Source organism: Saccostrea echinata, unplaced genomic scaffold (assembly GCF_033153115.1).
Source record: "Saccostrea echinata isolate AGI-Se365-2 ecotype Australia unplaced genomic scaffold, CSIRO_AGI_Sech_v1 ptg000002l, whole genome shotgun sequence".
Classification (NCBI taxonomy): domain Eukaryota; kingdom Metazoa; phylum Mollusca; class Bivalvia; order Ostreida; family Ostreidae; genus Saccostrea; species Saccostrea echinata.
The window spans coordinates 22,599,119-22,671,207 of record NW_026889751.1 but is presented as its reverse complement, the minus strand read 5'-3'; the positions used below and the strand labels follow the sequence as shown (position 1 = coordinate 22,671,207).

The window sequence follows — 72,089 nt, the reverse complement described above, 5'->3', positions numbered from 1 at the left end:
CTCAAGAGTTTTTGAAAAATTCTTTACGAAAGCTAGGAACTTTGCCAATGTCCTTAAATTATCCTTTTCGAAGTCCTCAGTCATTCTCTGTTGTAACCATGGAGGAAATAATACAATCGGTCTCATATAGTCATGACAGAATTTTTGAAGTTCGATTTTCATAAATGCTATACATTGCACATATGTTGTTTCGGATATTACCAAACAATTTTGAATAATGATTATACAGTCGCGAATCAAGAATTTTTTTCCGGGGGAGGGGGGGGGGGTCCATCCCAGTCAAAAAAAATTCTAACCCAAAAGTTTCTTGACAAGGAAGAAAAAAAACGTAAAATCCATTTCCCAAACGTGAAAAACACCTATTTCGTGGTGGTGATGGTGGGGTCCACGTTTTCTAAGGGGGTCCAAAGTCATTTTTTATTTACTTCAGTATATACTTTTAATAACTCTGCAAATTCCTAATGGGGGGTCCCCGACCCCCCCCCCCCCCCCCGATCCGCGCATGTTATATGAATAATTTCGGTATTGGCTGGAGAAATTTCCGGTAATACATTGCATCTCAGGTGAGGAAGAGGGGGAGGGGATGGCAATAACACCTTCTTTATATTTCCATCTGCTCCTTGCGTATCAAGTACGTAGAAAATAAACACCAACTTCAATTGATCTAATCTGGTGTATTACAGATTTCTTTTCACTTGTCACACAGGGCATTTACCACATACATTATGTACGTAGTGTTGATGACCCCCTTTCTTATTTTTAAGGTAATTATTTTCCTAATTCATTGTATGAATACAGAAACAAATACTCCCTCTTTTTCATAGTATATGAATCAAAGTCTATAGATACGGGTACAGTACAACTAATGATCATTCTAACATAACATTTTTGTGATATGCATGGATAATAAATCTGACCTCATATCTTTTGATTGTATGTGGCGAATATATTCTATATAAATATACATCATACTACCATTATACATTCAGATTCGTCACTGCCTTTTATAAAAGAATCGTCCTAAGATTTTCCAATACCTTGACATAAAATAAGAGGCCTATGGGCCACAACGCTCACCTGAGTCAATAAGACCCTGCTGTTTTTCATCAGCAAATTTATTCTAACATATCTTCTAATGTAAAACATTAATCCCTATTGTGACCCCACCCTACCCCAGGTGTCATGATTTTTATAGATATAGCGCTAGCCCCACCCTACCCCTCGGAGTCATGATTTAAACAAACTTGAATTTACACTACCTCAAGATACTTCTATATCAATGTGACTAAACATGGCTTTGTTGTTCCTGAAAAAAGGGTTTTAGAATTTTTTTCCTATACATTCACATGCTAAACCCTGATAGTGCATTGTGGCCCATCCTACCCCTAGGGGGTCATGGTTTGATTGATTGATTAGGATTTAACGCCGAGTCGGCTATATTTCAGCCATATTTCGGCGGAAAATTAATTTTATATGACCGGTTATCATGGTTTAAACGAATTTGAATCTACAATACCCGAGGGTGTTTCCATATCAATCTGACTAAAGATGGCTTTGCTGTTCTTGTGGAGAAGATTTTTCGATATATATCCTATGTAAAACTTTGATCCCCCATTGTGACCCCACCCTACCCCGAGGGTCATGATTTGAACAAACGTACATCTACACTAACTGATGATGCTTCCATATTAATATGACATTGCTGTTCTTAAGAAGATTTTTGAAGACTTTTTCCTAGATATTCCTATGTAAAACCTTAATCCCCCGTTTTAATCTATCTATTACAAAGAGAAAATTATAGACAGGGTTCTTTTCTGTAGCATGAAAAATAGAGAAAGGGACAGGGCGGACTTTAAAAAATAATATAATAAAAGGCCCGGCCTCTATATTTCAGATATCTTACTATTACAAGGCGAAAATTTTGAACAGGGTTTATTTTCGTAGCATAAAAACTAGAGAAAGAGGCAGAGCGGACCTTAAAACGCAGTATATTTAAAGGTCCGTCCTCTATTTTTCAGATATTTTACCATTAGAAACCAAACATTTTGGGCAGGGTTTATTTCCGTAACATAAAAACTAGTCAAAATGGCAGGGCGGACCTTAAACTGCAGTATAATAAAAGGTCCGCCCTCTGTTTTTCAGATATCGTACTATTACAAGGCGAAAATTTTGAACAGGGTTTATTTTCGTAGCGTACAAACTAGAGAAAGAGACAGGGCGGGCCTTAAAACGCATTATAATTAAAGGTCCGCCCTCTATATTTCAGATATCGTACTATTTCAAGGTGAAAATTTTGAACAGGGTTTATTTTCGTAGCATACAAACTAAAGAAAGAGACAGGGCGGACCTTAAAACGCAGTATAATAAAAGGTCCGCCCTCTATATTTCAGATATCTTACTATTACAAGGCGAAAATTTTGAACAGGGTTTATTTTCGTAGCGTACAAACTAGAGAAAGAGACAGGGAGGGCCTTAAAACGCATTATAATTAAAGGTCCGCCCTCTATATTTCAGATATCGTACTATTTCAAGGTGAAAATTTTGAACAGGGTTTATTTTCGTAGCATACAAACTAAAGAAAGAGACAGGGCGGACCTTAAAACGCAGTATAATAAAAGGTCCGCCATCTATATTTCAGATATCTTACAAGGCGAAAATTTTGAACAGGGTTTATTTTCGTAGCGTAAAAACTAGAGAAAGAGACAGGGCGGACCTTAAAATGCAGTATAATATGAGGTCCGTCCTCTGTTTTTCAGACATTTTACCATTCGAAAGCAAACATTTTGGACAGGGTTTATTTCCGTAACATAAAAACTAGTCAAAATGGTAGGACGGACCTTATAACTGCAGTATAATAAAGGTCCGCCCTCTATATTTCAGATATCCTACTGTTAGAAAACAAACATTTTGGACATGGTTTATTTTCGTAGCATAAAAATAAGAGAAAGAGGCAGGGCGGACCTTAAAACGCAGTATATTTAAAGGTCCCCCTCCCTAATTCAGATGTCTTACTGTTAGAAAGCAAATATTTTTGGACAGGATTTATTTCCGTAACATAAAAACTAGTCAAAATGGCAGGGCGGACCTTAAAACGCAGTATAATAAAAGGTCCGCCCTCTGTTTTTCAGATATCGTACTATTACAAGGCGTAAATTTTGAACAGGGTTTATTTTCGTAGGATACAAACTAGAGAAAGAGACAGGGCGGACCTTAAAAATATTTCAGATATCTTACTATTACAAGGCGAAAATTTTGAACAGGGTTCATTTTCGTAGCGTACAAACTAGAGAAAGAGTCAGGGCGGACCTTAAAACGCAGTATAATAAAAGGTCCGCCATCTATATTTCAGATATCTTACTATTACAAGGCGAAAATTTTGAACAGGGTTTATTTTCGTAGCGTACAAACTAGAGAAAGAGACAGGGCGGGCCTTAAAACGCATTATAATTAAAGGTCCGCCCTCTATATTTCAGATATCGTACTATTTCAAGGTGAAAATTTTGAACAGGGTTTATTTTCGTAGCATACAAACTAAAGAAAGAGACAGGGCGGACCTTAAAACGCAGTATAATAAAAGGTCCGCCCTCTATATTTCAGATATTTTACTACTACAAATGAATCAAATTCACATGACTTATAACATATTAGAAGACGGCCATTTTTCACCTTAAACATTTTTCAAGAGTTATCTGCCCTTGATGAAAAGAAGAATATTTTAATTTTGTCAAAATATCTGTGGTAGATAATCTATTTTATTTCATATTTTAAAAAAGAGAGAGATTATGCATATTTTTACCAAGAGATTTGTATGAAGCTCAGATTACTTTTTACAGTATCTAAATAAAACATGCGCTGCCCATAGACTTCAATGTAAAATTCAAGGTGCAATTAATTGGACAATAATCAAAATTCTGTAAATTCCTTTGGTGGAGTACTTTTATTTGATAACACCTTTAAAATGCTAACTTGACGAAAAATATCGGGCCATTCATTTATTAGGTACAAAATACGGTCGTTATACATTGAATACCTTAAAAAAAAACTCGTTAAAATGGCAGGGCGGACCTTAAAACGCAGTATAATAAAAGGTCCGCCCTATGTTTTTCTTTTTGCCCAGATACATGTATCTCATTTACAAAGCAAAAAATAATGGAAATGTTGTAAGTTCCTATTGTTTTTTTTTTCTTTGTTGGTTCGTGTGTTTTTCCAGGGTAAAAAGATAATTAGGTTTTTAATTTTAGGATGGACGCTAAATTAACTTAGAAAACTCTTGGAATGGCCTAATTGTGCATAAGAAATGCATATATACTACATGTAGTAGTGTACTTTTTTTCATTTATGCTGACAAAAAGACAAAACTTTCATGTCAATTAATTATCCACTCTATGTACATTTGCAGGAGATGTGTCTACTGTATTGTATATCTATGTGCAACCATAAACATTTGTCTTAAGGGACCACAGATATATATTATCATTTGATTAGTAATGTTGATGACGTGCAACAAGAGAACTATAACCCCACCCCCCATCACACACACATAAATAAAAAAGAAATAGCCGCTAAAAGTCGAAGAAAATCTAATTTAAACCAAAATCAAAATAAATATAAAAAATATTAACAAAAGAACACGACTTGGTGGTGTTTTATGAATTTTTATATCAGTACGATCTCAACAGACACTTTCCTTTTTATATTAGGGGGAAATACATGTCAAGTTGCTCTGTAAAACTCCTCTGTAAATAGTATGGGTGGATAAGATTTTCCCTAGTAAGAAGGTGGAAAAGGAGAAAATTCTGTACTGAAGCGTACTGAGAATTTCCTATGGTGGATAATAAAGCCGGGTTGTTTCCAAGCTCGCTGCATGTCATTTCCGAAATTTTGCATTGCATTTCCGACATTTTTTGTTTTCATTTTACAATACAATCAACACTTAGTCTAGTAAAAATACAAAGTCTAGTAATAAAATGAAATAATTTCAATAATAAAACATGCAATTTTTGATCACCAAATTTTAATGCCCACTGAATTATATTTGTTTGAAAGCACCGAAAAACAGAATCCTCTCAACTTTGATTACTTTATTCCCTCAAACATAGTTTCTGTATGTCATAAATTCTATCTTAACCTATCTGATCTCAAATTCAGTCTGATTATCTTGATTTGAAAAGATGAATAAAATTCACAACTTACACTTATATGTGTCCGAGGATAAAATCTTCATAAGATTCTTTTAAATATATGCAGAACTTATTACTTGGAAATCAATGAATTATTCTTGATTTATTCTTTAATTTTTCTATAAGGGAAATTTTAATTCTGTTTTCATTGCCGGAAAAGTACTTTATGATGATAAATGTCAGAGATGAAAATTTTAAAATGTCAGAGATGAAAACTACAAAATGTAGGGAATGAAATGAACAACATTTAAAAAAAATTCCGGAAATGAAATCCTATGCTAGGCTCATTTTCCAAAAGGGGGAGGGGTCTTTAAACCCAAACTCGTTTTTCCGGGAAAAAATATTAATGCGGGCGGGAGGAAAGTCTACAACATCAGTACTATTTAAACTATTTGACATGTTTCAGCATAATTTTGCTATACCCCACCCACCAAAAAAAAAAAAAAAACAAGACCATTTATAATCTTTTCCTTTTTTTTGGGGGGGGGGGGGTGAGGGGGGGTGTTTTATTGCTTAAAATGTTCAACTCGATTGACTTAGGTTTGATTTTGCCAATTAATGCACATCTTCCTTCACCAGTGTTAACCCCGGGGTAATATCGAGCAGGAATGATATAATCTTTAGTCTTTAACTGGATAAGAAACGATGGTTATAAAAACTCATGGGATATGCGACTTCAAGTTTCGTCAAGTGAGACAATAGGCCTACCCCCAATGCACAGACATGTTGTTTTAACAACAACGGGGTATAGGCTAGTACACCGTAACACAAGTCCCTGTTACAGTGACCCTCCAATTATTTCATAGTTAAGTTCAATATGAATCGTAAGAATTATGCATAATTATTATTAATAATATAATGAAATATCTTTCGAAAGATATGAAAAATCTTTTTGGGAAGTGTAAGTCGAAACTTCAAAGTTGTTAGGAAAGAGACTGTAATGAAATGATCATTGTTGGACTTACGAACACTATATACTGAACAATGTGCCAGTGAAGGTATGCGTATTATATATCTGTATTTTTTTTTATTTTGCAATGATAAATTTGATATCACTTAAACTATAAAAGACACATGTCGTACATGATTTTCCCATGAGGTAACTCGATCAACAGATCTTTGCATCTTTATATTTTTTGTTTTGTGCACTACCTGGGAGGTATGTACTACGATAAGGAGCAAACAGTCAATCAGTGCTAACATCAAATTTTGAATAATTTTTTGATAGATATTTTGAGGTTTTGTACTGAAATATATCAGAGTATTAGAAATATAATTAATTAAAATTGATTAACGAAATCCAGCAACTAGCGAGATATCGCGAGACTTGATCCTGTTAGTATACATGTATATACAATGTACATACATGTACGTCCCTGGAACTCCATTTTGCTGGGAGGAACTATACCTTAAATAATTTAAAAAGATTAATAAAGCTTATTAATTTCGAATCAATAAAGGAGAAAAATCTGCATATTAAACTGAAGGCGGACCTTTTATTATAGAGGCAAGCCGGACCTTATATGTTATCGTATTAGGTCCCCCCGGACCTTTAAACGAGGCGGACCAAATATTATGCGACACCGGACACAGCTACCGAAAGCCTTTATCTTGTGCAGATAAACGGAGAAATCAGAAGTCAATCATTATGAAAAACATCGTTTTACAATTTATATGAAAAAAGTGACGTAAAGGGAGCTACGAAAATTTATAAATCAAGGATTTTTGTGAACTTTCCTTCATTTACTCTAAAAAAGAGTAAGTACATTAGAGCTGGAGTTCTATCTAAAGCTAAGTGTATTTTTATTTTTTTTTTTACTCATATGTAATTATAAGAAGACTTCATTGTATACTAAATGTTTTGAGAGAGAATAAAATTGACAAGAGTTAACTCTCTTTTCCTTATGTTCAACAGAACACGAGCATATTTTTAAATCATAAAGTTCTGCAAAATTAAGTTTAGGTCGTTGTTCGCTTTGCTTCTCTTTATATTTTGCAAAATAAAAACACATGATCAAAACAATAAAAATCTTTTTTATTGTCGAGATATTTTACCTTGAACTATGCTTTCATTGTTTTGTACTAAAGCAAACTTTAATATATATATATATATATATATATATATATATATATATATATATATATATATATATATATATATATATATATATAATGCTTATAAACATAAGATTCAATGCCCTTAGATATTTAAATTTTTTCAATCTTTTAACATAAAAATAACAATGTAACATTTATATTTAAGGGGTACTTTGAATCTCTAACTTATCTTCCGCCGAAACAAGGCTGAAGAATTGCCGACTCGGCGTTAAACAACAAACATTTAATCAATCAATCAATTAAATGATCTTTCTGAAATATTTTACATTTTTTTATGATATTTATAAATTTCATTGATACAAAATTACTCTTGTACATCAATAATATTGATTTTTAAAAATGATATTGCTTTGTTCAAACATTTTTCCTTTTTCAAAAAATTCATACAAAAGAAACATGCAGTGTTGCAATGCAGTGGTATTTGTGAAAAGTATGTCCTCAATGTTTTTTTAAGACGAAGAAAAGAGGAAGTATTGCTGACAAACTGCATTCAGTTTGAAGAAATAATCTTCTCTTATAAAACCAAGGCAGGCTAGTGCAACTGTAGGCTAAATACATTATACCTATTCTGATTTATAAGGTGCCTCACCTTTCACGTTTAACGGACATCATGGTCAAAGCTTAGTAAAACAGTATAATGGATAGGGTTCCTGTGATTAAACATCGATGTTATTGGAGCAACGGCCTATGATGTCTCTATGTCGAGGTGTTTAACCTGGTAAAACATGTTTTATGGAGTTAAAATCTTATATTGACACATTGAAAAAGAAAGAGACAAAATACATTTTACTAAGTCACATATCGGTATTCTGATTGCACAGAACAATGACCTCTTCCTACTAAAAGGTTTAGACCCAATTTCTACCAAATGTATTTTAGCCTTCTAATATTGATATTTGTGGTTATTTCGACTTTTTGTGCATAATGAAATGCGTCGAGGTTATGATACTTTATATTTAGTCACATATTTGTAAATGACATCCCCTCTCAAATCTTTACAAAACAAAACTAAAGAAAACCAATTTTGCAAATATTCTTTCATATGATTTTTTTCCTGTAAAGAGTTTTTAATATTTATATTTTTATATTGTATTTATATACAACTTTCTAAAATACCAAACACAAAAAAATGTTTGTCATCAAAGGTGCTACAATTTAACATTACTTTCGTCATTGGTTATCAAGGGTTAAAAACATTATCATTCTATAACTAAGCCAGAAACTGGGCCTGCAAGAAAAAATGGACCTTATTAGAAACAAAATTTTTGTTAGCCATGTCTACTTGGTGACTTTTCTGTAGTCTGGCGAAAATTATATTTTTAAGATTTATTTATTTGATCTATTTGAATGTTTCCTATAGTTTACATAACTCATACGGTAAATACCTCAAAGTATCAAAAGCACCTCTCTAGAAGGCTATAGTACTAATAGTTCACGTGATAATGATTTTAATTCTATATAAAAACTTATCATATTTTTTTTATTTGAAATCACGTTTAGGTAAACTTGCACAAAGTTTTTTTTTACGGGACTATTGCTCTCGTAAAGAAACTGAATTGTCACCAAGAGTGCTGGGTTTATGTGCCATAAAATTGTCAGACATAGGTTAATGTCTTTACAAACAATTATCTTCATCATCTTCTAACACGCATTTATGCCTCTTTTATAGAAGTACAAATTTTATAATGTACACTTTATATCGTATATCTTACGGACAAGTATTTAGTGATGGTTAAAGAAAGTGAGAAATGATAGGATGATGATACAAAAAAGTATATACCGTAGTATAAATTATTTTGTAATCTGTAAAAGATGCCCATGGTTAAAGGCTAATAGATATAGCTTTCATCAATAGATTTAATTAGATTCTAAAACAGGTTAAGCGAACTTAGGATATTGCTTTTATGCCCTTTTTGAAACAAAGGTTTAAAAACAGAAAACTCAATTTCATTTCAGATACTGCTGGTAAAATGCATTTGTATAACAATAATTCAAATTTAAATTCACATGTGGCAATAAAACGTAAGGTCGTTGTCCTTTTTCAAATTTATTTTACAAAAACAAAAACATTGCAATATAAAAGAATACTGATAAAGATGAATTTTTCTCCTTGACCTTCATTTGTACTTTATTTGTGTGTTAACTCTAAGTATTCAATTAGCTGTTTTTTTTCTAGACGAACAAATCCTTGATATATACAATTATTATAATTAGCTTTATATTCTCCTTCATTTAAATGTATATGATAAATCTTACGAGTGCAAATATTCAAGTTGAAATAAATCTGTTGGTATTTTTTGTTGTTGTAAATTTAATCACTAACTAAGAGAAGAATAATGATAAATATGTTTGAATCCCGGATATAAAATCAACAAGTAACAAATGATTTTTTTCTGTTTAGTTGTAAAAGATATTTTAAACGGTCTTTAATCAAATTTTATTGATTTTTCTTACATATTGATGTCTCCTCCTCACCCCCCCCCCCCCCTCTTACAAAAAAGGGAGTGAAAATGTCGTTCTTAATAGACGTCTGAAATATGAAGATAACGAACGGTATTCAATCTCGAAAGTCCAATGAAACGATAAAAATTTGGAGCAGAGCAAACACGGGCCTCAAAATTTAGAGGTGGGATCAGGTGCCAAGGAGGAGTGAGCAATCCCCTTCCGACCGGTCACACTCACCGTGTGCTCCTTGTCATGATTGGGAAAAAACGGAAAAATCCGTAGACAGTTCAGTGTATAAATAATGGCCTAACAATTAGTATGAAAAACGTCAGTCAGCATTTGACTCAATGATAGGTTGTATGTGCTGACAAGGTCATTGTATCGACCATAAAACTTGCGAAATGATGACTTCAAACGAGACTTTTGATGTCCTTGTTTCATCAAATTGTTTGTCAAAAGCTCGCCTCGTTTTAGAAATTGTTCATATGTAGAGCATGCTCTTGCGTATCGAATCAACTGAGAGACATAAACCTCATATGCAGGTGATAAGGGTATATTGAATCAAGTTGAATCAACTGAATCAATTTTTTTTATGAATGTCTTATTTAAAGTTGAGTATTATATCGAGTTATATTATTTAAAGTTGAGTATTATATCGAGTTATATTATATCAAAATACAATAAAATCATTTTAGTCCATTTTAATTCAAATTTCAATTTATTTCAGAAAATTTGTATACATTTGTATAAATTATCCCTTCTAACAATGTTGGGAGAATATGATTTTTCACAAAGTCGGATTTAGTTTCTGCAACAATCTGAATAAATCACAAATGATACATGTATCTCAAAATAGTATATGTGTGCTTGAGCAAGTAATTTTCATTGACTGCATCAGTGTTTTTTTATATTGTATCGGGACTGGTAAGAAGAGTAAGGAATTTAATGTCATCTGAATTTTATCATAATTATACATATAGGATATTCAATGTTTTGTAGATGAATATGGAATTTATTTCACGAGTGGGACAGGATTTTTTGATATTTTCACGAGTGCGAAGCACGAGTGAAAATATCAAAAAATCCTGTCTCACGAGTGAAATAAATTCCATATTCATCTACAAAACATTGAATTTTCTGTTTATTACATTTTCTATGATTTTCCCTTTGCCTCTGTCTTTTCTTAACACAGTGTCATAAGCTTGACGTCATAGTTGAGCGGTTGAGACGTCATAGCTTAGAAGTTGTGTGTCAAATTGAAAACATTACATAGCATGGATTTTAGCAACATATTTAGGAAGAAATTTGCAGTTTTAGCTCTATCATGATGCTTAGTTACTATCTCTATCTTATGACAGGCCAGAAATTATTTTTTACTTACTTTGATATCCTTTCACACTGTGAGAGAATATCATTTTTGGTATTCTTTCACACTGTGAGAGAATATCATTTTTATTCAATAAATAAATCACAGTATTTCACTATTGAAAATGTAATAATGTCACTTATCCACATATAACATTTTCTTATCCCTCTGATAAACTGGTTTTAAAACAGTTCACCTTCCTTATATTTAAACAGATAAAAATGGAGCTGTTTTTTTTTCTTCTAGATTTTAAACCTTTTTTACAGCGTTTGAAAAGAACATAGCTTCCAAATTTAAGGTTTATATTAAAATCTAGGTGCCAAACTGATTAATAAGTTTGAACACTATTTCAGATCGAAATATATTACATTCATTAATATAAGATTGTAAGATTATTTCCTTTGAAGAAAACATCCATGACTGTTTATATTTATTAGTTCCAACATATTTTTTTCAAAATCAAAAAACCTGATTTATTATATTTCCTTTGTTAAACAGAGAAGAAGAGAATTTGTAAATAAAAATTTCAAAAAAATGAGAAAAAGAATCGATAAATCTAAGGTCAGTGATCGTCTAACCCCTCTGTTTACACTCTGTCAGAAGAAACAAGTTCAAAACAATGTTCATTAGGATCCATTATGCGAAGAATTTGCACTGACTCGTGCTTTCAATGTTCTGTTCTTAAAAAAATCCATGTTTTGGCTATCTGAAAATGTTTCTTTGCTTTTAAATTCAGTGGGACAAATTGACGGATTAGCAGAGGATTTACCCTTGGTTTTCTAACTCCATTTAGATTTCTTTATGTTGGAAAGCCTAATGTAGCTTTACGTATCTTCGAGGTACTAGTATGTCATTTAGCATTACTTCCGTTAAAACTTAATGACATGTTAATTCTTTTCTCCCAAATATCTTTTTAACCCACGACCGTGCCTTCGTGTCGTATACTGTTTTGGTCTAAATCATATGTGATAGCAAGAAACCTCTGAAATGAGATCTTTTAAGAGGAAATTCGATCCAAAACATTTTCTGTCGTATTAACACAGTATTATTTTATCTTTACACGGGTATCAGTGATAATGGGGTTACATCCTGCCTCGTACCACTCTAACATTCTGAAATTTTTATATCTAAAGTCGATTCTTCTTCATCATATTATTGCTAAGGGAGTGCTGAATCATTATCAGTTCCAGAAAGTATCTCTGTTGTGTCCAGGACGATAACTAATCTTCGAGCACCCGAGTTGTTTATACTACAGATGCTGATTATTTTAAAAAAAACAATTTCTAGTGATTAACTGAAAAACTAATAGCGTGTTTTATTTCATGGACAACTCTTTGTACTTTTTTTCAAAACCATGATACTAATATTAACCTTAATAAGAAACAAGAATATATAGGAGATAGAATTATTTATTTTCCTCTATAAGTAAGATATTTCTTATTATTTAATGACAATCCTTTTTATTCAATTCTTTAATATAAAATTGACAATCGTGTAAAATCTTATTTAAATAGATTTTAAAAATTACTGTTTTGATATTTCATGTAAAAATTTCATTAAAATTTGCAATAACATCATTTTTCAAGTATGTCAATAAAACAAAAATAGATTTTAAATGGCTGCATATTAAGGCATTAAATATTTTGACGGAATCATAGTTTCTATAGTGTTTTGAGCAGGAGAATATTTGTAAATAATGCCATAAAATTGTGGAGTAAAAAATGATAAATTAACCGTTCGTTTACCCTTTTGTTTATTCGGCGAGAAAGAAACAAGATCAAAACAAAGTTTACTATGGTTCATTATTTAACTAGATTGCCTTGACTTCTTCTCTGTTTTTCTTTGGAATTGGTCTTATCAGTCCATGTCCTTGAGTTCGTAGATTTCATATATCCTTATACATGTTTTAGATTAACCTTGTTGTCTGTTCTCAAATAACAAAATTCCATTTTTTACAACATTTACAAATGCACATTAGTAATTGATTCATTTGTTCAGTATACTTTTAGGCCTATCAGTTAAATTTTTCTCCTTTGATTTAAAAAAAAAGAATAAACATTCAATTTAGACAGGGTTTTCGAGGATTGTAAACTTTTCAAGGAATTGAATGTTAAAAGCACCAAAATTTTGGAAACATTCTCTCTCTCTCTCTCTCTTTGCTGTACATCAGAACGATTAAAATAAAATATGAAATAAAGCAACAATAAATCTTTAAAAAAAAGGTCGTTGTTCATGTATCTCTGTTTTTACATTTCAAAATATAAACACAGCAATTAAAACAGAATGTTTTAGCACCATTGGCCTTGACATAAGAATACATTGTTTTATACCGAGTGAACTGTGCTGTTATGAAATGTGAAAGATTATTTATCCGGAATCATCATTTAACTAACAATTATCATATAAACTAACTTCAAATAAAAGGACAAACAGTAAAAAAAATCCTTCTATTGTCAAACCTTTAAATCCATGGTGGACTTTAACATTAAAATTGCATAAAAGCTCGACATCAGGCTCCGGGGCCATAAAGCTTAGACGAGCTCACTTTTGATCTCAGTCTCATTTTCTACTATTAATTCCTTTGGTAAAAGTGAGACTGAGATCAAAAGTGAGCTCATCTAAGTTTTATGGCCCCGGAGCCTGGTGAGAAAATCAGGTGTATTTTCTCATGCAATAAAGAGGCGGACAATAATGGATTCGATTAGGAAGTTTTCTTTTCATCTATTACTTTAATGTATAATATGTCTTCATACAGTTAATTTTTTCTAACAAAAAAAGAAAACAAAACCTTTTATTATTTTTTTTTTAGGAAAAAAAGCTTTTCCGTTCGATAGGCAACCCCCCCCCCCCACCTTTTTCTGATGTTTTAAACCCTTTTGAGATATAGACAATCATATAGAAATGACAACTTTGTTCAAGATGGGTTTATTGTCTGTAGAAAGATTTTCTAAGCCCATTCTCTTTTGTATCTTTGTAGGTTTTAGTTTACTTTATTGTTTATAGCAGCCTTCAAAAAAAGTCACCTGTATAACTATTTCAGAATTAACAATTGGATATCACATTCATCTAGAAGTAGCATTAATGGTAAAATTTCAAATGAAATTTGCGTCTTACACATATCAACCAGTGACCTAATGTATTTGGTTTTTATGATATTAACATGTGTATCTTTCAGAATTCTGTGAAATATGAGGTGTCAAATGGAAATTTGATCCTCAGTGTTTGCCTGAGCATTAGCACAATTTTGCTATACCAAAATTTGGGTATCAGTTCTAATGGGGCAACGTCCTAGCTTTACTATTTTATCAAAGGTGGTTTATTTCTAACTTTATTGTGGGTATTGGTTATCAGGTGATATAATATATTAATTAATTCTTTAAAAAAAAAAAAGAACAGTGACGAAGGCGTGCAGACAGATTAACCTAAAAAGATGTCCAATTTCTTCAAAATACACCTATTTCAGTTAAAAATTTCGAAGACCTATCGTTTTGCGAGTGTTTCTAAAATGAGTTTTACGTTTTATGTGTATTGCTTACACTTGAAATTATTTTACATATCTATTTGTACAAACTTTAACTATATTAAACATATCAATTTATTTTAAGAAATTGTTTGAAAGTCTTTGGACGTCTGTAAATCAAATCTACTAGTACTTTCACGCCACAAACTTTTAAAACTGCATTTAAATGAAGTTGTGCAATGTCCCATATGGGACCATTACCCCTGTAAAAGAAACTTATGTCACCTAGGGTGCTGAGTTTATGTAGTTTAATGTGAATGTCTCAGTGTAGTATGAATTTCATCATCTGCTTGAACACTTTTTGCACAACTTGCATCTAAATTTATCATATAATCACAAATTATATTGGATAGGTAGGATTTTGAGCACAATTAAATTAATAGTGTGTTGTTATTTTTTTTTTTTATCAAATGAAGTGATGGATTTCAAAGACAGAAGTTTTTAACTTTTTGAAAATATATAGAGGATATTCAATGTTTTGTAGATGAATATGGAATTTATTTCACGAGTGGGACAGGATTTTTTGATATTTTCAAGAGTTCGAAGCACGAGTGAAAATATCAAAAAATCTTGTCTCACGAGTGAAATAAATTCCATATTCATCTACAATACATTTAATTTTCTGTTTATTACATTTTCTTTGATTTTCCCTTTGCCTCAGTCTTTTCGTAAAACAGTGACATAGGCTGTGACGTCATAGTTAAGCGGTTGAGACTTCATAGCTAAGCAATTGAGAGATTGAAAAACGTTGTAAATATGGATTTTTATCAACATATTTGGAGAAACCTTGGCAGTTTTAGTCTCTGTCGGGATGGTTCATTTACTTTCTCTATCTTATGGCAGGCAAGGGAGATTTAAAAAAAAACACTCTTCGTGAAGGGAAGGAAAATCGAGAGTTTTGCCGCACACTGTGAGAATACCATTTTGTTACCCTTTCACACTGTGTCAGAATATCACTTTTATTCAGTGAATAAATTACAGTATTTCACTGTTGAAAATGTAATAAATCATTATATCGTACTTTAACAGCGAGATTTTAGTAAAATATTTTTCATCAAATATTTATTTCATCATTTTTTGTATATATAAAAAAGTGAATCAAACAAAAAACAAAAACAAACCAAGGGAAATGATGCTTATGCTCATATTGATAAGAACAGATCCTTTAAATGACCACAGTATATTGAATCTTATATTTCGTTTCTTGTCCAGAATAGCTATGAAAAATATTTCTGTATTTTAGATATTTTTAAATATTATATGGAAAATATATTTACTTCAACTAAATTCAACCTTTAAAGCTTTCCGTACTGAACACATGTACAATATGAACACTAAAATTTTGTGAAATGAAATATGGAGATAACGAACAGTAATCAAGCTCAAAAGTCCATTGAAATGATACAAATTGGGAGCAGAGCAAACACGGACTTCTAAAAACATCAGAGGTGGGATCAGGTGCCAGGGAGGAGTAAGCATCCGCTGTCGACCGGACACACCCGCCGTGTGCTCGTTGTAAATAATATATGCACAAAACATTCTTTTCACAGTGAAATACTAGTAAGTATTAAGTTTTTGCCTTAAACCTTGCTGAAAACCTTTTAAACTCTGTGACTGAATATGTAGATAAGATGTTGATCATTAAATAAACTTTCTCTTCGACAAAATTGTATCTAAAAAATATTTCTTAATTGCATCAGTCAATAATGCCAATATATCACTATATTATAAAATATCAATTTCCTTAATTATGAGGTGTCTCTCCTAGCACTTAATAAATCACATTTCCATACGTGTTCCTTAATTTTGTCAACGACTATTACAATGTCATCTAAAAGAGGAAAAAATAGTTTTCGCTTTGGTATACATGTAGCTTTGAAGTTTCTTTGGACATGATCTTAAATTAAAAAAAAAAGCTGTACCTATTCAATGACACCTATGGAGGTGACATGAAATACTAACTACATGTTACGATAAGATTTTTTTTCAATTCAAATTAAAAATTAACGTGGCTTACTTTCTATCTCCAGGCATGATGCAAACCGGACATTCATGACGTGTCACCCAATGAAACGTTACATCTATTAACTGTATGCTATATTTAGCTAAATGAATGAATCATAAAAATATATATCAAACATATAGCAAAATAAATGTAATTTTTGTAATGTTGCATTTGAAAAATATGACCTTATTGTCTTAAAAAACATCCAGTGATATATTATTACTATATTATTACTATAACATATATCATAAATATATTTGCAATTTTTACATCAATAACTAATAGATGAATTATTTTATGGTACATGTGTTTTTGTCTTTGAAATTCAAGCCTACTACTTGCCTTCCTGCACTTAGCTTTTATGATCGGCGGTAAAATATATTTTGCAGAAGGGGACATTTTGGGCTGAAACAGGGTGTAACAACCTCCAAATGGTGTAAACTTGATTTAGAAGATTGTCCACCTTTAAGTTAAATGGGTTAAGAGAACACGAAGGTGGCACATATTTACCACATTCTGTGTTTTAATTGGAAATCTTCTCGATGTCAGTGGAGCAATACCCGCTGAATTCTCACTGTGAGCTCGATCATTAACTTTATACCATGTTTGGCAGGTGTCATCATTCCCATCTGCTGAGAGCGACGCCGTCAATTGAAAAACAAATTTGTACATTTCATTGCTAAAGATGTAAAATTCAATCTCTAAAATAGGACCTTATAAAGCGTACAGTGACTTAAAATAAAAAAAAAAGCCTTAAAAAAAGTTTCACTTTTACTCTGCATTCATGACTCCTGAAACTTTATATGAAAACTGCATTCTTATTATCAAACTTCATGGTTTTTTTTTAAACTTTCGATTTTACAATATATAGTCAGGAACTGGTAAAACCATGTATGTCAGATATTATGAATTGAAATGCGATACATGCACATGTAATATTCTCAATCTACAGGATCATTTAACAATATATAACATACTTGTATTTTTAACATATTGTGTCAAATTTGTCAAAGTTTATCTTAAACACTTGCACAACCAAATACAAAACACTCATGTTGACATACCTAATAGAAAAAAAATTATAAAAAGCGTTAATTTCATGTTAAGTTGATATCTGAACTAAAGTTAATACATTGAAAATGAGCACAGATTCGCTATATACGAATCACCGGTATCATTACTGATGGAGTCAAGTCCTACCTGGAACCATTGTAGTTGCAATAGAACAATTTTATGAAGTATTTAGATTTTAATGCTGAAACCAGTAATTAAATGTTAAACCAGTGATCATATTTTAAAGCTGCGTATTAGAGAGGAACCAGATTATGTGTTACACGAATTTCAGCAGTCTCGTTTAAAGCAAGTATTTCGAAAATAAATTACTTTCTTTGCAATTCCAACTTATAATTGAAAGCAATATGAGCTGCAACTTTGATGTCAGAAATTTTTGTTGCAAAATTGTAATTAACTATTTCAATGACAGAAAAAAGAACGTTTATAAACTTCTGTTGTTCATATTTGGGATGGAAGAACTATTTATAAGCTCTGATTGAAGCAAAATTACATTATTGTCGTCCTGTACAATATTGATTTCTCTTATAATGCTATATATTTGATTGTACAGAATCCTTTATTCTGAAACAATTTGAAACTTTATTTCTGTCTAATTGATCAAAAAGGTTTAAATTACATAAAAATTTATCATAATAACACATTTTAACAGCAAAATCAAATTCTCAAAAATGCAGCTCATATTGCTGACATATTTCATACTAATTGTTAAACTACATTTCATGACGGATTCATCCCTTCCCTTTTATTGAAACAGAGGGCTCACGTCGGGTGTGATCGGTTGACAGGACGGGGCTTACTCCTAAGTACCTGATCCCACCTCTGGTGTTTTTAGGGGGTCCATGTTTTGTCCTGTTCCCATTTTAATTCTTAGAACGGTGTATGAAATGAATCACTATTCGTTACCTTTAACTCTTTTCATAGTTTTGAAACTTTTGAAATATAAATATGTAAAACGATCTAACAAATATATTTTTAAAAAAATTGAGACAAAAACAATTAAATAAATAAAAAATGAAATAAAATTAAAAAAACAGGTAAAAATTATTGATGTATTCATTTGAATATATTATATATGACAATCATTTTGAAATGCAGATACGATTAGTGTATTACAAAACATGATATTTGACATAAAAAAAAAAAAACAGAATAAAAAGTTATAAACCACGTTTAAATTTCATTGAACTGATCTAATAAAAATACTTTGGGTATTAGCACGGATTCGCTATACACAAAATTCTAGTTTCATTGCTGATGGAGTAAAGTCCTACTTGGAACCATTGTAGTTGCATAAAAACAGTTTTATCACCAGAGGTGTAACAATGAAAAATGTTAAAATGTTACTGGTGAAATAGTAATCAAGTGTTAAAACATTTTTCGTATTTTCAAAGATACGTGTCAGGCAGAAACAAGCTGTATGGCGTTGAAACTTTTGACTTGAAATAAATAAAAACTTGCAAATTTGAGAAAAACTATGTAAAAAATAATTATAACTTAAGAAAATATTCCAGTTCATGTATCAACTGGAATATATATATCCTAGATTTTTTTAGATACACGTGTGATTTGTTTATTACATTCCAAATTGAATTATTATACAAGAACATGAAATTTGACATACCAAACAGAAAACATAATACTTGTCAATATTATGTTAAGCGGAAAACTGCAGCAGGCTTGCTATCGAAGCCATCTTAGGACTAAGACATATCTTAAGAGATATCTTAGTCCTAAGTGAGGCCATTGAATCTGTCCTAACTTAAGACATATCTTAGGATTTCTCCTAAAGTTAAGACATTGCAAGACCCGTCCTAACATGAACTTAGGAAACTCCAAACTTTGTGCAATCGTTCATTTCTTATCAGACATGTAGTATGGGGGGGGGGGCAAGTGGGTCCTCCTATTACTTTTTCCCCCAAAACCTTTCACAAAAAAGTTTCTTCTACCCCTCCCCCCCCCCCCAATAAATAAATCGAGTTTAGAGGTTTTCCTTTTTTGTGTCTCTCAGAGTTAATCAGGAACTTTTTTTTGTTTGTACGTTTATTAAACGGTTGTACATTTTAGTTACAATCTGTTGCTCTGCCCACCCCCTTCCCTCCAAATTTGAAAAACACTGAGTGCTTCGTTCCTACCTATGTATAAATAATTGTCCAGTTGTGATTTGCCGTACTATTATGATATTTCTTCTTAGCAGTTAAGAAATTAAATTGACTTGATTTAAATTGGAGTTAGTGGTCACAATTCCAAAAGTATTTAAGTTACACTTCGAAAAAGTTAGGATTGCTTTGATGGTTCTTTATATGCGTTAAAACCTAAAGCTATACTAGTTATTATTCAGTCGAAGATCACGAATGAATGAGAATAGCACTAACCAGCACGGGATTTAGCGGGACACAGTAACTGGAAGAGGTCACCTCCAAGGACTATTCATGCTCGCTGTAGCTTATATGAAATGGAGGAGGTTCTCTACCGCGTCAAAAGCTATCTTACTATAATCGAGGCAGTATTTCCCTGCCTAGACTCTGTCCGCTACATTGCTCGCCCAAGCTAAGTTAATACCCGACGGGTTTATTTCTTAGTTTGTTAATTATATAAAATTTATCTATCTAATTTGCTGTGCAAGTATTAATATTGAAATGTGAATTTGTACAGACTTAACTTTTAAACTTTTTCAAAATGTATGTTTTCATATTTTCTTCATTATTTATTTATTTATTTATTTATTGAGAGAGGGGGGGGGGAGGGAGAGAGTTGTCCCTTTAATTAATTTATTAATTAAAATAAGAAAGCTTTTTTAGAAGTAGACAATTGTTCTATGACTACTTCTCTCTAATTTAATTTTTACAAGTTATTAAAAAAATTGTAAGTCCCCATAATTATTTTTTTATTTTATTATATAATTATAATTATTATAAACATAGTCTGTGATGCTTGAATATTTAAGATTTGTCTAAAGAATCTCGTAAGTCTATCCTAGTTAGGAAATTCCTAAGAGTGCTTCTATGTCGGTCTTCAGAACTCTCTTAGGACCATCCCAAGTTTTGTCCTAAGATATCTCTTAAGTCATATCTTAGGACTATTCTTATGACACTTTCGATAGCATACCCGCTGATCTAAAGCTTAATACTTTGGACACGGGTACGCTATTAACAAACAACAGTGGTATTGCTGATGGAGTAAAGTCCTACCTGAAACAAAAACAGTTTTATTAACAGAGTGTTACAATCAATGCAAAATGTTGAAATGATACTGTTGAAACTGGTAATCAAAAGTTTACTGTTTAAACACTTCATATTTTTAAACCTACGTTTCAGAAAAAAAAAGCTGTATTGCTTTGAATCTTTTGACTTCAAATATTGAAAACTCAGACACTTATAAAACTATCGATCAAATTTATTACAAAATCGTGAAACAATTTGTTTTATTGAAAAAAAAAATCTAATGAGAAAACATTTCAGTTTATTATTCATTTAAACATAACATAAATGATATTAATACATGTACACTAGTGATAATTTGATTATACAACCAAATCGAGTTGACATATAAAAACATGAAATTTGACCTGTCATGCAGGAAAAAAGTTCTTTAACAAGAGTGAATTTCATATGAAGTGGGAAACAGATCTATGCTATTACTATGGGTATTAAACTATTAGTATGAGCAATGGTTCTCTTCGCATAAAATACTGGTATCTGGGCTAACGGAGAAAATCCTGTCTGGACACGTTATACTAGTACTGTACAATTTCATCATCAAATATATTGCAATATAAAGTGTTATCATCTTACATTTGAAACTAGTTATCAAATTATATAAAGCTTTTCACATATGAAAATATAGCGACTAATAATTAAAAATTACTTAAAAATCAAATGAAACAATATTTCAAGTAAAAACTTAAAGATAAATTGTATACTACATGTATAAATATAATAATCGTGAAATTTATCTATTGGGCGAGTTGTACTAGTTTTATTAATTTAAAATAAACAACTAAATCGTAAACACAGGTTTGCTTTTCCCAAAATAAGAGCATTAATCTTCTACTTGAAACAGTTGCACAAAAATACAAATTTTTTCACCAGTGGTTTTACAATGTAAAGATTTGGCCTGTTACTGTTGATACCGTTTTCAAGTGTTCAAACAAATCAGTTTAATTAGATTACAAACTAGAAGGAGACACAACTACGAAAACATTAATTCTCTTACGAAAGTGAATATATTTATTTTAAATTGATTTAAAATACTTTTCAATATGAACATTTTTGCAGATATCCTAATCGCGATTTCTATTTTGATCTAAAATTTTTTGGTATTTTCTTTACAAAACACGACTTAAAATCTAATATCTAAAAATAAATCTTCAAAGTTAAATTTAACCTACACAATACTACCTGGTTATATACTAAGAAAAGATTCAGTTGTCAACACTGATGAATTCATTGCCCTTACCCCCAGTGGAGCCTAGGTCAATGCACAATGGACTGACAAGTATTAATGTACTGAATATCATCATCTGCGTCGATGCACTTACATAAATAACATCAGATATTAAACTTTTCTCTTTAAATAAATCATATTTGGCTTCACTTGATTTTAAGTTGGTTTTTTTTTTTTCAATACATTTTTACGACAGAGTAGATTTATTAATCGGTCATCGTACAATTTTTTTTTCATCATGTCACTGAAGCTTTTTTTTTTATAACACAGAGAGGCTAAATTTACAACTAGATAAAGATCATTGCACTTCAATAATGATATAAAAATTTCAAGAATATTACTTTGTTTGAATTCAGGAGAAAAAAGTAAAATATAAAAATTTGCTCATTGAAAATCAATAACCAATCAAATTCAAATTTTAACTTAAAAGAATTATTTTTCAAAGCTCTATTTGTTTTTCCTATAAACCTTTTTCCAAAGAAAATTTTTATACGTTAAACATACTATGTTTGTTCCTATGGAACGAAATGAAATATATGCCTTTTGTGTATTTTTTAATTTTATTTTTTCTATTAAAATTTTAAATCCATAATTTTTTACTACAAAGTTATTTTGATATCAAACATAAGAAAGCATACGCTTATTTTTACGCAAAGAAAAGACACACAGCATTGAATCTTCCACTATAAAAAAAAAACTGAAGTCTTCAAATAGCAAATTATACATTTTCAAAATATTTTAAAATTCATTTTCAAAAATTCAGAAAAATATAGTTGAAATGCATGTATATTGAGAATGATTTTTATTGCAAACTTATTGCAAACTTTCCCATTAACTCCGACGGCAATCATTATGTACGTTACATGTACATCTAACAGGAAATGTCCGCGTCTTTTGTTTAAATTTCATTCTGAGGATCTCCTAATTAATAACTAAGAAATTACCTGACAGTACATAGGCGCCATATCTAAAAATCATTTATTTAAAAGTCAAATAAATGTCTACAAACATGCTAGTTAGGTTTTTAAGGCTAATGGTGACAAGATTCACGAGCTGGCGGAGAGAACACGGCGCGGGGGTGGGTCTTGCAATTGACAACAAAGTAATGTATGTAATCTTGTTAAGAACATGAAGCGAATCTAAAAAACCCATTTACGATTTTTGATCACTTGTAATTGACCAGGAAATATTACAATATGCACTTTTCATTGCGAAATGTTATCTTGTTTTACAGTTACCTTGTAATTGCCAATTTTTTCATTAAAATGTATGCAGTTTGTACCGGTTTTTAATTCATTATTATTTTTTTTTTACTGTTTAAAATTATTTTTCTCTCCCCCCCCCTTTTTTTGCATCTAAAAGAGACTGGTTACTTAACAAAAGAGAATGAGAAAAAAAATAAACCAGAGGATATTCCTAAATTCCTTTTTATTGATTTTAAGAAAAATTCTAAATTATTGGGAGAAAAGTTTGTACCGTAGATGAATTGGACATTTTATATCGCTCCTCTATTTAAGTGTCTTTAACATTCCAAAAATTGAAGCATTTAGGAGTCATACTATACATGTACTTATCATAACAGAAATGTTGCAATAGATATAGACCCTGTATATGAACATACCAACAGACTTTAACAAATCAAGTATTTGTCAATTCTTGCAAAATACGACGTAAGAACACTCGACATATAGCGGTGAAAAATGAATCTGAAAACGCGTATCACCTGTCTGGAGAACTAAACTGACCACTTGAGGTGATAATGTTAGGGTCTTTAGGTACATGGCTCTAAATCCTTAGTCTAAATATACTTAAGCTACTTAACAGGTGCGCTATTGCTTTCCTTTTCAACACTTGTGTGAGTTTAAACAGGATTGCACCAAAGATCACGACTAACATCGCAAGGTTCTGCTAATTGAAATATTGCAGAAGTTCCTTCCATGATTTGGCACATCCTCGTAACATTTCTGCAATACTTAACATTCCTGTCCATGTATTACTATTTATTTTGAACTAGAATTTTAAATTTTTACTTTATCACTGTATAAATAGTATAGGTAAACGCGAGACACACGTCTGGATGAGTTTGGGTCATCGTTGCGGTTAGAAAGAATGTGTCCGTATTATGGATTGTGGTCATACAATAACAATTCGGGTGCTATCTGTATAATTCTTGAGGACACTTTTTCTGTCGAGGCTGATCTGTTTGTTTTGGTTAGATATAAAATTTGAGGTATCTCCGGAATATCCATAAGGAGGAGCAGAATGTATTAATCGGGAAATACCCCAGATCAGCAAAGAAGCACCCCTTATCAGGCGTTTTCTATAACTTCCTGTACAACTCCAAAATCTCTCAAGAGGATGCCAAACACACGCATTTACGGGGATAGTTCCTGCAAACTCTCCATTCTCCTTGTAATATGTATCAATCCAAACAAGAGGTCATTGCCGGGCAATTTTTTATATTGTCCAATTGAGTAATGACCAAAAATCATAAGGCTAAAAAATAATTCATTTTCGTCAATATTTACCACAGAATTAATTCATCAGGATAATGGAAACCTTTTGCTTAGAATATTTTCAAACATCTAAGGATTGAATTAGTGTTACATAATGTACATGTATGAAAGATGAGAACAATTCATATATACAGCTGTAGTGTGTAACAGAATATAAAGCATCGAAATATCTGTTAACAAATATAGGTGAAGTAGATAAAGATTTTTGTACAGGGTACAGAAAATATAGCTCAACAATTCTTTGAAATTAGAATATCCTCGTCTTTATCTAACATTACCTATTTCTAAATGAGTTTGTTTGGCAGGTTTCACTGAATTTCTTGGTGTCAAAAAGGTGCGGCGAAACATGCACCAAGAAATAAGGTGATTTTAATGAGCAGCATGGGACCAACAAAGATAAAATGAATAGAAAATTTACATAACATTCAAAGTTTCAAGTGTCCAGTTTGGCAGATTTTGAGGGCAAAATCATCAAATATCATTCCGAACTTTGGTTTCAATAGCGAGTATATCGCTTTACAAATAACAGTTGTTTTGCTAGTTTACCTATATCTAGTACAGTTCAAGATGGTGCTTCTTACAAGAATTGTATCTGAAAGGGGAGTCGTACTAACAATTAACAAAATGATCAAATGCTTTACCCCGTACTACAACTTATCGGCGCACTTTATGAAAAGCTTATAACGACATAAATCTTTTTAAAAAGAGTGGGATGTATACGGCTGATAGGCTGACGAACTACTTTTACAAAAATAAAAGATTTTCATTTCTCCAACAGACTGAAGATAATCTTAAATACACCTCCTGGTTTTTTTTCTATTATTTAGTTATCATTTGCGGCACTGAATACACTTTTAAACATCCTAAAGATAAACTCTGCATTGTCATTTTAATGCCTTACGTACACTCGACGGAGTAAACAACCTACCCCGAACAAGGTCACGGGTGTCTAATCACTGAACCCGACATACGCTACCTACGTCTTTTGTAAACACCTTTCCCATTGGACAAAAAATTCGTGCCTCTTACTATATAAATTACTTATGTGAAAGTTACGAAATTATACCGTTTTCTTTAAGACTTGTGTTGGTAGCTCTCTTCTCTTGAAATGAAAACCATGGTGAACACTGGTAAGGGATCTTTACTCCGCTGTGTTATGCTTGGTGACGGGATGGTGGGAAAAACATCTGTTGTTCACTCGTTTCTGGGATATACACTGTCACCTAGTTATACAGCCACAGTATTCATGGATAACTACTGTACTCATCTCAGTTTGGCTGGAGTCAAGCATCAGCTACAGATCACAGATCTCTCCATTGAGGTAAGAGCACTCTCTTTTATTTCAAGATTTTCTACAAAATGAAAAAAAAAAAACATTACATGATTGGAATATTTCTAAAAGAATAAAGTTGATGCAGAATTCTTACGGTGTGTATTTTTTTTTTACAGGAAGACCTTCACGTGAGACCCAACTGTCAGTCAAGTAACCTAGTAACAATCGTCTGCTACAGTGTGGTGGATAAGGATTCTTACTATAACATCAAGTCCTTCTGGCTACCCCTGGTTCGAAACATCAACCCCAAAATTCCCATTGTGCTCGTGGCCACACATACAGACTTAAGATGTGAGAATAACCCAAATCACGTCACAGAAGAAGAAGGAAGAAATCTGTGTAATGAGCTCAATATGTCCGCTTTCGTTGAATGCTCTGCTGTTCAAAAGACTGGTATTACTAAAGTCTTCGAAATGGTAGCTGATCTTTCACTTCAACTGACTCTGAAAAACAAGAAAGCAAAAGTCAATCAAAGAAAACATGACCGGTGAAGCATGGAAACATATGCACTGTTTCTTTATCCATCCAAAGCTTTCGAGGCTTTCTTGAGAGGACCACTGTCTCCTTACAGAACCGGCTATTCTGATATGTGCCACATGATGTGTAATGTGAGCATTTCTATCACAAAGAGACACGTTGGCATAGCTGTGCAAGTAATACACAATTAAGAAATTCAGAGCTTTTACAAACTCCAGCATGCCACATCATCATAGTAAAACAATAATCCTGGTGAATACTCTTAGATCTGACTCAATAGATCATTTGTTTAATTTGTATTTTTATGTGCAATATTATTATCATTCATGAATGTTTCGTTTGTTTCATTCGTTTGTAAGATTTGCTCTAACGTATTGTTGTATAATTGGTGCATTTATCATATTAATTTATAAACGTTATAAATAAAGGTATTAAATAATATCTATTTAAATCTCGAGGATCTTATCTTTTCAACAAAACAGGCTCATTAAGTATATTAAGAAGTGTGAAGATCCGGGCTTATAAGCGACTGCTGAAGTTCGTCGACTCCTGAAGGAACAGGTCCATTTGATAATAAGCCAAAGCAGGCCTGGGCTATTTATTGTGTGTATATTACAGATGACATCGCTCAAATACAATTTAAACAAGTATTTAGGTCATAAATTTGTTCTGTTTTGATCCCTGTGAATGTGTCTTCTTCTCACAGCAAGACTGTGTAGTCATTGCAGGTAACAGGGTACAGCGGATTAAGTCTAAGCTCATATTTGTCTACGGAATGAATAATATGCAATGAAAATTATTTTCTTTTACCTTTTAAGTATCATTATTTCTTAGTCTACAGTCGGTTGTCTGAGGAAGACGAAATTGATAAATGCAGATACCAAGAAAAGAGTGGGGGTCATACTGCGTAGTTATGGGTTTCAAAGAACAATGAAAAGTATTTTAAATATTGGAATCAAGAAAACACGATGTTTCTAAGTTAGAATACCGATCAACCTTAACGTGTAGTTGGCTTTTTTGTGTCCCCCATAGGTCATCAAAGCAAAATCGTGTTTGCTTATTGCATTTATCAGTTTTCAAAATTCCCTCGTCTCTGTAGTTAGAAACAAATAACAAGGTTACCAAAATCGAGAATTTTAGCAAGTTCTTATAACCTCTGACCACTGTCCGATTCTAACATTTGATATATGACTAAGTCCACGTTTACATATCACGTGAATTGTCTTGGGTACTTTTAGTAAGGGAGGGTAAAGTACAAGGCCCGTGGAAGAACCGCTCTCGCTCTGAGTTAGTTTAGGATTTCCTCCCAAGGTCATGAGCATTAAAGGATACTTGGTCCGTCACCTTTCTGGTGGACAAAACAGGAGAAAACACAGCAGGTGTCGGAACGCTAATGGTTTGGTAGATTGGATAAAGATTCCAGTTTGGTACCCTGTTGCAGTGCTAGTTGTTTACTGGAATAATAATGTGTTTGACTTTTATCACGTAACAACTCAATGCTGATTGAAGAAGGAGCTTTAACTGGCATCAATTCTATCACAAACTGTAGCCAAGATTACACACTGCGCAAAATACCTGGTCTCATCAACAACAAAGTTCCATATTGTGCATCTGTTGTATCAGTAAACATAAGTGGAAAGCTTCGATATCCTTGAATTGATTGAATTCGGTGCTCTTCATTATAATTCTTAATCAAACAAGTATATTCAAATTTAAGTATACATAGCACGCCACTTACTACAAATATTTTATTTTATTTCAACTTCATTCTACATTTGGCAAGTACATCAGAAATACTATTAAAATAGATCGATTATACATGTATGAAAAGCAGTACATCCAATCAAAGTACACTTTTTTTCAAAACGAAAAGACATCCTAAAGTACTTTTAATTCATTGATTATCATTTTATCAATTACCAGTATGTCAGTGTGTCAAATCGTCCATTAATTAAATTATAAAACAAAGGTGACATCCAGAACAGGTGACATCCAAAAGCAAGTCAAAGACGTGTTCAACTCTGTCTGAACCCAAATATATGAGTAGGCGTGTTCTTCAAAATGATCGCTTAAAAGTTCTAATCACGACAATTTATGTATAATTAGGAGAATTTGAAAACTTTGTAATATACACATGAAAATTACATGATTATAATAAATAATACAGGGATAAGATTTTTACCGAGAAAATGACTTCTCGGATGATGGAATATTTTGTACATGTACTTTGAAAATTTACCTTTTCATTCCAAGATACTGAAATTGCAGCACCTGAACTGTAAGAAAAATCTCTACTTTTAATTTTTCTGGGTTTTTTCACATTAATTTGTAACAAACAAACCTAATTGTTCTACGAAGTTCTGAAATTTGTTTAGAGAAATCCGGCTGGATTGGGATTAATCAAGATGTAGAGAGTAGTTTTTATTGGATATTACGACACAATCAAGAGATTTAGATGTTTATTTTTCTCCTGTATCGTACATACTTTGTAACTTTGTATATTTTATTGCAAGATTTCAACCTGCTAGTCGGGGTTTGTGCCAGAAATGTTCCCTATTTATATTTCACCCTCCAACTGATTTAATCCAGTTTTAAGCAGAATAGATGTTTTTGGTATTTCTGGCTATTTTCTTGAATTAGAGTGCCATATTGCATGTCAGAAACTGTGACTGTGTTGTTCCAAAACAATTTAATAGCGTTAGTAAGATTAGAACCTACCCTAACAAAAAATTTACTATAGTTAACTATAGTGAAAACTTTGATACTTTGATTTACTATGAAACTTTACTTTGAAACTTTTTTTTGAGATTTCGAAGCTTAAAATCTCTAAAATTCGATAACAGTAATGTAGAATTTGGAAATAATGTGTGAATATACAAATAATATTTCAATTTAGTATAAAAATGTGCAGGTATGAATTGAAGAACAAAAAATATAACGCTCTGAAATCCATAGTAAAAATACTTTGATTTACTATAGTGAAAAAACTTTGATACGATATTAAACTATAGTTAACTATTATAGTAAACTATATAGTTAACTATATTACTTTTTTGTTCGGACATCTTTCGCTACGCATTGCAACTTATTTGATCTTTCATTTTTATAAATGACTATATGAATGAAGGATTGGAAAAAGCATGAATGAAATTTCTGTAAGTAGTACTAGTAAATGTTTGATTATAACTTGATTTCTCAATAGTAGCACGGTTCTCCAAACCAAACGACAACAAATTGTTTAATATATTGACAAAGTATTTATCGTGTATTTCCAATTGCTTCTTACGGCGCCCCGCATTGTGGACTTATCTTGGTCTACAATGGTGCCGTCTTTTTTAGGCTGTGTGTCTTACTGATTTACGGTCTGCCACAAGATGTACATAAAACCCCTCCATTGTATGAGTTAACTATTCCGGTGATCCGGTGAATGGTGCTCCGTGTTTGGTTTGTATTTTGTCCGTCTCTACCGTATTTGCTCAGGATTTGTACATGTCACTTTATGTAGTATAGATGGAAGAGGGTTTGGAATCATTTATTTTACAAAAAAAAGGTGCGGTCCCCTTAAAAGCCTGTTCTACTTTTTTTGTGGAGTTCAAAGATATATTTTATGTTTTATTCAATTGAATTGATATTCATCACACTGATAAGGTTCTGGGTTTCCGGAATCGTCTTAGTCATCGGGTAGACGATCTAGATCACTTAGTTACCTCTTGCTAGCATCGTTTACGTTGGTGGTCCAAAAACTAAAAATAAATTTCATATCCCGCCTTTTCCATGCAATGTATTTGTCTAAATCTATTTCTCTGCAAAGTTCTAATAGTACATTTAAAAAATTATGTAAAAAAAAATGCACTTTATATGGTTTGTGCTATCTTAGTGATCTCTTTAGATAAAATATTTTTTTTTCATGTAAAAATCATAAATGAAATGAGCAACTGCAAATTTTGCAATACAAAAATGTCGAGTTTAAATTCATTTATCATAAGTTTTTGTAAAAATCATAGTAACGTGGAAATATTTCCCTCTTTTTTGTGTTTTTTGATTGTTATAGATATATGTGGTTGTCGCGCCTGCCCGGAGTGTGTCTTTTTTTCCTCTTTGATTCCAACAGACACCCATGATAAAATCACCTCCTCTACATTTTGTCTGACTTTTACATAAAGCGCAGTTCTTATACAATACCACACTTTGATGCATTCAAAATTGGGTATTTAACTGACACTTGAGCTGCCTATGTTGAATACACATTTAACCCTGAATAAACAGGGTTATGGAAAGAGGGAAGATAGTAGTCATTCCCTACAACAAATGCTAATGAAGAGGTTAGCCACTTAAGATAATAACTGAAGCTTTAAAACCGCAATCTTTCTTACTAGTTGAAGACAGACGATGTTAGAACGCAGTGATCCTAGTTCTGGACTTAAAGACTCGTATTTTGAGTATAATATTGAAGAAGTATGGCTGTTGAAATAAAAGTTTGCGGTGTATTTTATCTGTTGCTTTGTATTGACTGTCTTTCGGTTGATCTTAAATCGGTACTTCACGAACCCATGATGAAGCAATTTACAAAATTCAGAAGTCATCGCATTATACAGAGAAATTTTTTGTGTTTATATTTTTTCAAAAGTGTATTTGTTTTTTGTTATTTTCTTTGTTAACTCTCTAAGCATAAATCTGGTGCATTGAGTACGGTTTGCCTCGTTAATTTGTAAGGTCGGTGTGGAAAAGTATATAACATAAAACAAATGTTACATCATTTGTAAATCAGAAAGTTTTAGAATAAAATTAATGAGCATCAGGTTTTATATCCATTAATTTTCATAAAAGTGGAAATATATTAAAAGAATATCAAAATAAAAAGAAACATATTACTTGCGATTTTTCTTTACCAGTTCAAAAACAAAGGAGGCAATCAAACCATTGTCACATTTGCTAAATGTATTTATAATTGATAGCCATTGCAGATTAAATGAAAATATAATAGATATCAAAATTTACTCTCTTTATAGCTCTATCTTCAGATTTTTGTACTAGGTTCATACACTTATATTCACCTAAAATTAGACCGCATATTCATAGCAATTTTGTTTTTCAAAAAAGGACTAAGAGTCGCGAAGTAAGGAGTTGATCCTTTCGTCGCGGGTTCGAATCCCACTGTGGGACGTGGAGACCGGTCCTTCGGATGAGACCGTATAAACCGAGGTCCCGTGTCGCAGTAGGTGCTGGCACGAAAAAGACCCCTCACTGCTCAATGGCCGTAAGTGCCTAGCATAGGACAAAATTTGCAGCTCTCCACCGGCAAGTAGTGGCGTCTCCATATGAGTAGAAAAAAAAAATTCTCGAGAGGGACGTTAAACAACATACAATCAATCAATCAAACAAAAAAGGACTAAAAGTTCAGAAGTATTGATGAATTGAAATATTAAAAGGCATACTTTCTAAATCACTACCGTGAAAAAGGATAATGATCGTAGATTGTACATCCTTATTGGTCGAATGGCATTATTATTGGAATTAGGTTTCAGGGAGGTTTTCCATGTGAAGTCAAGTTTGAAATAAGAAACATCGAAAACCATGTACATGCAGTGCACCTCGTCGCGAAGACTCTGGCAACACTGTCTATAAGGAACTGACGAAAAAGGTCAACGCTATCGATATGTCCTTGTTGTGGGCTCTGGCTAACCATTGTTTCCTTATTCAGATTAAAACAAAAAACACCGAACCATAGAAAGTCCCTCAAATTTAAACATTTCATAAATCATCAACTGCAGCCCTGCACTCAGTTTTTGACAGTCATCAAGTTTCTTCCGCGTCTTAGAAAATTCAACGTTAAAATTTCCCGGGAAAGTTTATGTAATTTATAAATACTAAGTGATTTATTATGTTTAGTTTTATCAAATTACTGAGAAGAAAGGTGACAGATTTACTCCTGGTACAATCAGTAGTACATACCAGCATTTAATGCCTTTTAACGCGCCAAACAGGAAGACATTCCGCGGCTGTCGCTCAATACGGACTGTTGGAATTCATTTGACCATTTAATTATAATCATGCTGAAGCGCCTGTATACAAAATTGATAAGCACATTCCTATGTATTCTCAGGGCCAGGTTATGTAGTACGAAATATTTGTGCTTCTAAAAGCAACATCAAGATTTTGTATAAAAGTTATGCATTTGCATTAAAGTTCTATTGAATAACTGCGCATTAATTATGACCTACTTTTTCAAAGGAATAAGTCTACGTGCTCTTGCAGAGTATATACAATTTACACAAGGGGGTATAAATTTCAACACGGGAGAGAGGAAATTTGATACACCCCAAGAGAACTTAAAACAATGGAGAGAACTACGACATTGCTCCCCAGGAGATATTGAATACCTATATAATACATGCTTTCATTTCAATTGAAATCATTGCAACAAACTTTGTTCTAGCTGCAAACAAGCCTGAAACAACATGGTTGTGTCTAAGATGTCTGTCGGCTGTTCTGTAGTTGGGGATGGGATGGTAGGAAAATCGAGTCTCATCCAGACCTTTGTGAACAAAGTACCTTCTGAAGGATATTTGGCGACAGTGGTGGAGAATTTCGTTGCTTCCGTCTCAGCTTATGGAGACCATTATTTGGTCAACATTACAGATTTTGGTGGAGAGGTAAATATTTTTATTTTTGGAAAACAATTTATGCTTTGAATTGGATATTACCGTTGAAATCTGATTAAAAAAAATTGAAAGAAAATGTACTTAATTTTGTTTTTTGTTTTGCTATATTGCAGCACCAAATGGACTTTTTAAGGACAACAAATAAAAACCGAGATGTCTTTGTCGTCTGCTACAGTGTTGTGGATCGGGAATCTTTCAGGAATGCAAAAGGTTTCTGGATACCATCCATCAAAAACCTGAATAAGAGACAAAACATCATCCTTGTGGCCACACACGTGGATCTTAGAGAAGGTGATGACCCTGATCACGTGACATTTGATGAAGGCTTTGAACTGTGCAAATTGATTGGTGGAAAGTGTTTTACTGAGTGTTCCTCAAAAGACAAAGTTCGAATCCACCAGGTATTTGAGAGTGTCGTATCTACTGCTCTGGCACAAAAGAAAGGGCTTTTCAATGTCATTAAAAGGATTACTGGACGCTGAAAAAAATAACAATTCAAGTTTCACCCGAGAAACTGGAAGAAACTACAGTTACTGCAGCCTGCACCACCTGAATGGAATATCATGATGCTAGGTTAATACACTTTGATGTATGGGGCGCATGCACGTGATGCGTGGGATAAGGCACGAGATTGATGGACTTAAAAATGAACTCTCATACTAAAGATATCAATATATATACATATTTGCATTATGTTTCAAATTCAGCAAATAAAACATTGATTGATATTACTGTTGCTTTTTGATGTATTATAGCGTTACTCAATACACATCTTTTCATCAAAAGAGTGCAAGATTTTATCAGAAAATTAAGTGAAATGAGTGGGATATATGTGTATGCTAATTCCAGTCTTATTTCTATGGTCACGGGAAATTAAGCAAAATTTATGTGAAATTTGAATTACAAAATATGCTTTTCCTTCAAATGTTAAATGGTCTAACAAGTAACAAGCATTTGAAAACACGGTTGATCATGAAGTGTGAAACTTGTTTTGTCGTTTCCAGAAGAGAAAGTTCGTGTTGTGTTATAGATTTTCCAGTAACTTTTTCCATTTTGGTGTGGATTTGAGGAACGCGTTTCTTTTTCAATTCGGACTTCAGATTTTTATAACATGTAGATTTTCTTTTCAAAGTTTATGCAATGATATTATACAATTTAAATATGATTTTTTAAAAAAAAAAATTTAAAAAAAAACTTATCACAAATTAGAAATTTTAAAATAATATGTAAAACATCCATACACTTATTTTCCCCCCTGTAGCAACAACAAAATATGCAAATTTATAATCAAACTTAAATGATTCCATCTGTTAATGTCGTTAAAAAGAGAACCCTCTTCATTCGCCTTCATATATTATATGAAGGAAATTCAAAGGTGGATTTAAAATGATTGCATGTCTCGGGAAAAAATATATTTCATATTTTTGTAACCTTATTTTGTTTTATACAAAGTATTACGGGAAAACAGATGATGGTTTACTTCAACATAATTAACGTGAGATACTGCCATTTAAAAGCATGCCTATTGTTTGTTTCTTTTTAGTGTTTTCTTAATAAGAACCGATATCAGATCATTCAAAGTATCATATGATTTATCGAAAACATCTGAAAAGACAGTGAAGATAACCCCAGATATGAAGCCTGTATATTAAGTTATAATTTTGATAAAGTTTAACCTTACGTAGTTTCTAGAATATTTCCCCTTTGTACAGAGGAATGGAAAGTTTGCCAATCAGTGGAGGGGGTCATCTTAAATTACAATCAAAACACAATTCACGTCACGGAACGGTCGACCTTGGTCCTAAACAAAGCCCCCCACAGAGAGCCTTTTTTTGTTAATTAGTAAGACCAACACTTTAAAAGTTCCATAGTTCAATGATATTAAATTCCATTATCAAGGAAGCCTCTTAATACCTCACTGACTCTGTAAATGATTATATAACCAATTTTTGTATGGGAATTTTCCCGATTGTAGCTCTTCCATTATAGAATATATATCCCTATACATGTATACATTTATCGTATATTTCTGGGAGAAATCGATTTATATTGTTGTGAGCTTACACTCTGGAATTTTCAGAGAAATTTGTTCCGTGGGGAATCTTGCTAAAGGATGCTCTAATATGAGCAACACCCACTGTCTCGGTGGGCGCCTTAGAGGGCATCTCTTTCGAATCGATTTTTTAATTGTTCTTCTGATGTACATGAACTGCGATTTCCTTTGTTTTGTATTTACAAAAAGCTAACAATGACCATTTACTAAATAATTACAATTTTTTAACAAATTTAAGAAAAATCCCCTATAAATTTAACTGAGCGATTTAATATACATTCTGCCAGTCATTATGAATGCGGTGTAAATCTATTTATAGAAGTACATGTATATAATTAAATGTATATTTTAGAAGAAAAAAAAGTTTTCCTGCTTACGATGTATTCGTAATCTCTTTTTAAATTGCACCTTTCCATCAAAGTCTGTTTTAAAAAACTAAATTAAAGTTCATCTAGGAAATGATCCGCCGAAACAATGTCAAACTATGATACTTGTAATATTAAGAAGCATTTAGAAAGATATCACTCTTAATTGACCAAGACAAAAAGAACAATTTATCATTTTAAAAATTAAGAGTCGCGTCCTGAACTAAAATTATGTTGAAACACTTTTGACTGATCATTTTAACCCTTAAAATGGGGCGTTTTTATAAAACATCGCTCAATGAATATATATATATATATAAAGCACTAAAAATGACCAACGACACGAACAATTATTATTATTCGTGTCGTTGGTCATTTTTAGTGCTTTATATAAATTTCCATCCGTGACCTTGTATCTACTTAGTAGATCCGACACTTAGGATATACAGTGTTGTTGGTTTTTAGTGCTTTATATATATATATATATATATATATATATATATATATATATATATATATATATATATATATATGTATATATATATATGTATATATATATATGTATATATATATATATATATATATATATATATATATATATATATATATATATATATATATATATATATATATATAACTGTTTATATTTTCAATCAGGGCTATAGTAAAAATAAACTGTTTTATTTCAAGGCTGGCAAAAAGAACGGTTGAACTAAATGATACTTGAAATATCCCTCAATAACAAAAAGAACTTCAGCCTACGATACCCATTTTCTGAATGTGATTCCATTCCCACATCTTATGTCTTTCTGTTTCATTTCTCTTTGCACTTGAAAAGAAACATTAAAAGTACAGTTTAAAACGAGATATTTGTTAATTGCATTATTTATCACTCTCTTAAGATGTATTGCAAGATTGTTTGAACTCGATAGAAAATGTGTAAAAAGGTGCAGAGAAAAGATGAAATGTGTCTGCGAGATCTCGTCTGGGATTCTGCACCAAACGACAGCAGGAACTCAGATAAACGATAGCTATAATACAAAGTGCAGCAATTTTCATTCATAGATTCGTCGGACAATTTCGGAAATTCTCTTGCTGATAACGAAGAAATGCGGTATCATTGGGTTATCTGATTCGATATTACAAATGTTCTATGCAACATTAGGAAGTGAGAAAATGTCTATATTTATTTTAGATGTACCTGTAGAGATAAAATATTGAGAGCTGTGTGACTTTTTCACAGTAAAGGGGTGGCCTGTTTTCTTGTTATAGATAAAACGTTTTTGTAAAGTAGGCATTTTCTCTTTTAACAAACTAAAAGTGCTTTAATTCTTTTAAACAGTTTCATTTTAACAAGATTTGATTTCTAGAAATAGAATATTTCATTTCACGTTTGAAAAGCTTTCTAAAAGATAATTTATCGCCATATTTTTACTTCCTTAAGAAATATATCGAGTATCTTTTTTAGGACGCCCCTATAATGATATTGACTCTGTGTGTGTAATTGTGTATAATTCAGGCCCTCAGTGTTGCATTTTATTGCCCTGACACATAAAAATTGAATTTTTATTGTCTATTTTGGAAACGAAGTGCTTAAAACTAGGCTGGATCCAGCCCTATAGAAAAACATCCGTCTTCACGATATAATTATGTATTTAGTCATACGCGTAAACTTAGACATTAAACAAATTAATTAGATGTTCATGGTGTACTTTTACATATGTTTTACTTTTCAGATGTGTGTGAGCTGATTTTAATTATATTCAAATTGTGTTTTTTTTTAAATGAATACGTTATTTAAATAGAGAAAAAAATGTACAAATAGCTTTTACTTTCATTAAGTTTACTTTAAGTTTAACTTACTTTAACTTACTTTAATTTTTTTTATTTTTTATTTTTTTTTTATAAAGTTATTTTATAAATTAGATTTTTTTTTTTACCTGTATTTCTAGTAATTATGAATATCGATTCATCAAGTTGCGTTTTCTATGATGTTTTGAGAATAAAAACTTCAAGGTTGAACTCCCGATGAAAACTGGGACGTAAATAAACGATAAAAACCTCTAAACTATCAATTGACTGCACTTAATGCATACAACTTATTCAAATAAATACATCTGCATAGCTCGATCGCAATCTGTGTTTACCTGGTCGACAAACATGCACAGTGATTTCTGCGAAAAACAACTTAACCCGATTTCTTAATTTCCCGGGATTCGGGCAATTTTAAGAAGACACAGGTAAGTACCTGACTAGAAAAATGACCAAATCTGCACGTATAGGTCATTACCACTGCGTAAAAAGACTGAAGGCACCACATCAAAGGTCTTGATCTTTAGGTAACTGACCGCAGGTTGGAGCCAATTAGTTTTAAATTTGGACGAGAGTACATATTTATAAAATAATAATTAAATCATTCAATATGTCGATTTCTCAATAAAAAATGTAATACAACACCCAATACATCTAATTAACGTCAACATCATAGAAGAAAAAAAATCTCTACAGAATAACAGCAGTGATTTTGACCGCAGAAGAGTTTACTTTGACACAAATTCAAGAATTCTGTTATTATCAATTTTCAGAACAAGTCAAATCGTTAAAGAAATTTGTACATGTACTTGTCAAATTTTTAAGGAAAACGTGATAACGATTATATTTCTCTATTAAAGATGCACATTCTTATGTGAAGGCGATAAACAGAAAATTGTAGAATTATGAACAAAATTTCTATTTCAATTTTAATAAAGTTTGCAAAGATTAATTATGTAAAAAAAACTAAGATAATAGTATGACATCGTTGATTTTAAAAAAAAGTTATTTGAAAAATATCAGAAATCATTTTTGTCGATTACTCAGAGTCCTAAATGACAACCTTTGCCGAAGAACGTTCAACATTTAGTTAATTGTTCTTGCATCATTAGTCGGGACGTAAACGGAAGTTCCAGAAATGAGGACTATCAGAAAAATTGATAGTAAATACAAACAAAAGACACACCTCGTTACAAAGGTAAAATCTTTATACAGGTAATCAGAATTAGATCCTCGTGAGCTCGCACATGATTGGCTGCCCGCGAATCCCATGACTTGGCGTACGTTTAAAAACTGTGCGATATCGTCTATTTATATCATTACTTAATTGAATCAGAAGCAGGCGCTGTGTCTTTGCTATTGTCTGTGTGAGGAAATAAAATGGTTCATCTAAGCGATATGAAGAAACCTATCAATTGTACAGTGATCGGGGACGGTATGGTAGGGAAAACATGCCTTTCGGAGGTTTTCTCTGGACTAAGCATGCCCCAGGAGTATGTGTCCACCGTGTTTAATAACTATGCCGGTAACTCCACGGTGGGAGGAGACAAATATGTGGTCAGCGTCTTTGATTCTGCAGGAGAGGTAAGCATCAATTCATTGTTACCTTTAAGGTGATGTATATTACCTTTCAGGTTTAGATTTAACTGTAATTTATAGCATAGATTTTAAATTTTGACAGTAATGGTAAATCTAAGTATTGGAATATTGTAATTTGTATCTCTGACATTTCTCTTATTTCTTGTTTCAGCACGAATACACGGAGCTAAGATCCTTCAGTTATAAAGACAGCGAGGTTCTTCTCCTCTGCTTCTCGGTCTCGGACAGGGATTCGTTTGAGAGCATTAGGGAATTTTGGGCACCTGAAGTCAAAGACTTTCTGGGAAAACGTGTTCCTATTATCGTAGTGGCTACCCAGACAGACACCCGCTCGACCCTGGGAGGGGTCAGTGTCACTATCGACGAGGGACATAAAATGGCCAAGGAAATTGGCGCCGATCGTTATGTCGAGTGTTCGTCTTCAGACATGGAAAGTGTGCAGAGGGTGTTTGAGAACGTTGTACTCACAGCTTTGAAACAGAGAAAGAAGATGGGGAATATTTTCCGCCGAGTGCTGGGACGCTGAACTTTATAGAAATATGACTTAGGTTTTATTTCGAGGACGTATACCCCATACGTCTGTTTCACAAGACCCTCGCTGTACCGAGAAAGTGCTGGTCAAGGACTCGCGGGTGTGTGTTACTCAAGTTGGGAAAACGCTGATAAGACTGTCATTCAAAGGACAATGCAGCAACCTTTGGACTAGTTTGGAACTGACCCAAGCATGTGTCCTGATCTGACCAAATGCGGTAGAACACTTGCACTTATTTTAAGGTGTGCACTTGGTTTTTCCGTTGCTGTATACTAGTTCCTGGTAATAAAAAAAGAGAGAAGCTTAGCATCGACTTGTTAGTTAATGTCATGAAGACCTTTAAATCAATATTCATCGTAAACTTCAGTTGATTCATATTGTACTTTTGTATGATTTGAATAAATAATACATTTGACAGAATCTGATATGTTTTCTTTTATTTGTGTACTTTAAATGTATGTTAGAATATCGCGGGTGGGGAAGGTAATAAAAAGTTAATTTAATAAAAGGATTTATCACGCTACGCTTCAGAGAGTAGTACAAAAACCGTGGGCCTTATCCACAGAAATTTTTGAAGGTATCCTTTGATGCCGGTTAATACAGTATAATTAGTTTTATTTTTCATCTTAGCTATATATACTCTGACCTATACAAGCAATAAAGAGCTGACAACCGAGTTAGGGAAATACCTTGTAGTACTATGGTATTTTCGCTAATCCGAAGAATGCTAGATACTTCCTGAAATCTTGAAGAATTGGAATTACTTTAATATTAAGTTGTTAAAAATAGATCTAAGACTTTTTTTAAAATGAAAATGTTTTGAACCTCTCTGCGCGAAGGCATAAGATACAATACCTCCTGGAATCTTATTAAGGGGACAGAATACCTTCATACGTTGCTCCGTTGTCAGACATGTATAAAACATTATATATAGCTCAGGCACTTAATGAAAAGTAATTTGTATCGATTTTAAAATTTTATGGCTGAGAATAATTGGGCTATCATTCAAGGAACTTGTCAATAAAATATAAATAATGTTGCAGTTTTAATTTCTGCTTATTTTCCCTTTAAATTTAGTCCACCTCATTAACCTTACGCAATAAGGTTGTACAATGTAGTTATTTTTTCACGTAGAAAAAAAATCGATATATCAGTTTTCACACGTGCTACACGGCATGCAATATTTTGAAAGCACATGGATTAAAAATTGTCTATTGGGATTAGGATTCTAAAACAACTTGCCTATATGTTTACTTTGCAGTTACAATCCTTTGAAATAGGCTAGTAATAAAACGATTACAGGTTATTACTGGCTATTTTATTTCTGTTTTATCTAATAATCTAATCGTAAGCTATTTCTAGGCTGGTTATGAATTATATAGAACCCATACTGTGTTTCGTCCATATATTTATTATGATATAGAAATGCCGCATACTTTATGCTTAATAGATCAAAGTCTTGAAACCGATGGAGATTTCATATTGGTCTTGTTTTAACAACTTTAAACATAACCCGGGTCAAAAATAGCTATTTGATCACACTATGTTTTTTTTTATCAAATTAATTATGCTAAAACTTGCATCTTGTTACATCTCTCCCTTGGGAGAAATACAATTTTGGTTTACACTTCGTTGTCGGTTATATCTCAAAGTTCAAGGCTACTGGGTTGGGGTTGTAGAGAGTTCTGTTTTTGTCAAAGCACATTGTACGCTGAATTTATTAATTTTCAATCTGTAGGTGAAAAAATTACATCACATATTAATGTCATGTAATTATTTTCAACTTTAGATTGAAATTCACTACAAGATGTAGTATGATATTGATGTTTCAAGTTTGGAAATCTGATATTTTTTTTTTAAACTTTCTTAAGTGACGGTTATGTTGGTACATGTATAATTTTAAAGGTTCCTTGATTATCCTGTACAATATATTCATATATCTATTAAACCTATCAAATTAATTAATTAATCTCTTCTGGAAAGGAACATCATATATTGTATAATTTTGTCACTTTTATTTCTGTAGGAGTATTACTAATTGAAACATGGAATCTCTTCACACGAGAAATATTTTTTTAGAACTAATGTTAATACAGCAGACACGAAGTTCAAAACAAAAATTTCAGGATTTTTTTTCAGGGGTAAGGAAAGGGCAGAATTCTAAAGGGAAGGTATACAGATGGCAAAGAACACAAAACAATTAGCCTTCTGTTGTAGGCGGGTGTAGAAAGACGAGGAACTTATTTCCGGGAATCATTGAACAGTGTTGTCTTTCATCCCCTGCCAAGAATTTTTCTATTTATCCAGTTTACTTTTAGATTCGTAATAACACGTCTTCCTGCAAAACCAGAAAAAGAAACTCGGGAGTAACAAAACACATTTCTAACGAAGCAGTCAGGAAGGCCGTGATATTTTCTTAACACTATCATTTAAATTCTTTATGCTCTATTTTTGGCTCCCCCATTCATGCAAGATGTTATTTTTGCAGTTGGCGTAATCGAAAAGCTAAAGTACAAATTATCTAGTTATTTTCATTGCCAATTGAACTTGCTTCCTTGTGTTGGTAGCCAATTAGATGGAGAGGAAAACGATTATAAAAATGATTAAGTAAAATGCAGTGTGTAATCTTTTTATTGCGGGCGTTTCACGGTTGTCAGCTTTAGATTTTTTTTGAGGCATTTTGTCGATGTTTTGTGTGTCTGTGCTCCCATGAGCTCGAGGAGGAGAACACCAAACCTCTGTGAAGCTAAGACTGATGTAGGCGGCCATGATTGATGATCTATGTCGGGGCGACATGAAATGATGGAAAACAAATATATAGGATTTACAACAAAGATAATTCATTAATCTCTGTTTTTTTTTCTCATTGTTTTGCTCTGTTTTGTAAATAACAAAAATAATTGACATTGACAAGAATTCAGTATGAAATTATTAAATGAATTAGAACGTTTGATGAATTATCGACAGCGACGTTGTCTCAAATTGTGGGGGAGGTTTTTGTGTACAAAGCTTATTTGCTTTATTTTTAACCTTTTTATCGAAATTTGATGAAATAATGTACTTGAGTAAAATCAAAAATCGATAACTACTGTGAATTCATTGAATTAAGTAATATGCACAAGGACACAGAGAAGCAAAAGTGATAAGAATTACCGTTAATTTACAGTTTATAATACTGATTTTTTTTTCAATTTTGAACTTGGATCATTCAAGATTGCTAACAATTTTTGACAACTGCACAGTTTAAAAAGAAACTCGTATTAAAATGGGCATGTTAGCAAACCCATTTTTTTTAACTCGTGTGTGGCACCAAAAGTCGCTTTGTCTTTGTTTTATAAATCACATTCGTATTGAAGAAAAAGAATAGAGAGCGATATCTCCAGCTGACCTAAGTTTGTTTTTTTTCTTGTTTCTTTGACCAGATCATTGAACCTCTGCTCCGATGACAAGGTCGTGAAGTCTCTCATGTTTTGAGTAATTTACATAATGATTTGATAAATTATGTTTTTTACACCTTGCTGAGTTTATGTATATAATCCACCTTCTTCTTGACTTCTCTATGACTTCTACTAGGGAGATATATTATAAATGTTTAAAATTTTATTTTTAGCATATGTTTACAAAATTAACCTTAATATCATCCATCATCAGATTCGTGTGTGTGTTTTTGTCGTTGAAAACAATCTGGGTGGCTTTAGATAACTTATAGATAGTAGAACTAAATAAAAATCACACAAGACTGTCAAAAAGAATCACTTTATTTGATCAATGAACACAGATTCATCTATTTCGGGTGACTACAAGTGAAAGTACATGTACAACTCAAAACCTTTTTTTTAACTTAAGAAGTTTTTCGAAGGATTAAATACAAGAATTTGAACAATGAGATGAAAATCATCAAAAACCTCCGAATTCTGAACATTGGTTCAAGGTTATAGGCAATAAACACACGAAATGTGATAAACAGCTCCGACATCAATTTGTTCAGTTATGTGAAAAATGATTTAACTTCTGTCGAGACCTTGAAAGTAATAAATAAAAGTGTTAGGCAAATACTGGTATCTCCCAAGGACATAAGACTGACCACTACAATGTCCACTGCGTGGAGACGTGGCCACTACTGAATCCACTAATAATCAATATTAAGGAAATAAACAACGGTCTTGACCAGTTCCTGATTAAACCAATCATTTGAAGATTATCATTACGAGTTATCATGATAATACTTTTGGTCCGCTTCAATTTTCTGCCTAAAATGTTTAATAAGATTTTTTTTTACTAAGATGACAAATTAAATTAAACTTGGTTGCTAATACAACAGCATACAAACTGTCGTAACAGGAAAAGCCAAAGACAGAGTATATTGAAACGGACCAATAAGAATTTGATCTGATAATTTAACTGAACAAAGTCACCAGTGAGGACAGTACTTATATATATACTTACATGCATATATTATGAAAGTAGTTATGTAGTTATTTTTGATTTTACCAACGCCAAGCTTACTGTGATTTCAAGGTCATTCACAATGTAGATATAAACCAAGAACAAACATTTTAGGAATCTACAAAAAAATACGTTAAAGTGCTCCAAGAAAGATATTTACCGACAATCAACAAAGTGTGTGAAGAAATAATGATCGCAGATAAAAGAAATTAATTAAAAAAATATCATGAAAGCCAAATGATAGGAATCAAATGTGATAAGTTCACAGAAATTAACTGGAGTTCGATCTAAACAGTCAGGAAAATGTTTTTTTGATGATAAACTTTTCGGGGTGATTGCAAGTTTAAACACACGTTAAAAGCACAGACCCTCACACCGTATACCTTAATGAGTCCCTCATGAGGAATGGTACAAGTATCTATAAATACCGATCATTTCAGACCCCTCAAGTGGAAAACTGTAGCAGTGGTCTAAGGTTCTATAGGTCAATAAACAGGAGTACCTCTCAAAAGCGTTGACAAGACTTAGAGTCCGTCACAGGGAAGAACAATTAGATTCTTTGAAGCAAAGGATCACTTCAATGAAGACCTTGAAAGTAACGATTGAAAGTGTTCTACAAATACCGAAAACATGTAAGGGCACTTTGCTTGACCGGTAGGGTGACCACTGGGGAGGAACGTGGCCATTGCCGGGTCTGTTGTTTCACAAAGTTAACGTTTACAAAATGCATAAATCCAAAAGACAATGCACTGGATTTTTTTTTATTGTATTCATGTGATCGCAATATAGCACGATGTAATTCTGAAAATCAATTTTGTTACTTTTGTACTCCGAAAATATATACTTGGCATGCGCTTTTTCATACGGAAATCTTTGCATATCTACGAAATAACAGAGTAGCAATTTGAATTCAAAAACGTAGATAATGACTATTTAGCACAAACTTCTTGAAGATCAATATATTGTCATTTAAATGGAAAAAAAATACGCCGAAATTTAAAAATGAAAGTTAATTGCTACAGTAACTGCTCCTAAGGAATATTCAAGAAATGATCAAACTGAATGATTGAACTGCAATATTTTTTTTAAACTGCTCCTATGCCTACTAAATATCCAAGTCGTAGAACTGAAAATTGAAACAATACGGTCAATTCAAAATTACCCCCAGTGAGCAGTTGCTGGCATTGTAATGCATAAAAAAATATCTATAACAAGTTAGTATAAAAATATTGATATGGATAAAATTAGGGGAATTCCTCCCTGAGCAGTTTTTCCTCACCGTGCTGAGAAAATCACAGATTTTCAAGTTTTCAAAAGGCATATACTAGTATTGGGTAATACATACCGGTATATGTTTCTTTTTTTTTTAAGGCAAAATTTCCAACAATCTGAATTTCATTACATATTTAAATCATTTTAATAACAATATTATCCACTCTAAAATTTTAATTAAATGGCGTGTACTTGAACTTCCTCTGGGTGTGTAACGTTAAACCTTTTATGTTATTTGCCAAAATATCAATTCGTACATAAGCAGACAAAAAACGGAGACAAACTTATGTACTGTCGCTGTGAAAAATCATATCTTAAAGAAAAAAAATCACTTAGAAAATCTGCCTTTTATACACCAAGAGAACATAAAAAAATCAATGGTAGCACAAAAACTACGTTTTTTTAAAAAAAAAAATACTAATTCTTAAACCTCAAAGAAAAACACCTATAAGTACTGGTAGCTACTTGGTTAATGACCTGACCATCTCATTCGTCTTGATCACCTGGAAGCATCGTGTCAAAGTGTTCTCTCATAGAATAATGTGTTCAAGGCTGAAAAACACCCTATCACCAAGAGCTTAATGAGATTTCAAAAACAAATAGTTATGAACTCTTCTACCAATAGTCCTTTCTGGAATCTAGAGAAAACGTGCAAAAGCGCACAGAATCCAGTCAGAGATTGTAATGTCGGGACTAATGAAATGGTCAAAAAATAATAAAACATAGATAAAAGAAAAATATTGATCCTTAAAAGGAATCACTAATGATATCCCTCTACGTATTTGAGATGCAATTAGGGAAGTGATGGATATGACAGTGCACTTTTTCCCTCATTAAAAGGTTCAAACCATCGCAGATGAAGACTAATGAAATAAAAAAAAACCCGACCTTGTTACATGTATGTCTGAAAATGACAAAATGGTAATAAGACTTTGGTTACAAGGACTCAGGCAAAACGCATCAAGACTTGGAAAAAACATTGATAACAGTGCAAGAAAGAGACACGTTTGGCATAAATATATCCCCATTTAATTAAAGAACTTGAAAATTAACAACTGAAAATCTTATACAGAAAACCTTTAATGACCACTCTGTACATCCTAATTAAGTCCACAATGATGCAATGACAGGAGATTTTGAAAGACTGCTTAAAAGACGTAAAATACAAAACTATCTAACACTTACGATCAAGTTAAAGCGTAAAATGATGATCGTGATTGTCTTCTAAGTGCACTTTTATATGCAGATGATTCCGCGAACTGAGAAACACTAGGATTAATTACCTAGGACGCTATGATATACAGTAAAATAGTATGATCTGGGGTTAAAGAACTTGAAGCAATGAAATAATCTGAAAGTTTTTGACATATAATGTATTTTGGTCATCATGACACACTCTGTCTCAGCGTTTTCTCACAGCCTAGGTTTCAAAGTTGAACGGGTTTTTTTTTTTTTTTTTAAAAATACAATCATACACAAACCCATTTGCCCGGTATCTAAAACTTCGGGGGGGGGGGGGAAACCAAAACGCGTGCAACAGAACGAGGCACGAAAATTAACAGCAGCCGTTGTAATTGTTTCATCTAAACAAACATAAGTAGATAAAGAATACAGGACAGAGAGTTTATATTGGTACAATCATAAAAGATATCAAATGGAATCACTGATTGTTATAAAAAGTTATTTCTTTGGATTTGATACACTCTTTGGAAAGTGGCTCTTTTGAAGCTGTACTTCTTTCCGGGGTGAATATAATAGTAAACATATGGTAAAAGTACACATATTCACACAATCATAGAGTTATGGGCTCCTTTGAAGAGTAAAATATAAAACTGCAAATCTGATCATTTCAAACCTCTTAAGTGCAAATATAACCTAGGTCCAACGTCCTAGATATTGATAACAGTTTGTTCCATAGCGTGAACAAGGCGATTTCTTTGCAAAATATTTTGACTTTATTGAGACCTTGAGAGAAACAAGCGAAAATGCTGTATAAACACTGATATCTTGCAAGGACACACGACTGACCACGACAATGGTCACTATCAGGGGTGGTGGCTCTTATATTATCACTGTTTTGAAAAACATTAGGTCCTTGATGGTTAACCAAACAGCAAGAAAGACACAACACTGTTAAGAAAAACTACCAGACCACTTCTGTAATGTTGTGAGTCGTGGTAATTATTGATAAGGATGTTATTACGTCTAGTATCAAAATCTGAAGGTCAAAAATTCTAAGAGCTGGCCGCTAATTTAGCTTATTTGCCAAAAAATGGGAACCTTCAAGGTCAGGGCTCTTGAGAGACACTAGGGGCATTCCTCAAAATTTATGAAAATATATGGACTTGACTACTACATTCGGTTTGGTTACCAGGAAGCATCAATCGGGTTTCTTTGATATTTGTTCTCTCAAGGTTAAAAAGCCTTTGAACACAAAAACTCGAGGGATTGTAAAGACAAATAGATATATACCATGCTACAAAAACATCACTCAGGAATCGAAAGAACAGAGAAAACACGTTCTAGAACATGTAATAGGATATAATCCATAAAGGTCATATACTGTGTTTCAATGATTTTTCAAATAAAAGAGAGTACACGTAACATAGATTTAAGTATCACCAAGAGACAAACCAGATTGAGAGAAAATATGGTTTTGCTTTTATCTTAATTACATGATCCAAATTTTCATATACTAGTAAATTGTATTTTTTGCTTTAATAGTATTTTTATTGCTTTTAAGAAATAAATGTCTAACATTCTTTTCATTTTGCAATAACAAGTTATGCAAAGTCATGGTCGTTATTCACTGAAAGTGAAATATTTTGACATAAATGATCTGGGATTCCAAGACCTTCCTGACACAGAGAGAGGCCATGATGAAGAACACCCTGTCCTCTTGGTACCTACAGCAGTTATAGAAACAATGGTGTTCTTATGAAACGATGGTAAGGTGATATTTTGACGACCCGGCCCTTAATGATGGCGGGATTAAGGTTTTGTCAAGATGTGAGACAGTCACCTTAACAGAATCGATCGCTTTGTTCCTTATGTTTGTTTATGGAGAGTCAACTACCTTTGGTCGCATTACGATCACCACAGGTGCTAAAACACATACTGCAGTGTTCAAAGCTGGTCGTAAATTAAAATCTTAAAGGTGTCAAACTGTTTACACTTCCTTCATCTTTACCTATTGATAGTAGAGCACTTGATAAATGAAGTCGATTGAACCGTACTTTTCTTACAACCACCTTGCTTAGTTTGTGTGTTCAACTCCCAGGGCAGTCCGGATAGGATTTCATCTCATGATCTGTGTTGTCAAACACAGAAAATATTACGATAATTAATAGGTTGATCTTGCACAACAATCTTTATTTATCTTTATTTAATTGGCGTATAGTGTGATAAATACAAGTTTAGGGCATTAGCCATTCCATCATTATATTACAGGAGCTGTTATTATATGATATAAATGTTAACAACAATGTACATGACAAAATTCATCGTCGCTGTTCAATTTTGAAATGTTTATTAATTACAAATAGATTTTTAGCGTGGTTACTTACAAGTTTTTATATCACGTCTGATGTTTGGATTTTTTGCCAACTGCAGGGTTGTTGACCACAATGACTAGGGATTTTTGAGATGTTTTTGAGGTTTTAAGTCAAGGATTACAAAAAAGTGCTGTATCTCAATAACTTAAAATAAAACTTTAAGAAAAACTAACTAAAATGTTGCACTAGCGTATTGACAACACATGCTTGTTTGGGAAAACGTGATTTCCAGACACGTGAGGAAATAATATCAAGGAAAGGAAACTGTGAGTGATAGAAATCAATGATACTTCAGCGTCATGGTGTATTTTACAATACCAAACAGTTTATGAATGGAATTATGATATTTGATCAAGTTGATGAGCATTTTTTCGTATCAATTAGGCATTGATAGCTTGTTTCCAGTACATCAATCCACGCAATGTTGACACAGATATTCTTATAGGGAAAAAATCAGGAATTATTTCTAAACAATTGTTGTCAATGGTAATAATCATGGTATTTCAACCTAGGGAACAATTTTTTTTAAAAAATCTTGTGATTAAAAATAAGTCTTGTTATTCTGTTTGCTATGGAAAAAGGATGAAGCAAAATACGCACTGTACTTTTTATTGATATAGAATCCATGTATGTTGCCAGGAGCAAATTAAGAAAGTATGTTAATAGGAGAGAGAGAGAGAGAGAGAGAGAGAGAGAGAGATTATTCTTATAGTACATGAAAAATGTCATTCTTAAATGAACTCCAAAGGACACCTGTTGCATTAGAGGATCCTGGTGCTGATTATAATCTAAAACTTACAATTGACTGAATTGGTTCTGATAATTAGGGTCTTCGTGTGGTCTGACTGTTGCAAAGTTAACTCGGCACAATCATATCCCCCTTTTTCAGATGATCACAAGATTTCTTCATGGACCTCTCTCAAACCATTATTTCTTAACCATGGGTATCATTTTTATCAAAATGGTTAGTTAATTAAATACCATTTAAAAGTAGACAAAAGGAAACACTTCAGACCTAAACATAATAATGCAATTAAAAGAGAGATTTTTATGGCAAAAAAATTATTTTTATAGAGACACAAAAATACCAAGTACAATAGCTTTTTAATATCTATCACAGAAAGTTTCATCTCAATGTTGCCAGTAGAAGATATTTAAGATTTTTACTTTTTAAAAAATAAATTATAGCAAATCATAAAATTATAAGGTTTATTATTAATAGGAGCTCAGTTGCCAGAGAAGTCGAAGAAAGGACCGGTAAATCAATGTGATAAAACAGAGAAGCAGCAATGGTGCTTAGATGTACGTGTATTTATTCTTTTCATAGTTTTTCAAATGGTCAAACACATTATAATTTCTAAAATTAATTTTGATTGGTTATGTAGAACATTTATATTTTCGTCGGCAAGAAGTATTGATGCAGCATCAAAGATATAAATACTCTGTTCAAAGATATCTATAGATTCTGCCAAATGAGTTTAACTATAATATCAGCATAGATATTTTAATTAAAAATAGAAGAAAAAAAAATAGAATTTATTTTTTTTTTATAGAGGACAATTTTTCTTTCAATAATTATGATAATAACCAAAAATACCACAGGAGTGAAACTGCCCTTTGAAAAAATAAACGAAATCATCATGACATTAAATATTTACATTTTTGCTGCACTTTTAAATACATATTTTAAATGTTAATATGATGAACACCTTATGTGTCCAATTTCACTTGTCATCATGAAAATAGCACGAGGACATGTATTTTAGTATTTGTTGCTATTTGTTGTTATTTCTTTAAACATTGAGGTGGCTCGGTTTTGTTATCGTTTACGTGAAAATTTCACATTTCAGAAAAAGAGGAAGAGTCCACGTTCCCTTTGGGGAAATATGTGATGAGTGACTGCTAGAAATTCAATCTACTGTTTGGACATATTTGGTCAAAATTTGTAAATTTTATAGGAGTGTGTAGACTTCATGATTTGCAAAAAGGATGCAAAAATACCTTAAATGTTCTGCATTTTATATTTTTATTAAATGATTTTCATGTATAATAATTTTTTTTTGTGTATGATGTATAGAATAGTATACTAATTAGCAGATTCTTAACTATTCTATTACATTCTTTAGCTGGAAACCAAAACCTTAATAACTGAAGTCCACGGTATTTTTTTTATTCATTTTTTTTTCAATAATATGATCTGATTTAGATCGAAGTCAAAAAGGGATTTTCAATTGCTCGAGTATTTTGCTTCAAAATTACATCTTGTCACTTTCCAAATTGCTTTCTTATCAACAGTGCGGTCAGAATCCCGAAAAAAAAACAAACTTATCTCTGAGTTCATATATTTGGATAATCCTCCCAAAGATGCTAAAAATAATGTTTATCAGATAAAGGAGTGTTCAAAAATATCTCTAAAAATATAATTGGCATTGATACTATTTTTAATACATGGATTTATTTTATCATTTCACGAGAATCCTTGAAGGCAAAGAACATTGCTCGATCCACAGAGGTATACCAAAACTATGAATTAAATGCTTATTAAATGCTATGTCGATGACTTTTTGCTTAGAGGGGATGGATAATTTGTTTAGATTTTTCTTCTTCTTTGCATGAATACTTTGGCACAAACATAATTATGACATTAAAGGCCCTCCCTTAACTTATAGCAATACTTACACAGCAAAAAACATTTTTTCTGGAATTTTTACCGAAGTCCACAATTTGAAATAAATATGTATGAAATATAATGAAAATACATGATGTAAAGAATTTTCCGGATATACATTTGATATATGTTGTTATTTCTATAAACAAATATGAAGTATTTTTGTTATGATCGTTTATGTGAAGATTTGAACATGTTTTGTCTCTGGGAAAATGTGAAGCGAAAGTAGACATGAAATTTTGGTCAAGTCATAGTTATTTTTTAGTTCTTTATAAGCAAACATCCCCCATTCTGAGTTTTGTATAAGTTCACAGAGACCTTTATGGATTAAAGGGAAGTTAAAAATTGCTTTAAAATCCATTCAACTGAATAATAGAAACTTCAGAGAGTTTTACAAAATACTAAAATGCAAACTCCAATGTCGATTTCTTTTCATTTTTCAAATTAACTTCTTTCCGTTTATGTCCCAAATATGAGAATGCTTTATGTTTTAAAATGCTTGCGATGAAGAAGGTGAAGATAACAAACAGTGAGTGCTCGTTATCACACACACAAAAAATCTGCGAACAGGGCATAAGACCCGGACCTCTTGAAATTCCAAGTGTGGGATTAGGTGCCTAGGAGGAGTAAGCATCCCCTGTCGACCGGTCACACCTGCTTTGAGTCCTATGTATCGATCAGGTAGACGGAGCAATCTGTAGTAAAATTTAGTATCCAAAAAAGGTCTAACAATGGTATGAAAATGTCAGTCAAAATACGACACAATGTCGTCGATATATCTGAATGTCGAGTTGAAGGCCACGGTAAGTTTTTTCTTCTACTCGTGTAGTAGTTTTTGAATACATTCTGCTTCATAGGAATATAAAAACTAGTCGGCTAATAATTAAGGAGCAAAATTAGTGTTAGATTCCGTGATTATCCAGATTATTGGAAGACCTGGTCTCCATAGACTACATAGATGTTGTCAATGAGAAACACCAGCATCCTTTTAATAGCAACCCCAGACTACTTATATGGAATCAGAATGATTTTTACAAAAAAATTTTGTAGATGACCAATCACAAAATAAGAAAATTTATGAGTTCCATCTTTATGAAATGTATGGCGATAACGAACAGTATTCAAAGGTCCATTAAACAATACAAATTTTGGAGCAGAGCTAGCACGGACCTCTAAAACATCAGAGGTGGGATCAGGTGTCATGGAGGAGTGAGCATTCCATGCCGACCGGTCACACCCGCCGTGTGCTCCTTGTCATGATCGAGAAATAACGGAAAAATCCGTCGACAATTCATTGTGTAAATAATGGCTTAACAATTAGTATTTGAAAAATCTTAGTGAAAATCTTTATAGAAGAAGCAGTTGTCTATGATATCAAAAAAGCCTAATCTTTACATGTAATTAATCGTGAGAAATGGCTGTATAAAGTTTTGAAAAGTCGATGTTTTGATGTTACTAGTATTGACTTTGTAAACTGTTGTTCTGAAGCATCAAAATTGAGAGAAAATACGTTTTCAAACAGAAGTAACTAGACTTTGTTTACATTTAATGTAATCATAGTAATCAACGATAAACAAAATGAATTTCTACCCCGATCTAATAAAATTAAATGCTCTGAATCCGCTGAATTGTTAAATTTGAAAAACGGTAGCGGATTCAGAACATCTAATTTTAATTACCCTATTAGATTGTTTTTACTGCCGTTATTTTTCAGTTTTTTCATAATACATGTATAAGATTGTGACATCAATTAAAAATACATCATCAGGCCATAATAAAAAAATAGGTTTGTTTCCCCTAACGCGACCGACCCACTTAAATTGTGCCGACTGGAAAATTTTTTAAATAAGATTATTCAAATATTTATTTTTATTGTTTATCAACTTTATAAAATACAATTTCATCAAAATTCGTTTTTTATCAGAATGGCGGCTTTTGTTTTACTCTCATTTGGCGCCCACAACATGTGGCCACAGAGGGTTATTTTGTGTTATAAAACAACGGCGATGTATCAATCTTAATATACATGTTTAACTTATTATACTTCTACACTCTTGAAACATTTCGTGAATTAAATATACCATGACTAAGGAGTGTTAAGATGGTATTTACAAATGCGTCTTCTAAAATTAACGTACGTAGTAAGCATGACAAAGCCTGCCTCATGAGCAGATGAGGGGCCCACTCTGTGTATGCATATCAATAAATTTCACTGCATTTCATTCGTTTCGATCTATAAAAAAAACACTTCATGTATGATTCTATTTTTACTATATAGGACCATAGGATTTGTAAATATATCTTTGTATAATTATTTCATCTTGATAAATATAATTCGGATGTCGTTTCTTCATTCCTTTTAACTTTAATATTAGATATATGAAACTATAATCATTTTAGATATGGTTTGGTTGAATTAAATATTGTTTATACAGGTACTCTCTTTTCAAATAGTGTTGAAATCTTTAAAGTTGGCTTATGGTAAGGCTTCCTGAGACGTCCAGTGTATTTTTCTTTTCTTTAGTTGGGACCTTGAAATAGGTTGTTTCTTTGCTTTAAAATACCTTTAAAAATTGCTGGGTCGACAACATTTGAACACCTGCCTGGTGGAGGGCTCCTAATTTAGACTTTTTCTCGGCACTTATGGTCATTGATCATAAAGCATCAGTAAGGGATCTTAATTTATCGTGCCAACATCTACATGTATACTGTGACACTGCATGGCCCTACGTTTTTTACGGTCTCATTTGACTGACCAGTTTCCACGCCCCACGTCGGAACCTGTGACGTAGAATAAGCTCCTGAATTGCGTCGTGACTCCAAAACGAAACACTAGTCTAAGAATTACTGCGCCACGCGAAGCCCTTGACATTTTATCTGTGTAAGCACTCGGATATAGTAGGTTTGAAAAAAATATACTCGGATGGCCGATGGTTGAATATTTGCGAAATCTTGTCTTTTTGTAAAAATTCAATTTCAATAAATTTACGCTGGCCTGAGATATTTCACAAGTTCAAATGAATAATATTTGTGAATTAATTTACCATACATGTTGCTTTTAAATTTCATTTGTATGATATTCGGTTTAAAAATCGATTTCTTTTGTTCTTTCTTATTTATAGAATATTATTCAATTTTCAGAATGTATTTTCAAAACTGCTGTCAGAAAAAAATAATAATTTACCTACCTACCTACTCAACTTGAAATTTTAGGGTCGGGTTAGGGGAAACAAAGATATTTTTAATGATGGCCTCATCATGATTTTCTTAATCATGACGTGTGTTCAAAATCACTGTTACAGGTGTATCTCTGAAAATAGGAAAGCCGTCTGTTATGTCTTCATGTATATAGTTAAATGTTTAATTTAGAAACCCCTTAAGGGACCACAGAACAAATCTTGGCATCCCTTTGCGGTTGGGATAATTGTTTCATATTAATTCATGCAAAGTTCCATTATCTATCAATACTGTTACACTGTTTTGATATTATTTTGTCAATGTTGACAGAAAACACTATCAGATAAATTTGAAAATTTGAGCTTTTAATTTGGAAAATTTATATTTTAAATAACAAGTTTTTACAAAATTGTTGGAAGAAAACAAAACAAAAGCATATACCTTGTAAAGATAAAACAAAGATATAAAACTGTGTCAGTTTCATGTAATGAAGGTTATTACAAATTATTAGATTTCATAAAACGTTTTGTTCATTGTAAGTATGGGAGTTCTCATGCATGCAAATTAGATATAAAACTTATAATTAATTTTTATTACCAGCATAGGTAAGGTATTAAGACTGATGATAATTGAATATTTACAAGTGCAGATGTTTTCAATGGCATTTATTCCTGTAGAGCATTATTCTATTGCAAACAAATCAAGCACATTTATCTGGAAATACTTTGATGTTCCTTCCCTTTTTGATGATAAGACCAAGTATTCCGAAAATAATCCAAAAAACGAAAACGAAACGAAAGAATTTACGATTAAGACAGCTCTTTTTATTAGTATCTATAAAAATAAAGTATGTATGACCCCTTCATTCACGAAAAAAAGAAACCGCAATGATTTCGCATGCAGATAAAACACTCTACGATAAGTTTATACGAGTTCAACCTCTGTTCGCATATTGATAAAATCTATGCGTATTATAATTATTAAACACGTTTACCCTAATACATGTACTTCTAGTGAGTGTCTTGTTCGAATTTTTTTATGAATACACGAAATTATCAACATATTGAATTTTTTTTCTTGGAATAGTGAAAATATGATAAAATCAGAAACCTTAGATTTAACATAGCATTACAATGTGTTCTAATTAGACTCTATATTAGCTTAATAAAACGTTAAATAATTATGACGCTTTCAAGAAAAACATAAAATAGTGAATCTGATATTAAAAATGAAGAGGTTAAAACCAGTCTAAGCAATTTGAAGAAAACATTTTAACTTATCTCAAATTTGATATTCAATACTACTGATGTATAAGGTATTTATTGTGAAATTATCAGTTTAATTTGGAAATCCATTTGCCTTACCAGTGACTAATTAAAAAAACTGCTTCTGGAAAACTGCATTATCTCATTTGTTAATTGATTTTATTTTTACGGTTATTTCAAATTTAACTGTAAAATATTGCAAAAGGCATGCGCTCAACTAATACTAAAATATTTTAAAATATGCATTTTTTAAAATTTGATTAATGAAATAAAAAGCATTACAAAATCGTGATTAATTTCTTTCTCAAAACGGATGATCAGACTACATGTAAATAACGTTACTTCAAAAAATGTTACAAATAATTTAAAATTAATCACGTAGGTATTGATTTTGCTACGTACATCAAATAAAAGCAACCACTTTGAACAATCTAATTAGACTGGCTCTTTTTGGTATAAATAGTATCATCTCCAAAAAAATTAGGTTTTTACAAAATTTAGCTTCCATAAAACTTTTCATATTAGACTTGATAATTTTTTTTAATTTTCAGCATTGGTCAGATTTGAAGACTGCTGAAAATAAATAATTACTGAAGTCGTTCATAAAGTTTAAATCTTATGTAATATCTTAAGTTTCAAATATTCCTAATATTTCAACATTATTTTCTAAGTGCAGATGTTTTGAATGACATTTATTCCTATAGTGCATTATTCTATTGCTAAATAAACCAAGCACGTTTACCTAGAAATTCTTTGATATTCTTTCATTCAATGATAATTAGATCAAGTATCCCAAAAATACTCCAAAAATCGAAAGAATTTACACTTAGGTTGTAGCACTTCCTATCAGTATCTCTGATAAGAATACGAAAATAGAGTGTGACCTTTCATTCAAAAAATAGGGGGGATGAATGCTTGATTTCTGTGGGAGATGAAACACTTCTATAATAAGTTTGTACGGTAGTTGAATGATAGAATCTATTTAAACTGTAAAGATTTTACATGTTTTTATCAACATCCCATTAGTTTAACACTTCTAGTCGTTTTTTTTTGTTCGATTTTTGTAGATCTTATCAATAAAATTGCAAAAGTAATGATTTTTTTTTGTAATTCTTAAAATAATGCCACAGTTATAAAATCAAAATGTTTAGCTACAATATTACATTGTAATGTGTTCTACTTCCATCATAAAATATTTTTCCTTCACAAAAAATATTACAAAATAGAATATATGTTCAAGAAACAGATAAAAAAGGGTTCTGAAAGATTAGGTTGGGTGAAGTATGTTTAGGGCATTTAATGTAAACTTCTCAAAATTTATTTGAGATTGAATAATTGTTAAGTTTATTGTGGTAAATGGTAAATGGTGGTTTCAGCTTCAGAAAGGTTGCATTGATAATAAATTTTGTATGGTTGTTTCCGAGTTTACACCAGTGCAAATCCTTCAAAAGACGTGTTAAATTAGTGTTTAAATACATATTGAATCAAATTAATAAAAATCAAATCCATCAGAGAAAAAAATATGTATCTTTTTTTTTTTTTTTTTTTTTTTTACATAAAGCTGATGGTTAGAGTTAGTAACTTAATAACTCGTATAAAAGGGTTTACCTTGCTTTGGTATGTTGGGCTATTTTTAAAACATGTACTAGTGATCAAGGAAACATTGGATAAAACATATAACCGATAAAACAGGGCGGGTGTGACCGGTTGACAAGGGATATTTACTCCTCCATAGCACCTGATCCTACCTCTGTTTACAGAGGTCCGTGTTAACTGCTGCGATTTATATTGTTTAACTGGACTTTTGACCATGATCACTTTTCGTTATCTTCACATTTCATTTCACAATACGGCACTTCCATGCAAGTTTATTCTTTAAGAATAAATGAAAATTTGTAAAGGATGTGTTCTGCTTCTCTTACTAAAAGCATTTTACAACTTTTACGTAGATGCAAATAGTTTCTCAGTAAACAGTATAATGAAGATGTAATAAAAAATACAGAAAAGTGTCAAGAAAAGCATAGATCTCTTGGTTCAGTTAAGTTTTTAATAATTAGAGTATATTGGATATAGTACAAGAAACCGTTCTAAGAAAATAGAAAATATTTAAAGGTTGCCATCTAATTGTTAAAGTTTAGTGTTTCGTTTTTTAACACAACACTTAATTGTAGTTTACCCCCTTACAGAAACAAGTGCATGTGATTTTTAACGATAAATCTTCCTCATTTTTACTTTGCTATAATGTTGGTTGTGCATGTCCTATGAACTTATTTAACATAATTAACAAAACAACCCTCTTTGTAAGCACCCAGTTAGGATAGGGGATAATGTTAAATACATGTAGGTTTTATTTCTTCGTACTCTTGATAGCCTTTGTAAATCCATCGCTAATCTGTCTTTAACAATTTTTATTAAACAGATAAAACTATTTAAGATTAGTTGTCAGATTCATTAATTACACCTATTAATAATTCATTTACCTATTTCCGGTACAAATCTATAATGTGAGTACTTTTCCATGCAGTTAAAATCAGATTATCTCGGTGGAAGTGCTTCGTACCAGACAGTTTAACTAATCAATATCTGACAACAAGCTTGGGAAGAAAAAAACTTCAAACACCCTCCCTGACCCAAAATTTACAGATTAACTCAGCATAACCCACTTCTTAGTACAGATTTCAATGGGTCCGACACTTTGTCTCTCTCATGAAAAGCAATTGTTATTTTAGTTCATTTTCTAGTCGAAAGTTTGCATGATCTAGTATTAAGAATCATGGTGTTCCGATTTCAGCATTGGCTGCTAACTTGAAAAATTTGCTTTATACGAAGAGTTTTAGCTGATGAAGCATTCTAATGGTAAATGTAGGTTAAAACTTCCTGTATTTAATTTTATTTAATGAATATGTTACAAGGTCCTTTTTGTAATTAGGTTCATCAAAAGTTGTTCACCTATATTTTATAATGCTTGAAGCAAAGACCACGCATTGCGTTCTTCAGAAAGAATGATATGCAAAAGTATACAATGATAAGTCAAAGCGTTTTGCATTTTTATTGATAATTTCAATAATGTATGTACCCTAGGTCATAAAAAAATAATGTCAGCCCACATGGGCCGGATAGTCCTTGTAGAAGAATTGCAAATCATTTATTGAGAAACTACACTCGGTGACCCAAATTCTAAGTTCAGTATCAGAATCCACGATGTCATATTCTGTTGTTTGTGGAATCTAGCTGTTGTTCTGTTGAGCAGTTCGACACGAGCCCCTAAGTGTTAATTAAAATGCTACCCGGTACAGATAAACAAAACTCTAGACTCTGTTACTATTGAAGTCATACAGCTGACTACAGTTTAATATCTACACAAACGTTTGTATAGCTGTCATAGACGACAAGATTTTATTTTCATTAGATTTCACATATTTATATATGACTGTTGAATTTTCCTTGGGTACATTTTACCGGCGGCAGTCAATGATATTGTTCACTGAATAATATTAATGTTAGTTAACCTTGCCCGCTCTTTGAAAAATGAAAACAATTACCATTGAGGGAAGGATTAAATTTCTTTCACTGCAGCCTCATTGCAAGCATACAAAGCATATATTATATGTTACAAACCATGCTGTTTTGCTTACGTCTTTACAATGAATTGTACATTTTTTTCAATCCTAAAAATAATATAATTGCACTGCCTACGAATACTACAATGACATAAAAATATTGTATCGTCATACCCTCAAAATAAATACATGTACGTATACATACCACACAAAACCTATATACCGTGGTTAATCCATTGGGTAGACCGACAGCGGCATGGCTATTGAGAGTAAACAGCTTAACAAGACAAACAAATTATTTCAAGTGATACACATTATGTCTTATATACAATAGATAGGAGAAACTAAATCTTGCAGAGGTGTCAGCCCGATAGATTTAAAAACAAAACGGAGATTAAGAGACGCTGCATTGATCACCACCGGAGAGGGTCACGATATTGGCTCAGTGCGATCAGTGATCACTATCCTTAGTGAGTTCATGTTATTGACGAGTGCAGCAGGTGCCCGCGTATTTAAACCCCAGAACTTGGTCTGATGTGAATCAGTTGACGCTAAGTTACTGAGGAAGATGGTCGTTTCTAGTGAGATGAGTTGTGTACAGTGTACGATAGTGGGGGACAAGAAAGTTGGCAAATCCACTATTAGCAGGGGCCTAGGGGAAAGCGAGGCCAACTTAGATATGCAGAACAATAATTACGAGTCGACGATTTTTGACAATATTGCAGGTAATTTTCATTATTGGATAATTATATGATTTTATTTTCAAAGAGAGAGAGAGAGAAAAAAAAAGAAAACTGCAAAAAAAGAATATAAATAAATAAATAAATATTATTTTTTTCTATAAGAAATATTTAAAATATACCTGACTATTTGCAACTTCAAAGATAAATAATTTTACTTCTTTTATTGCAGGAACAACCAATTTAGACGGAGAAGATATCACTATTAACTTATTTGATTGTTCAAGTGAAGAAGAACATTCTGCAATCAGAGAATTTGCATACAAGGACAGCAATGTTTTTATTCTGTGTTATAGTGTAATAGACAGGACTTCACTTATGAACATAAGGGACAAATGGATTCCAGAAATCAAGAAATTCCTTGGCAAAAAAATCAAACTTGTGGTGGTGGGAACACAGACGGACATTCGTGACTCTGTGTGCCTAGATCAGGACCCTCCCGTCAGTAAAACAGAGGGTGCTGATTTTTCGCGCCAAATTGGTGCAGACTATTTCATGGAATGCAGCTCAGCCTTCCCGTCCAGTTTCACTGAAATTTTCAAACACGTGGCTAAGATCGGAAAAAAGACAAAACGAAGGCGATCGCCTGTGAATCTTGTGCGCAGACTACTGGGTACAAATTAAACTGTTCTATCAGAATGTTACTTATTTTCTAGTCAAATTCCATTCCTTGTGTGTTCATTATTTCTATTTATTACGTTTTCAAATTGTTTATATCAATGCGTCCAATTTCATTAAAATGTTTAAAATTAACATTTACTGTTATTAATGTATTGGTCTTCCTATCATTGCCAACTGTATCATGGTGGTGGTAATTAATATAGGGAGTAAGAAAGGAAACAATGGGTATAAAAATTCACAGTGAAGCGGAAATTAAAACCAAGTCTGACCTTCACCTGAAATATGTTTTTGAAAAGGATAATTTATTCGTTCCTTTGTTAACCTATACCAAACAGCGATGTAGTGACCCCACAGTAGTATATACGATACATTGCTTTAATTAATTCACATAAACATGTAACTATATAGTATGTTATTCAGTAAATGAGGTTTCACAGGTTAAAAGTTTAAGTATTCATAAGAACACTGTTTCGTAAGAATATGAATATATTGGTTCGTGGTTTTGACACTGTTAGGTGTGGTTGCAAAATTGGTAACGTACCTACCAAGAAGAGCATAAGCGCTTTAAACGGAATATTTTTATATAATATAATTCCACATTTGCAAACCTTCTTATCTTGGTTGCTCTTATTGATTATTCCCACCTTCATCTTAATTTTTTTTTCCATTTTAAGTACATACGATGAAATACTCCTGTGACAGACTTGCCTGCACGCCCTTCTTTGTTTTATATTCAACATTCAAAAGAAGTGGCAATTCTGTAAGATATTAGCAGCAAGCTTCATCTTCGGTGTAGAAAAATGAAAATCATGTTTTCCATTGTTGTTTTCCAGGGTTATGTCATAATCATGTAAAAAAGTTTACTTAGACAACAATTGAAGCATTACACTTAGTCAAATTGTCAAGGTGCGGTATTTGTAAACGTACACATGTTGTTGCATCGTTGTATTGTTTTCTTAAATTGAATAATTGGTTATTTTTCTAGGCTTGTGGCACGTTTTTAAATTGCAATAAACTGACAAAGAACACATTTTGCCGACTTATTTTCTGATTACTATTACCATGGTGATTATGTACACTTTAAGGGTTCCTTCGGTTTACATTTTTCTTTGACATGCGTGCTTGAACAGAAAGATTCAGCACCAAATGCCCACTTAAATACGTACAAATAGATCACCCGTTTTCTAAACAGACACAACCCACGCAAAAAAAACCCGTCTTCCTTACAACTATTTTACACTAGAGTAACTTTCTCTAAATAGTGTAAGTAGCTTATGTATTCTGCTGTATCACGAGAATACGTTATGTACACAATCCTACGAATACACGCTGGATTACACGAGCGTCAATTATCCTTTTTTTTCAATTCCATAACCACCACACGGGTTCATGTTGTTGATGGGTACATTTGGAAAAAGAAGAAAAACAATGTTTTAATAAGCCAAATGTTAAAATTGTATGCGGTTGATTTTTTTTCTCGATTTTGAAGTGTCCTTACTAACATTAGTTCCGCACAACCGCAAGAGGTCATATTGTTGATGGGTGCTTTAGGATTTAGAGATTAATAAAAATATATGTTATAGCGTCCGCAAATATAATGTATTTTTTTTTTTTTACAATTATCAAGGGCCCTTAACATGTATTTATTACCTCCACAGGGGTTCTTGCAGATTGTTGATGTATAAACAATTAAAAACGTTTTAGAAGGTTACATGTCAGGTCACTCTCTTTTTAGGTCACCTGAGTCACTCAGGTGACCTATTGCTATCCGTTCTCGTCCGTCGGCGTGCGTCGTGCGGTGTGCGTCGTGCGTTAACATTTGAACATTTTTAGCTTCTTCTCTATAACCGCTTAACCAATTTCAACCAAATTTAGCATATAGCATCTATGGGTGAAGGGAAACAAAATTTGTGAATTTCATGGTCCCTGCCCCCCTGGGGCCTGAGGGGTGGGGCTAAAACCACCAAAAATAATGCAATCTTTAAAAATCTTCTTCTTTACTCCCGGACATCAAGCAGTCAAACTGTTGGCATCATTGTAATAAGCATTGAGCCCTCTACCAAAATTGTGAAATTCATGGCCCCAGGGTCAGGGGTTCTGGCCCCAGGGTGGGGCTATATAGATCATAAAGTGAAAGTGCATTATTTCTTTGAAAATCTTCTTCTCTGCTCCTGGGTATTAAATAAAGTAACTAAGTACATAGTTATGAAGAGCAAGAGTGCCTCTTCCAAAATTGTGAAATTCATGGCCCCAGGGTCAGGGCTTCTGGTGTTAGGGCGGGGCTCTGTAGATTATATAGTGAAAATGCATTTATTCTTTGAAAATCTTCTTCTCTGCTCCTGGGTATTAAATAAAGTAACTAAGTACATAGTTATGATGAGCAAGAGTGCCTCTTCCAAAATTGTGAAATTCATGGCCCCAGGGTCAGGGGTTCTGGTGTTAGGGCGGGGCTCTGTAGATTATATAGTGAAAATGCATTTATTCTTTGAAAATCTTCTTCTCTGCTCCTGGGTATTAAATAAAGTAACTAAGTACATAGTTATGATGAGCAAGAGTGCCTCTTCCAAAATTGTGAAATTCATGGCCCCAGGGTCAGGGGTTCTGGCCCCAGGGTGGGGCTATATAGATCATATAGTGAAAGTGCATTATTTCTTTGAAAATCTTCTTCTCTGCTCCTGGGTATTAAATAAAGTAACTAAGTACATAGTTATGATGAGCAAAAGTGCCTTTTCAAGAATTGTGAATTTCATGGCCCCAGGGTCAGGGGTTCTGGTGTTAGGGCGGGGCTCTATCGACTACCTATTGAAAATGCATTAATTCTTTGAAAATCTTATCTGCTCCTGGGTATTAAATTAAGTAACTAAGTACATAGTTATGATGAGCAAGAGAGCCTCTTCCAAAATTTTGAATTTCATGGCCCCAGGGTCAGGGGTTCTGGTGTTAGGGCGGGGCTCTATTGACTATATAGTGAAAATGCATTAATTCTTTGAAAATCTTCTCCTCTGCTCCTGGGCATTAAGATGATAAACTAAGTACATAGTTATGATGAGGAGGTGGGGCCCTTCCAGAATTGTGAAAGCCATGGCCCCTGGGTCAGGGGTTCTGGTGTTAGGGCGGGGCTGTATTGATTATATGGTGAAAATGCATTGATTCTTTGAAAATCTTCTTCTCTGCTACTGGAGATTATTTAAACAAACTAAGTGCATGGTTATGATGCATAAGGATGCCTTTTTAAAAATTGTGAATTTCATGGCCCCAGGGTCAGGGGTTCCGGTGTTAGGGCGGGGCTCTATTGATTATATAGTAAAAATGCATTGATTCTATGAAAATCTTCTTCTTTGCTACTGGAGATTATTTAAACAAACTAAGTGCATGATTAAGATAGGCAAGGATGCCTCTTCCAAAATTTTTAAATACATGGCCTCAGTTTTTGGGGTTCTTGGGGGGGGGGGGCTCTATTGATTATATAGTGAAAATGCATTAACTCTATTAATTAATCATTAACTAATCCTGTCTGCTCCTTAGTGTTGAGCTGATAAATAAATTGCTTAGCTATGATGAAGATGGGAGCTTCGAACAGAATTTTTAAATCTTGTGGTCCTAGGGTCAGGGGTTCTGGCATAACGAGGAAGGGGGGGGGGGCTTTTGATAATATAGTGGAAAAGTGTTAATTCTTTGAAGTCCATAGTTATGATGATGAGGGTAACTCTTCCAAATTTGTAAATTTCTTGACCTTTGGTCTTGGGTTCTGGTGTTAGGGTAAGGCTTTGTTGAATCTGTAGTGAAAATGCATTGTACCTGTGAAATTCTTCTCTGCTTCTGGGCATATTGGAAGCAAACTGAGTAAAAGTTTAAATGATATAAGTAAGCGTATTTCTACCAGATTTTTGAACATCTGGACCATTTGTCTAAGCATTCTGGTCCTGGACAGGGCTTTATTAATTTGTATTCTACTGAGAGAAGTTATTCCCCTTTTCCATTCACCTTTGATAATTAATCACTGTAAATAATGTATTTGAAAGATTAATAGAATAAGATAATTATGCAAGAATGTTTATCGTATAATTCAAAAAGTACTTTCTTAGTTTTAATAATCAGGCAGATCTGTAAATAATAGATAAATAAAAATGAGACAAAAATAACTTATCTTATTAAAAGTTCTTCAAAGACCATAAGAGAGGTCAATGCTAGAGGTCTTAATATGGGTTTAAAAATAGTACAGAAGCACTAATAGTTTGTTAATAGTCTGCATGGTGATAATGTTAAGTGGGGGACAGATTAGAACTTAAGTTATGAGTTGATACTGAATACTAGACTAATTATTTTGTTGATCCTGATCTTCCTACTTCTCTTGCTTTAGGGCAACAAAGCTTCATCTATCAGTGTATTTAACTTCTAAATTGTTGTATTCTACTCAGGTGACCGTTAAGGACCTTGGGCCTCTTGTTTTGTGGTAAATTTGTGGAAAATTTTCTTTGTGTTAAAGGGTCCTTTTTAATGTCTCCTTCCATTACCTTTTTACTTTAAAAATTACATTATTTTCATAAAGCATTACTGGTTGTGGGTATAAAAGTGCATCTGGGTTTTAGCAAAACAAAAAAAAAAGTTTTAATAATTTAAATATATAATAGCCGTAAAGTTTTTTTTCTTGTGGTTTAAGTTCTGTTAAGTTCATGGGTCCTTATTAACACATGCTTAATTTGTTCGACCATAAAAATAATTTAAATATGATATCTTATTGACATTGTTACTGAATTAATGCAAAAGAATTGTATTTAAAAATGTTAATTTCTTATGTTTTTTGTGAAATCTCGGGAAAAGGAGCAAGTATATATTATAATATGTTAATTTTCAAGAATTACATTTTTCAATATTTCCTTAAAGTGAAATTGCATTTCAGGTAGTTTATAAGAACACCTGGTCAAAAATTATTTTTCTTTTCCTTTTAAGTACACCTTATATTTAATACAATAAAAAATATATTTATGAGCATTTAACGTAGTATAGTATTTTTAAGCTCGTTGGTACAAAATTATGTTCAGTATGGAATATTTAAATGAGCATTTTGGCATTTCTGTAGATACATATAAGCATTATCCATCATCACCGTAAAAATAAAATAGATTTTCAGTGATTGTGATGAAATTACGTTACTCATAAAAAAGAAATCATTTAATCATTATTGACAGATGATGTAAAACACTGTTTGCCATCACTTGAAAATTGACGTCGTGTATCTTTAATTTTCGGTTTGATAGGTGTAGATAAAATAAAACTACATGAAAATGTCCTCCACAGACCCGAAGCAACGGTTTTAAATTTCAAAAGTTGGGGGGGGGGTGAACTTCCAAAAAATTGGGACAAGCAAAAAAAAAAAAAAAAAAAAAAAAAAAAAAAAAAAAAAAAACTGTCCAAATTCTGGAATTTGGCAGAGTTTGACCTTACAGCAAGAAAAATGGGGGGTTGAGGGGGATGGGGGCAATCAGCATCTTAATGAAAGATTACTATAGCAGAATAACGTACTCAGAAAAAGGGCGGCGTCCCCCGTTCCCGGCATTCTACAGGCCTGTTCCATGTATGTTTCAGGCCCGTAGGAAGCAAATTCAGTTTGGAGGGCACATATATTTTCAGTTGACAGTTGAGGGGGCACTACCAAAAATTTCCTGATAAGCAAAAAAAAAAAAAAAGTCATCAAACGTTTTTATTGAGGGGGCACAAGCATATACATGTAGTATATAGATTACTTGGTAATCTATATATCGGCAAAATTATTCGGGAGCCCCCCCCCCCCCCCCCCCGTTCCTACGGCCATGTGTTTGACATAGGGCTTTCGCTCGATTAGTACTAAGATCGATAACTCTTGAAAAATACAACTCTCATGCATCTTAATTTGATCATCATTTTTTTTTTTAAACAACAGTATTGTGAATGACTTTTATAAGCGAGAACTTTATTTTCGCGTTATTACGTGAGACTGACAACTTTAAAAAAATCATTCTCGTATATAAAGATATTATATACAGCAACAACCAAAACCAAAATTCGTTATTTTTTTTATGGCTTAGAAATACCAAATGACTATTGCGCGTAAATAAAATATTGCCAAATTTTTAGCAAATTGTATTAACTTTTAACATTTGTGCATGATGATGATAAAAGCATACTTCAAAATATGTAAATGTTTACTAACGAAATATATTCTGTTTATAATGTTTTTTCTATACAAGGAGTGTTCTTCTTCACTTGCTCGAAAAATGCTTTAATGTAGGAGAGCTTCTGAGATAAATTGTTTTAAAGATGCCCAATATACATTCAGTGATCATTCCAGTTTGTTCAAATTGTGGTTCACTTTGTCTAGTATGAGGCTATAATATGGGATAATAAAGGAATTTTTACTTGGTGTATATTGGACATGTTTAAAACGATTCATCTCAAGAAAAGCAGGGTCATGATTATTATAAGCACCAAGAAGAATAGTTTATATATTTGCACCTGGAGTATCATAACATATTATGGGCACAATAAAGAATCAAAGTAGGTATTTAAATGAAAATTTATTCAAAAATCTTTTTTCAATTGTCAAAAATAGCAGGGCCACAGTTCATCATAACAATTTGCAATCATCACAATGTAGTGCAGATTCAAATTTGTCTAATTCATGGCCGCTGGGGTAAAGGGAGAGCTAAAATAGCGAACCAAAGATTTACATAATATATAGATAATATTAGAAATCTCCAAATCTTGAACAGCAGGGCCACAGTTAGTCATATAGTTATTCGGCATCCACAGGTGTATGGACTCGATTCTAGTCTGATTATGCCATGGTCCCTTCGATTCAAGGGACCACAATAGGGGCCACAATAGTGAATAAAAATTTTACATGGAAATAAGGAGCAAGAAGCACTTTGGCAACAATGTTCGCCCGATCATCTTAGCAAACCCTTTTTATTTATTTATTAATTTTTTTTTTAACAAAAGATTTTCTTTGTCCCTCTTTATTAACATGAAAAAATTGACCCCATATCTTGGGCCTTCGTGCACCTCCGCGGGGTCAAGGCATAACCGAACTTGAATCCTCTCAATCTGGGGATGCTGCAGTTTCAATACGACTATCATTGCCTATTTTGTTCTGAACACGGAGATTTTTTGTATACATGTATTATACAAAAAAATTGATGCCTAATTTTAGCCCCAGTCTATCCTCAAAGTCCATAATTCGAGGAAAAAAAATGTATTAACAAATCTTGATTGCATATTGATGTGATTAAGTATAGGCCTGCTACTCTTGAATTATTTTTAATTTCCTACATATTTCCTTGTAAACTTTGATCCCATATTGTCGTTCCATTCTACCCTCTGGAACCATGTTTTGAACATACTGTAGAATCATTAGATGTTGTGGTGGCTCAATATTCGCGGAATTCGTGGTTACCCTTTATCCACGATCGAATGTAAATCCTCCACGAATTAATATACTAGGGTTTCAAAGTCATATTTCCTTTTGTAGATATGAGTGAATACACGAAATTACGTCCCCGCGAACCTGTAAGCAATCCACGAAAATTGCATGGCCCCCGCGAATTTTGATCATTCCACAGTATGTGAATCTGTACTATCTCAGGATGTTCAATTCAATATTATAATTAGACATAAATAATGGCCCCAAAGAAGATTTATTTTTTTATTTAAATATTTAAATGTAAAACTTTGGTCCCCTGTTGTGGCCACACCCTAGCCCCAGGGATCGTGGTTTGAACATGATTCTAAACTACAAAGGGTTGCTTGATTATCAGTTTGACTTATTGTGACCCTGTTTTTCTCGAGGAAAAAATAACAGACATTTCCTACACATGCATATTACATGTACTATATAAACCATATTGCAGCCCAATCCTTGCCTGCATGAATTGATTTTCATGAATTGGACAAGCTTGAATGCTATATAAATATATAAGGAAAAATTCACACAAGTTTTTGTCTTTTTGGCCCAGCGGTTCTTGAGAAATGCCACCAAATTTTAACTTTTTCTTAATTATCTCACCTTAAAAGAAGACATGGCATTTCATTTTAACAAAACCTTGAAATTCCTGCATCCTAAGGTGCTCTGTTGCATATTTGGATTAAATTTGCCCATTGGTTCGGGAAAAGAAGTTATATTGTAGACACTTTACGGTCGCTTGACACCCTGTGATCATAAAACGCTAATTCGAGTCTTTGGCTGAGGTAGGCTAAAAGATCTTTTTAAAATCTTTTGAAGAGCAGGCCTGGGCCAAAGTAATTTTGCATGGCGAGGAACATGGACCATTGGCAACATTTTTCTGTGTTACTTTCTGCAGGTATTTGAGCAGAGTAAGTCATGTTTGAAGAATAAAAGACATGTACAAAGATCGATAACTCTCGTACTTTAATTATGTTCATTAAATTGCTACAGAAGTAGTTTTATCCAAAAATATGTGTTAATGGTAAGTATTAGCTCAAAAGCCCGCTTTTGATGTTAAAACAAATCTACACACATGTAATGCAATAAAATCATGACTAGAAGACACAACTCTATCGCTAAAATATTACTCTTGAGGCACTGGACACTATTTCCATCTCTATTGTTATTTGGGGACTTTTTGTCCTCCACTCGGAGCCTTATGGCTCTGTTTTCGAAAACCTTTACTTCCCCTCTCTGTAGGGTATATGATCCATCTTCAAGCAATACGACCAATGACGTCCCTTGGTCATCTGAGCCTGTCACTTCTACGGACAACGAGTTTTCTTTCAGATGCAAGTCAAATGTGAACCCTCTGTACTTCAAATCGTACATGGCCCATTCCGATGCCTCTGGAATACTGGTGAAGGACACCTTTAGATGGTCGTCCTTTAAACGCAGTCCACCATAGCCAAACATCACAGCCTGAAGCAGACCCCCTGCTGCCGTAATGAAATTCACACATCGGGGACCATCACTGGAGTTAGCTGGCTTTTCGCTGAAAACCTTGGAATTTTGCAAAACCGTAAAATATAATTATTTTCATCATTGCTAGCTAAGAAACTGAGGATAAATAAACTGATGAATATTTTTAAAACTTGCCTTAAAAGGACCGTTTATGTTTCGGAACATCATTTTGAAGTTTTCGTAAGCCCTCTGGGGCTGTCCTAGTTCCAACCAACCTACAGTATGCATGCTCCATGTGCCTGTATCTGGTCCATATCTATCTGTAACCTTTGGTTAGTTTAGATCAGTACATGATGAATTAAATTGCCGTTGTTTTAGAAATACTTTATATAATTATCTCTGGAAGACCAATTTTGATACTATGAAGCTATTCTTCACTTACATTTTCATAAATTTCTAAGTCATTTCTTCTTGTTGACCTCGGCATGGGCATTTGGAGAGGGAATCCAAGTAAAACAACATCTGACTGCTTGATTTTCTCTGGAATTTCAATTTTTGTCCGGGTGAAAAAAATTATAATATACTTCACAATAAATTGAAATTTTACACTGACCTAAAAGCATCAAATTTTGACCCCCCCCCCCCCCGCCTGTAATTTTGTGTTGGGAAAATTTGTCGCAGTTGAAGACAAACCTGTCAATGAGAACGAGTCATACTGAGGATGGAAGTCTCTTTGTTGGTCATACAAAATTCTGATCTTCTTGCTGACCTCCAATAACTCATCTACTTCAGTCTGGTTCACTGGGGTCAGCTGTCTAAATGTGAAGGTCAAAAACGTTCAAAGGAAGCTTTATTAAAGGTTATTTCTGATAAAGCTAAGTCAAATATCTGCATGTACAAATATCTTATTAGTATGATATATAATACATGTACATGTACTAGTATGGTGGCCTTACCTTTTGTTAAGGAGATTGGGTAATTCCAGGCTAAGTTTTGCGTTGTAGTTCGTAAAAACTGAGTTATTGATGTTGAAATGATATTCATCTGGCCCCATAACACCTTCCAAGAAAAAAATCCATTAGCTTCGGCAACAAGCTTACAAAGAGTTTTACTGTTATCCTCGGCGTTGCTAAACTGAGGAGTTATGCAGGATTTTCTCTAACGTTTGAGAAATACTGACATGTAAGTAACAGTAAGTTACCTGTAATTACATAGTCGTCTCTCTCTGATTCTGTTGCCCTACTTTTCCAGAAACGGGCGATATCCAGCGTTAGGTCTTTCCCTCCACTATTCAACAACTCTACTGCTTGCTTTTTGGAGGAAACGGCCAAATAATGGCGTATGGCAAGTGAAACGTCAGCAGTTATGTGGATTTGGTAATCTGATGCTGGTTTCCATGGACAAGTTTCGAAACCTTAACGAAAAAAGCAAATGCACAGAAGTCAGGGTGGAATTTATAAAGAAGATTGATCAATTTCTCCAGTTAAAAAACGTCAGTACCTGTAAAAGCTTGTTCCCAAGGGAATTGAGCCCCTTGAAATCCATTCTCCCTAGCTCTTTCTTTAACGGCGGGATGAACACGGAGTCTTGCGCCAATCATTGTTCTTGCCATGTCCGGAAAGAACATCATGACTGGTGGCATTATCCACGTGTCCATGTCCCAAAACACGTGACCTGCGTAGTCGTTATGAGGTCCACCACTGACGTTAGCAAGCAGTTTACCTCCTCTCGAGAGCCCACCTACAGCACACAATAACTTGTGCATTAAAGTTTCTTTCAATTCTACTACACTTCCTTTAGGAATCCTTCTTTTGTTAGCAAACTTTTAACATCTGTATTAATTTTTAATTTTACATATATTTAAAAATATTTTTATCGAGACGTTTTATCAATTAACACTATTCATTTTCATTACTACGTTCATTCGATATATTCCTCGAACTCAAAATAAGAGATACCACAGAGTCTGAGACATCTGTTTCATATTTGGATAGATATTAATGGTAACCTAATAACAAAACTTAAAGATAAACGTGAAGACATACATGGAGTTTTTGTCTCCCAGTTCATTAATTCGAAAAGCAAGAACATGCTCTACGTACGAACAATTTCTAAAATGAGACAAGCTATATTGACAAATAAGTTAATCAACAGTCTCATTTATCCACATTTCGCAAATTTTAAGGTCGATACAATGGCCTTGTCAGCAGATACAATCTATCATTAAGTCGAATGTTAATTGACTGCGTGGCGTTTTTCATACAAATGGTTGGGCCATTGTTTTCACACTGAATTGCCTACGGATTTTTCCGTTTGTCCGATCATGACAAGGAGCACAAGGCGGGAGTGACCGGTCGACAGGGGATGTTTACTCCTCCATGGCACCTGATTCCACCTCTGAT

At 32.7% G+C, this 72,089-nt stretch overlaps 5 protein-coding genes across 5 annotated transcripts in view; 4 read left to right on the top strand and 1 right to left on the bottom strand.

Moving 5' to 3' along the window:
* Positions 1-25,626: 25,626 nt before the first annotated feature.
* On the top strand, positions 25,627-26,932 carry LOC133201598 (uncharacterized). The gene is made up of 2 exons (XM_061337396.1): positions 25,627-25,988; positions 26,117-26,932. Exons 1-2 carry the CDS (start codon positions 25,776-25,778, stop codon positions 26,489-26,491), a joined length of 588 nt encoding a protein of 195 aa, XP_061193380.1. The 5' UTR covers positions 25,627-25,775; the 3' UTR covers positions 26,492-26,932.
* Positions 26,933-32,911: 5,979 nt separating this feature from the next.
* LOC133201587 (rho-related GTP-binding protein RhoQ-like) lies at positions 32,912-33,770 on the top strand. Its single transcript, XM_061337386.1, has 2 exons — positions 32,912-33,130; positions 33,253-33,770. Exons 1-2 carry the CDS (start codon positions 32,936-32,938, stop codon positions 33,619-33,621), a joined length of 564 nt encoding a protein of 187 aa, XP_061193370.1. The 5' UTR covers positions 32,912-32,935; the 3' UTR covers positions 33,622-33,770.
* A 4,916-nt stretch (positions 33,771-38,686) lies between these two features.
* LOC133201577 (rho-related GTP-binding protein RhoJ-like) lies at positions 38,687-39,920 on the top strand. Its single transcript, XM_061337378.1, has 2 exons — positions 38,687-38,953; positions 39,120-39,920. The coding sequence occupies exons 1-2, from the start codon at positions 38,750-38,752 to the stop codon at positions 39,492-39,494; spliced, it is 579 nt and encodes a 192-aa protein (XP_061193362.1). The 5' UTR covers positions 38,687-38,749; the 3' UTR covers positions 39,495-39,920.
* Positions 39,921-59,996: 20,076 nt separating this feature from the next.
* On the top strand, positions 59,997-60,935 carry LOC133201565 (rho-related protein racL-like). The gene is made up of 2 exons (XM_061337367.1): positions 59,997-60,167; positions 60,355-60,935. The coding sequence occupies exons 1-2, from the start codon at positions 60,011-60,013 to the stop codon at positions 60,804-60,806; spliced, it is 609 nt and encodes a 202-aa protein (XP_061193351.1). The 5' UTR covers positions 59,997-60,010; the 3' UTR covers positions 60,807-60,935.
* An 8,268-nt stretch (positions 60,936-69,203) lies between these two features.
* Positions 69,204-72,089, bottom strand: part of LOC133174648 (protein-glucosylgalactosylhydroxylysine glucosidase-like) — a 4,892-nt gene continuing 2,006 nt past the window's right edge. Inside the window, exons 6-12 of the mRNA XM_061309742.1 lie at positions 71,188-71,427; positions 70,889-71,101; positions 70,644-70,746; positions 70,381-70,502; positions 70,130-70,227; positions 69,883-70,014; positions 69,204-69,786 (exon numbers count right to left, since the gene is read on the bottom strand). Coding sequence (XP_061165726.1) covers positions 69,298-69,786; positions 69,883-70,014; positions 70,130-70,227; positions 70,381-70,502; positions 70,644-70,746; positions 70,889-71,101; positions 71,188-71,427 — 1,397 coding nt within the window. The 3' untranslated portion in view covers positions 69,204-69,297. The remainder of the gene's footprint in view (positions 69,787-69,882; positions 70,015-70,129; positions 70,228-70,380; positions 70,503-70,643; positions 70,747-70,888; positions 71,102-71,187; positions 71,428-72,089) is intronic.

Bases quoted from the DNA above. Each gene is read 5' to 3' on its own strand.
- LOC133201598 (XM_061337396.1), top strand. From the start codon at position 25,776: ATGAAAACCATGGTGAACACTGGTAAGGGATCTTTACTCCGCTGTGTT. The intron at 25,989-26,116 runs GTAAGAGCACTC...TTTTTTTTACAG, and splicing joins TCACAGATCTCTCCATTGAG to GAAGACCTTCACGTGAGACC.
- LOC133201587 (XM_061337386.1), top strand. From the start codon at position 32,936: ATGGTTGTGTCTAAGATGTCTGTCGGCTGTTCTGTAGTTGGGGATGGG. The intron at 33,131-33,252 runs GTAAATATTTTT...GCTATATTGCAG, and splicing joins TTACAGATTTTGGTGGAGAG to CACCAAATGGACTTTTTAAG.
- LOC133201577 (XM_061337378.1), top strand. From the start codon at position 38,750: ATGGTTCATCTAAGCGATATGAAGAAACCTATCAATTGTACAGTGATC. The intron at 38,954-39,119 runs GTAAGCATCAAT...TTCTTGTTTCAG, and splicing joins TCTTTGATTCTGCAGGAGAG to CACGAATACACGGAGCTAAG.
- LOC133201565 (XM_061337367.1), top strand. From the start codon at position 60,011: ATGGTCGTTTCTAGTGAGATGAGTTGTGTACAGTGTACGATAGTGGGG. The intron at 60,168-60,354 runs GTAATTTTCATT...CTTTTATTGCAG, and splicing joins GATTTTTGACAATATTGCAG to GAACAACCAATTTAGACGGA.